The sequence below is a fragment of the Anopheles stephensi genome, chromosome 2 (assembly GCF_013141755.1).
Source record: "Anopheles stephensi strain Indian chromosome 2, UCI_ANSTEP_V1.0, whole genome shotgun sequence".
In the NCBI taxonomy this organism is placed as follows: domain Eukaryota; kingdom Metazoa; phylum Arthropoda; class Insecta; order Diptera; family Culicidae; genus Anopheles; species Anopheles stephensi.
In genome coordinates, this window is record NC_050202.1 from 6,825,590 (window position 1) to 6,888,835 (window position 63,246).

The 63,246-nt window shown below is 45.4% G+C and overlaps 1 protein-coding gene across 1 annotated transcript; it reads left to right on the forward strand.

The window, feature by feature from the left end:
- The first annotated feature begins 4,287 nt into the window (after positions 1-4,287).
- On the forward strand, positions 4,288-38,561 carry LOC118505855 (LIM/homeobox protein Lhx1). Its single transcript, XM_036042236.1, has 6 exons — positions 4,288-5,443; positions 8,866-9,061; positions 11,837-12,051; positions 22,464-22,876; positions 35,388-35,652; positions 35,748-38,561. Exons 1-6 carry the CDS (start codon positions 5,401-5,403, stop codon positions 36,101-36,103), a joined length of 1,488 nt encoding a protein of 495 aa, XP_035898129.1. The 5' UTR covers positions 4,288-5,400; the 3' UTR covers positions 36,104-38,561.
- The last annotated feature ends 24,685 nt before the right edge of the window (positions 38,562-63,246 follow it).

Sequence of the window (63,246 nt, forward strand, 5' to 3'; positions counted from 1 at the left end):
TGATTAATTGAACGCAATTATCACCGGCATTTGGAGGCTGCCGTCGGCCGTTTTCCTGGGTATCATTTCCAGTATCCAGCGCATTGGAGTATCCTCCTCCGCGTGTGCTGGAAATGGGTCAGGTTTGTCGTTTTTTTCTTCTCTTGCTTCCTTCTGCTTCATTCGTACGGTTGATACAATAATTCTGTTTCACTTCTCAGCTTTTTGGTAAGTTCCGTTCCGTTTCGTTACCATTTTTCGTCTGACAGCTTCGCCGGGAAGGTCGTGATCCTCGAGTCCTGCGGGATTACACATATGGAAACGAATCGACTCGTTGGTTAGCTTTGAGGAGTGCGGAAAGAGGGCAAATTGTTGAACGTAATTTTACGCACATGTGGCTACACGGGTTACACGGGTTCGACACCGGAATGATGTTGATGATGATCTGTGATCATCTGTGGCTGTGGCTGTACCTATAGCCTCGAGCACTTCTCACTTGTTCCGGTCGATGACGCTGACGGGCCATGTAATTGACAGCCTTCGGGAATCGGGGGGGCCGAAGCCCTAGTAACTCAATTTTAGATAAGATATTACAGACAGCGACAAGGAAAAAAAGCAAACACACACAGAGACTCACACGTGCCTTTGACGTTGAAAACATGGTAAATGAGAGCTAGCAGCAAAAACAAAATCCAACAAACGACCCGTAAATGAGAGAATCCGGAAAATTCCTGTAGGCGTTAGGAGGGAGGGATGGAGGAAGATGGGGAAAATGGGTATGCGACACTCGCTACGACGAAATGTCACAATTTCTAATAAACCGATGAAATATGAACTTTCGAAGAAACTGTGGGCGCGTTGCGGGCGGAACCTGTTCTTTGATGTTTTTTTGCGGTTACCGAAGAATTTGTATTTAAAAATGTGTTTTTTGTGTGTTTTTTTCCAATCGGAAGACTGAAGATGATATATGGGGTGATAAGATGAGGCAAAGATGAGGTTATTTGCGTTTCAATTCAATTTTCGACACGGGATGGTGCTTTTAACATAACATTAGACAAAATGAGGCATTAAGATGTTGGAAATAATAAATTGATCATATTAAGAGTTGTATGAACAAACTTAAGCAGTTTAAAGATTTTATCAAAGAATCTTCAATTATGAAGAAGAATAATAATATAGCAAAATAGCATACAAGTAGGGAAAATTTTAAATGGTGAGCAATTAATGAAAGCTAAAATGTCTAAAAAGAAAAAAAATGTTGTGTAGAAATACATAAAAGATTGAAGTAAGCGAGAAGATATTAAATTAAATCAATTTTACATTTCCTTCAACCCTTTACAGTTGATAAATAAATTTCCATTTTGTTTAGTACTCCATAATAAGCAAGAAGAAGAAAACGTAGAAGTAGACAATGAAAAACTAGTAGAAGAACAGTTGTGAACAACAGTGTGCCAGCTGTTGTAGACAAAGAAACAAACGGCAAAAAAGGGTATATCATGGAACAAAACAAAATAAGAAAAAACAAGGATACCATTAAGAACAAGTAAAAAAAATGACCAAGCAGAACAAGGCAAAAAAAAAGAAAGAATAAAAAAAAGGAAGATGAAGAAGAAAATGATTACAGAGAAATATATTAAGCAGAAAACAAATAAAAAAATAGTTAAAAAGAGTAAAAAACATTGAATCAGAAGTATCGAAAATAGGATGGACCAAAATAAAGTTTCCCAAAGCTGATATAGATAAAGAAATAATTTGACTGCCGTAAATAAGAAAAGAATAAAAGAAAAGGAAAGTAGACGTAAAAAATGTAATATAATTTTGAGCCATAGAAATAATTAAAAAAATCAGTATAGTTAAACAATAATACATCAGAAATTGAGGAAGAAAAATAAAAAGGAAAAGAGAAGAAAAGTGGAAACAGAAAAAAAGGAATAAAAATTAAAAGAAGTGAGGAAGAACAAAAGATAAACAAAAAGCTAAAGAGAGAGAGAGAGAGAGAGAGAGAGAGAGAGAGAAGCAAATAGAAAATAAAGATGCAATTTAAATAATATAGCCAATGGTAATGCATAGTTAACAACTGTTTAACGACACTTTGACACATGAGAAGCCGGAAGAGTAAAAGGACAAACATTCTTTGCAAACCGAAAACAAACGATTCACACCGTAATTCGTAATAATTGCATGTTGTTGCCGAATCATCATTCCGCGGGTCGCACCAAAACTGAAGTGAAGCCGAAAAGGAGGAAGGCACAGTTTGGGTCGCTTCACCGTTGTCGTTCAGTGAATTATGCAAATATCTGCACTCATTTTGTATTCGCGTTTACGCTGTTGTTCCCCCTTTGTCGACCCCCCCGCCATCTTCCAATTTCACTTTCCTCACGCACACACACGAGACTCCCATCCCCACGAGTGTGTTCACACACATTAGCGTTTATTAATTGGTATTTAAACGGAGCGATTTAGACCAGGCCCCGAGCGAGGCCGGGCACAATTTAATGGCTCTGTTTTCGCTCGCCGGCTGGCTGGCTGGCCCCTTGTTCCGTTCCGTTCTTTTCTATCCCGCTGGCAAACACTTGCCGGATAGATTAAAGTATGTGTTTCGCACATTTTCGGGCACAACATGGGTAGGTTGAACGCGATGTGTCGCTTTAATGTGATTAATCGCTTACAGTTAAATTAAAGCATCGAGCTCGAGTGCCGTACCTCCGCCAAGCGTTGGGCCACGACTTTAAGGATGGCTGTGATTGGGGAATGAGCGTTGTTTTAGGTTATTGTTCAGTTTGACTGTCCTCTTGAAGGACTTTTATGCATAATTCTGTATCCTTAAATATTATTTTTAATAAAAATCTCAATATCTAATCAACTAGGTTAAAAACTTCAAATTTTATAGCATCTTAAAGCCACTTTTCCCAACACTCTTATCTGGTCTCACAAAAATATGCCACTTTCAAAGTCTCGTCCCCCGAGACGGATGCGGACAATCGTGATAAGGGGTTGATGTATCGATTTTCCAAAAAAAAAAAGTCGATCCCGGAAATAAAAAAACCACCCCCGCCCCTCCCCCTCGGGATTTATATCCCCAACGAATTTTCTTTTTCGAACCATTAAATGCTATCCCTAGGTGCAGCAGACTTCTGTTCCATTTTTCAAGGACACCCTATCACCCAAAAGATCCCGGAAAAATCTTACGAGCTGTTTTGCCGACACAAGTTTTGTCCTACGCCAAGCGAGCTTTGACCCACAAGACATAGCCAGTCTCGCCCATTAATAATCGAAAATACGTAATAATTAATGTACCCCCGCAACCCTAAACCAGGAAAGAATGGAAAAGCAACACAAAAGGAAAAAGGTTTTCTTAACCAACTTTTCTTTCACGCGAATGGGCAAACAAAATGGGTTTTTCGTTTCGTGGCGTGCGTGTGTGTGCTTGTGCGTGGAAACGCCGGGAGAATAGAAAAATCAAAGTTCACTGGATCAATAGTGTGTTGTGTGCTGGATGAAGGATGACTTTTCTCTTAAATGCGTGTGTGTGTTTGTGACAAGCTGCTGCGCGGAAAAGTGTCTCCTTCGCTTGTGGTGTGGGAAAAGAAAAATTCCCGATTTTTCCTGACATCGAGAGAGAGAGAGAGAGAGAGAGAGAGAGAGAGAGAAAGAAAGAGGAACGCTCGAAGGAGTAAAGAGCACAGCTAGCTTTGTTACAAGCATTCCAGCACCCGGGAAAAGGTCTGCTGCTGCGGTCAGTTTTTCCGAGAATGACACCTTTCGGGGTGAAAGCAAAAGAGAACAACAACAAAGAGGAAAGCAAAACCAGGGGGAAAAATCCTTCTCAAAGACGCCATCCGCCATCCGATTCATTCACGTTATTCAACCTCCCCGCACGATAACTTCATCACACCACCCCTAATAAACCCAACAAACACACGCACGAGGGGGTGTTGACAAAAGGCGTGTGTGTGTGTGAGTGTGTAAGTCGTGCACCCGATTGGGCAGAGCAAACACTAGCGGCATCCCTATTTCGCTTTCCACCAGCGCCACGTTTTTGCTTGCCACTGTTTTCCGTGCTGGTTTTGCCGCTGTTGCTAGGCAACGCCTTCTTTTCCGAGAAAATAGCTTTACCATGGTAGTGAGCGAAAAAGAGAGCGTATCCAGAGGGGTTGAAAAGCATGATAGTTGGCCTGCTTTGTCTTAACAAGGGGTTTGACAGCTCAAGAGGGTGCGAAAGAAGTAGCGAACGACCAATAGCTGTCTCTGGTCCTCTTCTCGCTTGGTGTTGCAAGTAGAGTTGGGCCCAAGTTTTTGGGCTTCCTCTTACACGCGACGTTGCTGGACGCTGGAAGAGTCTACATTTATCCTTTGCTCGGTGCGGATCGGTTGAGCGTGGCTGCGTCAAAAAATCGGTACAGGTCACGAGATTACGAGCGTGCGCTAGCGTTATTTTCGAGTGCGGCTTCAGAAAACAACAACATCTATACTGTGCGGTTGTGCGTGCGTGAGTTTTGTTCTTTTCGAGTGCGTGTTTTCCCCAACGGCAAGCGAGGAAAGAAATATGCGTGGAAATTAGTGAGAGTCGTCTGGGTCTTATCTCGCGAAGCAAATCGTCAAGGAACGGAATGGATAAGGTTCTAGCATTGCACATAAATCATTCCTGTCTACTACGCTGGTCGGAGTAGGCCAGCGGGAGAGCGAGCGAGAGAAGGCAAGCGAGCGAGAGAAGAGATCTGTTTATAGAAAATCGTTAACAAGGTGCATTTATTCGGGCGATCGCGCGCGATTGTGTTCTTCGGCAAATACCACCAGTACCGACGGTGAAAGCGGCAGGAATCGAACGCATTCCTTTGGTTGTGCTCGGAAAATCTTTCTCCCCCAAATTTTGGTGTGTGCAAAAATAAAAAGGGTGTCACAAAAAGCGATCATGTGCGTACAGTAACAGGATAACCGGCGTTCAATGTGTCTGTGCGAGTGGGTACGGTGTGCGGAAAATCACAAGTGAAACCCCCGTTGGAAAATGTACCGACCAGCAGGAAAAGTGTAACGTCAATCCTGCGCAAGAGCAAAAAGCAAAGAAAGAAAAGTTTTCCGTGGGTGATTTAGATGGACGTGTGGTGATCAGATAAAGAATTTCCACACATTTTTAAGGTCAACCAACATACTTCAACAGCTTCTCCGTTTCCTTCTGCTGCCGTTGGCCACCCCGCGTGTTTCTAGGGGTGGGAAAAGTGTGTCTTAGTGTGTGTGCGCGCGACCGGCGGCGGTGGTTAGAAGGTGGACCTTCTCAGCTCTCGGTACGCCGGGTTCGGTGGAACGGATTTCAAAATTTTAACGGAAGCGACCAAAACGCCCCCACGGGCAGTCGCGCTGGCGTCCTTTCTGGGGGACAGTTTCGCAGCAATCGGTGCCCGGGCACCACCGGCCAAGGATCTGATGGCGTTCGGTTCGGTACTGCAGCACAACCAGCACAATATCGGTGCGTGTAAGGATGAGTCCTTTGCTTTTCCCCCTTTTTTATAGCAATGTGTAGAATTATTATAGCATGCACAAATAGTTTATGAATGTTATGAAAATGGATTAAATTAATCGAATCCGAGGCTTTAATAGCTAGGATCGTTTGGAAAAAAGCTTCTTCTTCATCTTATTTGGCACTACAACTTTGAGAGGTCTCAGTCTTCCATGTTTGGCTTTCGGTTACCTGATCAGCTTGATAGTCTGTCCTGCGTACTGGGAGGAAGCGGTCTGGATGGGATTTGATTCCTGGACCTGCCGTGTGGAGATCGGCACCGTTAATAGGATCAAACGTAAAGAAAATAGTAATTCTGATTAAAAATGGAATATCCAGTGTCAGAGTCTAGATCCTAGGGGGCCCTCATTAAAGTACAATTTTTTTCTTATCTGCTTTAAGTATAATTATGAATACAATTCATTGCCTTTCTGTAGAACTGGCATCAAATTCTTTCCGGAGTATGTCTCCGTACACAGGACTCTGACTATTGTACTCCATGGATAAATTACGTTAAGAAAGCCACAAATGAATTCTCTAGACATCCCAAGAAAAAGCCAGTCTGTCAGATTGATAGGATCCCTGTGATTGATAGGAACTGACTGTGAAGATAAAATTAGATAAAACTCCAAACCATTATCCGGCTAGCTAAAGGTGCTATAAAGCAATACAGCCAGGCTGCCAAATCAGAACAATCAAAAAGGTGCTATAGAGAATTCTAGTTGGCCCCAATGTCCGGCAAGATGGCAAGTCAGGAAGAGAAGATTGAATTTATATAAAAAATTACTTTTAGGTTCAAAACGACCCATTTTTATAGTAATCGTCTTTTAAAGTAAAGTCTGCAGAATATCGTACGCAAACTCTCATATCGACCAACCAAACCAAAGGATTGGATGCTATAAAAAAATCACTTCCAGCCATATCCTCTCTAGTGTATTCTACATAATCCCAGCTAAGATAAACAGCGATAATTGGGTGTTAATTTTACGGTTAAAAGTTGGACATTTAAAATCTCTTACCCTTAGTTGTACCTTTTCTAATAAAAAATCAAACTTTGATCGATTACCTTTCGGTTGCATAATTTAACCTTACCGTAGAACTTGTGGGACAGTTTTAGGGACATTCCGCTCAATAGGAAGGACAGTGAGAGGACATCGGACCTCTAAAACACACAAATAGACTTACGCTCGATTAGATAAATGATCTTCTTCTGGTTGGGGATGGAATGGCGTAATGGAGGTGATATCCTGACTACGTCTTCTAGTTGATAACAATCCTTTTACCGGTTCCGAAAAATTCGGAAATGAGGATGTGTGAGGATGTGTTTTACTAGGTCCTATGTCAACAACGGTGTAGTTGGAACCGTTTCCCATTGCTATCGGATCGGATACTGTGAAGGTGGTTCCTACGAAAAACGTTCCGTTTAAATTGTGTGTATTTTATGACCAAGAGATAATGCCGATTTTTTGTGCAAAAAAATATAATTAATTAAATTTACTTAATAAACTATTTTTAAAACCACTTCCTCTAGTTTGCAATTAAAATCCAGCTAAAGAAGGAATCACAAATTTGCCGCCTTCCTCACCTTAGGAAGTATCGTTTACGGCGTTACAAAATCATATCGAATTTCGAGGTGCTTGACAAAACAAACCGACAGAAGGAAAAACATAGCACCTCAAAAAATGGAAAAATCCTGCGCGGATCCTTTTTTCCCGTTGAGTGGCTGTAAAAACAAACCACTTCTGGGTGCGTTCGCTGGTTCACTTTCACGGTAACTGATCGGCTGTCGGCTGTAAAAATACTAACCAAACACGCAGTTATGTGCGCAAATCCGTAACGCATGTGTGAACTTTCCCGAACCACACGTAACATGATCCGTTTTTGATCCTTCGGTGGCGATTTGCGGGACAATTGCACAGTAACAACGTGGCGAACACAAACAGTTGCCGAATAACGGCTAGGGGCTCACAGTGAGGGGTGCCAAAGCCACCCGGGTGCGACCGCCAATGTGCGAAGGGATCGTGGTTCAGGAGGTTTCGTTCGGGAACGAACGAAAAACCGCGCAATAGAAGTCGGTTCCCGGTGAGGTTGTTTGGTTAGTGTTGGCTGATGCTGGTTGTGGAATTAGATTTTTTGGGCAAAGATTTTCGCAAGGATTAGTTTGCTTATTTTTTAGGTTTTTTGAGCATTTTATTTCCTAGAAAAGAAAAAACGTAAGGCCTTTTATAACATTCAGAGCTATTACTGGAATCGATCGTTTCGAGAGCGTTTGTTACTGATTTTTTATCGTTAAATACTCTTCCCTTGAATCGCTTGAATAAAAAAGTATCAACTATTGTATACAAATTTGTTAAAAATTATGGATTTTTTAAAAAACATTTGAGGTTGAGAAAGTTTACATGAGCGTAATAAAAATTAGAGTTAATTTTTTTAGTTCTTGTTTTATATGGTATTTTGTATTTTGTTGTTATAGTTTTTGTTTATTTTATCTGACATTTCTTTTGACTAACGTTTTTGGTACCAAATGCTAATCAGGAAAAAAAATTCACATTTGTTAATGAGTGAAGAATTATAATTTATTTTTCGGCTTAAATTTGTTGATTACTGTTTTATCCAACTTTTTTAAAAGCCTAGAAGGACTAGATGCAATGAAAACATTTAGAAGATCTTGTTGTTCACATACATACATTTTAGTAATTGAAGCCTAAAGTTTAAAAAATTGTGACAATTTTTCATCTTCTTCCTTGGCACTATACAATCTCGAGAGGTCTGGGCCTCCCATTTCTGGCCTTCTGTGACTTGATTTTACCCGAAGCAAAGTAGTCAGCCCTAGCAGTTCGGCCAGGCCATTCTATATGAATAAAAAATAAAAAATAAAAAAAAGTAGTCAGCCCTGCGTACGGGGAAGCGGTCTGGATGGGATTTGAACCCCGGTCCAGCTGTGTGAAGACCGGCATCGCCACGGCCACAATGGTCCCACCACGGCTGACAGAGTTTAGATAATTTTAAATCATTAAAAAAATCATTTTTTGTGTGATTCATACAATTATTTGTCTCAGTATTATAAATTTTCTCCTAAAATATTGGTTCCTTTCTTTAAAAAATTAAGGCTTTAAGCGTTGGTATCATATATGAAAAATCTTGAATAAAATCTTTATTACAGTAGAGAAAAATAAAATAAACAGCCTTTGGACTAAGTTAAAATGAACACCAATGATCGACAATCGATAACGATCGACTACTTTTTCGAACGATAGCGGTGCGGTCGAATCCAATGATAGCTTTAACTATTATCAATCAGTAGTCATTCGGTAGTAGTTAGCAATTTATTTTACATTTTTATAGCAAAAAAGCAACTAATGGTGTACAAAAATGCCGTCCTTTCTCCGCAGGTCGCGGTGAGCCACCGTCCGGGTTGGGCGATCCGTGCGCCGGCTGCAACAAACCCATCCTGGACAAATTCCTGCTCAACGTGCTCGAACGCGGCTGGCATGCGACGTGCGTCCGATGCTGCGAATGTCACCAACCGCTCGCGGACAAATGCTTTAGCCGAGAGTCGAAGCTCTACTGTCGGAACGATTTCTTCAGGTAGGTGCTCCCCCCCCCCCCACCCCTCCGGGGGAAAGGTGGTCCGGGATTAATATTTAAAGCTATAAAGTCTTATTCCGATCTTCGCGTAACAATAGGCGGTTTGTTGGGAGGTGGTTTTAAAAAGATCGCTCGAACCGCACGCTACCGATTTCCGGAAGCTTTCGGAGAAGTTTTCGATTTCGGGCGATTCCCCAAATTTCCGCTCAACCGTGTGCTGCTGCTGCTGCTGCTGGGAGTGGTCGCCGTCCGTACGAGAACACCAAAATCCTCCAGCTATGATTTACATACAATAACCACCATTTAAACAGTAGGCAAAACAGTCGCCCTCGAGCCCTGGGTGGAACCGGCATACAACCACACACACACACACACGCACAAAAAAATGCTAAATAAGCGGTCCACAATATCGAGACTCCGCACCCGTGAGTGGAGGTCCCGGAAGGTTTTTTTGTTTCATTCCGTACGATCACCAAAAATTATAATTATCAGCACGCCGGCGGTACGCGGGCTGATCGCGAATCATTTATCTCCACGTTGCTTCTTGCCTTATACTTCGCACTGTAATCAGTGGTGTGGTCGGCGATTGGTGGAGGGATGGGATCACCAAACAAGCCCAGGACGATCGTGATCATGACTTGACGATGATGTTGGATGATGTCGTGTATCCCGAGTGTTGCGACAGGAAAAGTGCCTCAAACCACGAAAGTGCACCGGACCTGCCCCAGAGTTGGGTAACGCCTCACAGTTTTCGTCAGGTCCCAATTTTTCTTTCTCATTGTTACGGAAGGGCCGCTGGTTGAAATTGTCTCAAAATTGATCCTCACCCGAGTAGCAGCAGCGGCAGCAGTTAAGAAGATGGTTGCATTTAAGATGAACATCCGAGATTGATCGTTTTCCGGCTCGAACCGCTCCCGCTGTCGGGTTGCCGTTTCGGTTGCTGCTGGTTGATTGTTTTGGAGGTTGAATGTTGATGTTGCCTTTTGCGCTCCATTTTCGAGGGTGTGTCCGCGGGCGGCTGGGCCCGGCAAGCTAGGGAAGAAAAATCGGAAGGGTGGCCACGATTGCGGTAAAAGATTCATTGAGTGCGATTTTTCGTCCGCGATTTTGTAGAAGCCCACAGCGCGCGGACGCAGACGGCGGCCGTATCATCACGTGTTCATCTTGCGGGCATTGTGGAACAGCTTCATGCCGGAGGTCACATTCAATCATCATCCCGTTTTCCTTTCCAGTGTGTCGATCGAGCCTAAGATGGGTTTTATGATTCGCTGAACGGAAGGATTACTCTTTCCGGTATCGAGACTCCCCGAAAAAAAAACCCGAATTCATCTGGGGGCGAGAGATTTTTTTTTGCTGACATGCGTAGGAGCACCGTCATCATCGTCGAGCTTTAATCGAACGCACACAAAGCAATAAAACTGATTAGCGATCAATTGTTTTAAAGCCACTTTGGGGCCGCCACCATCGGGCTCTTTAATGTCACAATTAAATCGGATCGATTGTTCTTTCGAAGCTTATGGGCTGTGCCGGTGGGGACTCGGTTTGGTGCAACAAATGTGTCCCGGTGCAGTACAGCTTAAATTGGTTTATTAACGAGCCAACGATCCGTGCGAAAAGGATATCGCAAGCGCAATTAGACAAGTCTTCAAACAGTGGGAACTTTAATTGGATGAGATGTGGGAACTGGAGCCGGTGCTCAAGATGTGCTTTATTTCTATGCATTTTTAATGGTTCTTTTCCATTTTGAGTGGAAAACAATAGAGGAATGGTTCACTCGCAAAAAGGAGGCTTCATAGCTGCAAACTTAACTCAAATTAGGCGGTTTTTTCATGGTTTTTTTCACGGGCTACATATTTTAACATTATTTTAAAGCCATGTTTTTTTGCTATAATTTTTTATCCATTTAGAAATCGAATGTAATAATTATAATTGCCTAATTACTTTAATTCTACTCATCAAAATTATTTATCAAACCATATTAAGTTAATGAACCCAAATGAACCCTTGAAAAGGATTTTCAGCGCTTGCTATAATTCATGCATTTTAAGCTCAATTTTTTTCAGCGTAGGGAAGGGCCGCCTTGATTACCATTTTCATAAATATTATCATAAAAGGACACAATTTAAAATTTATTTTTTCCCCTTTAACAGAGCCTAACGCTTTTCATATTTCTATTCAAAATTTGCTTACGAAATCACCTTCGGTTTCTGCTATAATTCATTTGAAGATATGCAAGTAGAAGCTCCCTAAAAATATTCTTAATGAATGGCTTAATATTAAAACCCGCCGTATCAACTATTTAGCCCTTTATTTCTCATTGTCAACTAGATGCGTTGTCTAACTACCAGATGCTGAAACTTGTTGGCTACCTTGCCGATTCATCTACAGCGGTTAAACGCATGTAAAGAAATAGGCAGGAAAATTAATGCATTTAAATCGCTACTCCTTTACAGCAAAATCGCTCTAAGATTTTCATTTCTAGAATAGGAATTCTGCTTGACAAACTTTTAGTTGATTTTTAAGCAAGATGAACGACCAAGAAACAACCCCACAAAGGACATTCAATTTGTGCTATAATTCATCCCTTTGCTCCGTTTACACGTGTCGCGTTGAATCCTACGCTAACCTTTATCTTAACCCATCAATTCCTCCTTATCACGTGCTCATGTACCTCAGCCCGTTTAAATGGTCTCACATAACCGACCACTAAAATTAAAGCACTTAAATCGTGTTACTCTTCTAATGATAATCTTTCCCTCTCTCTCTTTCTCGCAGGCGCTACGGTACCAAGTGCAGTGGTTGCGGGCAGGGCATCGCCCCGTCGGACCTGGTGCGGAAACCGCGCGACAAGGTGTTCCATCTGAACTGCTTCACGTGCTGCATCTGCCGGAAGCAGATCAGCACCGGCGAGCAGCTGTACGTGCTGGACGACAATAAGTTCATCTGCAAGGACGATTACATGCTCGGCAAGGGACCCCACCCGATGACAGGTACGGTAGCCCGGACTCATCCCACCCGTTTCCCAGGACACCTATTTAGCTTGTGCGCCTACACCCACCCCTGCTCCACCCTCCAAAATAGGGGTGTCTGGGTGTAGAAATCGATTTTCCGGGAGCAACTCCAACCAGGTCCGCCATTTCGCACCGTGCAAAGAAGCGGAACGGAACGACTGACGATGCCGTTTTCCCCCCGGGGATTCTCTTTTGCACTACCCACGACTCCATCTTGTGTGTTCAACGCCCGGCGGCGGCCTTTTACCACCTAAGGGGATCCATTTTCCCTACGAGTTTTCCCGTTTTCCCGTGTTGGAGCATGAGGGCTTCCCGGTCATGCGCGTGACGTGCTGTGACGGACCTGTGATGGTCTCTTTCGCTCGATGCGCTCACGTGCGTGTTTGTAGTGGTGAGATTGAGTGAACAATTTTCACCTTTTTTCTTTCCTGCGATGCCTTCCTGGTAGTATCCTCCAAGTTGGCGCGTCTGTATTTGTACAGGACCTTCAGCCTTCGGTGTGCCGTGCGTGTGGAGTTATTTCGTACAAATTGATGGCACTTTTTCTCCAAGAAAAGCTCAAGTTTGCTTCTTCCTATTTAAAGTACTACCTTTGGAGTTTGTCCTCGTTTCTGATGGTTTGAACAATAGCTTTGCCGTGGGACGACATTTGTCAGACTGCAAAATGAAGACGTTTGATTAGTTTTCCGCCACTTGGAGCTCGAGATCTTTCCTCTCGATGAGACCACAAGAAGCTTTTCGAAGGGAATGAATTTTAATATCCTTGTTATCGTCAGAAAAAAATGATAAAGCAGCAGAAGCGGGATCCATCCTCTCCCTTTAAAGTGTTTCAATAATTATCCTGCCGTGCATTTTCTACACACATTCTCAACCCGCCACGCACCATCATCGCACCGACACAGGCCGGATCTTTATGGCGCAGAGCAGATGAAATAAAAACGGCCTTCTTTAAAGCGCTTAAAACCTTACGCTACCATCGGCCAGCAATCGGAATCGGCCGTTTTAATGGTGCCCTTCGAATGGAAATTTTTGCCAATAAACAACAACAGCAGCAGCAGCGCGTTCGCGAACCGTATGGTCCTGTTTTCGGACCACTCGTGCTTGCTGCCACTCATACACACCACATCAACCCGTCCGTTCGGCGTCTGGCCGTGCGGTGGAAAAGTAAAATAAATGCAAGAAACATTGCACTATAAATTATCCAAACGCCGTGTGTGTGTACGGATACGCGAATCGTATTTTTCCCCAACCGCTTTGGCCAAGGGAAAACAACGCCACGGAGACACACGGTCGGAACACACAGACCTATGTACGGTTGTTGTTTCTTTTTTTATATCTCCCGGCTGGCAATAAATCGATGTACAACATTATCCTGCTAGCGAGTAACATCCATAGGGCCGCCATTTTTTTTCTCTCGGTTCGCCATACCAGCAGGAATTGGGAAAGCTTTTTCGCGTAGCAAAAACCGGCGACCTGCGGTTTAGCGAATGCATGAGCTTACGAAGCAGCTCGTAAGTTAAAGAAGACTTGTTATTACGATTCGACTTTTTTTAAAGTGATTATCAGCAGGAATGCAGGGTTTGTCGCCATTAAAAGCTGTGCGACGTGCTATAAAAAGCACGTCCAAAAAGTGAGCATCACTTAAAATTTTGAATGCTAACCGTGACGAAATGAGCAGTAAAGCGGGGGGGCATTTTGGAAACACTTTAACCAGCTCGGGTTGCGATGCAGTTGGTGTCAAAATTATCCCTTACAGGGGTTTTAGCCCCTGCGAGAGCTAAATATCTCGGAAACGGAAAAAAATGGAAACCATTAAAAAGAATCGTAAAACCTTCGTCCAATTGGTAGGAGATCTTGAGCGCAGCCCGAAAGCCCGCTTGCAGGATGAATAATTAGTATGGAAAAATGTCAAACAAGAAAAACAAGTACAAACAGCAGCAAAAAAAAGGTGCAGTGCGATGCAAATAACAAAAAAAAGGGCAAGTCCTTTTACATATAGCAATAATAACATACAACCCCCCATGGGGCTTGTGTGCCTGCCTGCCGGTGTCCACCACACTAGTGCATGCCACTTGGAGCTGGGCTGTTGGGGAGGGATTAGCATATTTAAAGCATAATTTATGCTCGCTTTTCAACGGTGACCGGCCTCACCGGGCAAGCGGGCCGGGGGCTTTGGCTTCTTTTCCCCAGAAGGTGCGACGACGGGCGGGTTCTGTTGTCGCGCTTGTTGTTGTCGGCCGTTGTTTCGGTGCACTCTCTGTTGTTTGCTGGTGCTGCTGCTGCTCAAAACGGCTCAAAATATTCGACTCTCGCTCGCTCGCGTTCTTTAAGTACCGACCCATTATTATTATGATTATTATGGGAGCTTGCCCCGTGCTGTTGTCACTTTAAGGGTGGCTTCCCGATTTGCTGGGCTCGCGTGATGGGCATTGAAAAAAAAAACGAAAAAACGAAGTGCAATGTGCAGTTTTGCGACAAATGAGTCAATGTGCGTTTTGTTGTCCGGTCCGACACGGAGGACAAAACACCGGACCAGCGTATAAATCTCTCTAACTCTGGGTGTGATTTTACTCTGGGTTGTACACCGTTGCTATAAATGATTGGAGCAGCGTTTTATACAGACGTTACCCGATTCCTTACAGAGCTGGACAGACCGGAGAAGGAAAAGAAAAGGAACCCAATAAAAACTCCACGCATAACTTCGATCATCATTAATACGCCATAAAAAAAGGATTTCGGGTTCTTTCCTTCTCCTTACGATACTTGAGGTTTTTTTTTTAAATGGATTGAAGGATGTTTTTCTTCTCCACTCGAGCTGCAAAAATCGCCAAAACACTAACGAGCCGATTTTCATCGGAATTGAGATTTTTAACCAATTTTTGCATTAATATCATATGCGCTGGATGCAGACGTGCAGGCGGCTTTTTTTTGCTTTGCGCAAATGCACCACCACCACTCATCTGCAAGCAGCTTTTTTGCTTCTTGCGCTCTTCAAAATATCATAAAACATAGCCGGAAAACAGTTGAAGTGAGAAACAAAATGAAAACCAAAAAAAAAGTTGCGTTCAACGATTCGCCAGCCGCCCAGCAGGGAAGCCACGGCGTGGATTTGGTGATTAGTTTTGTTTATACATTGTTAATGAACACAGTTCAAGAAAAAGGGTGTAACAGCAAAAAAAGATGCCTGCCAAAAGAGATGAAATGAGGAGAAACAAAACTACTTTTCCCCGGTTTGGGGTTTCCGAAGGCGCTCCACAGAGTTTGCAGTACTTCTGTTATGGAGAGAGGGTGTTTTTTATGCGTGATTGAAGTCTGAAGAACCCTGCTCAACATGTGTTTTTTTTTCTTTATCTAGGAGGCTATGGTATTCTGCAAAGGCAGTTGGAAGCTTTTTTTGTTGCGTGCCCTTGAAGCTATGCAACGCGGTTCAGAAGTGTTACAAGCGCATTCGAGGAATTAATGTTATTTTAAGCGATGGCGAAGCAAGCAAACTTTCCACAGAACTTGGTCAAATTTAGTTTTTTTTCGTGGAGAAAATTTATTGGAGAAGTTCTGCATATCAGACGAATGCCACGAGTGCAACAAGTATTAATATTCGTCCTTGGCACTACAACCTCGAGAGGTCTCGCCATTTCGGGCTTTCTGTGACTTATTTTTACCCGTAGTAAAGTAGTCAGCCCTACGTACAGGGAGGCGGTTTGGATAGGATTTGAACCCCCCTGGATAGGAAAATTTTTAGACTTATCATCAACCACTTCAAACTTATCCATTCGGCAAATGTATCATCTTGGGAGTCTGTGCGATTCTCATCTGTTCGAAAAAGCTACAGTTTTCATTAAAGATTATTGACTAAAGACTGGACGCAGATAGATGTCTAGCAGGGCTTAATAATTCTTAAAAATACAGAAGCAAGCTTGTTGATTGTACTTGGCCGCCAGAGCTTTCGGGATAAAAAATCGCTCTGTGGCCATGCTTGAAATATTTATTCCACGATATATTTTTGTCCAAAATCAATTATAAAACCCTCTTATTTAAACCCAATTCTGGAGGTTCTTCTTCTTAGCCTTCCGACCTAATAGGTAATGTTTTCTACCATTTATGGCTTATCTTGGCTTGATTTTACGCTTAGCTGGATAGTCACAATCCTCACCACGGGAGGAACGGTCCAGATAGGATTTGAACCCTGGACCCTGCAATGTTAAGACCGGCCCTTTTGCCGCGTCTACCACTGGCCCGCGATCCAAAGCTGGAGGTTATTCTAGTCAAAAATTATGTAACCAGTCCATAGTCAGGAGATATCTGATTTCCACGTCTCCTGCATCTGTGATGTATAATGAACAACCAGACAATATGGGCTACTAACCAGATATCGAATAGAGAAAAAACACGATTAGACCCAAGAATATACTTCAAACTGTTTAAGCCATCTAAAAGTAGTATATGGATCTCATGAGAGTGAGAGGAAAATCAGAGCTTAAAAAAGTAAGGGCAAGGACCACAAAAAGTGTAGGAACTGTGAATTTTGAGGTAGCTTTTAGCAAGTGTTGGCCTAATTTACAGGTTTCCTGCGGTAGAATTTTCTGCAACGAGTCGTCTAAGATTTTCTAATTTACTATCCGAAAACTTCTCCTTGTAGTGTGACTGCAACAAGTGTTGCTGAGCAAAAGAAACGTGCACGTGATACCCAAAATGTGCTTTTTGCTAATTTTTAAGACGATTTCAATAAATCGGTTTATTCGTCTCACCTGCGTGCAACCGGGCAAAACGGGTACTGTCAAAATTTTACAAGCTTACCGCGCACAGATCAATTTACATATTGGATCTGCGGCTAATACCTTCTGAATGCGATCATCCATTCTAGCTTTCGGCCAACTTCCGTGTACGTACGTTTCGCCATTGATTTCCTTTTTCGGTTCGGTCAATCTCACTCTCTCTCTGTGTCCTTGGCAAAGGTTGTCAAATTTTCTATCCTCATTTCGTTCACCTTGAAGACACGCACACACACTGGACAGCTCTGGTTGGGTTGGCTTGCGTCCCATCTAATTTCCCCGTGTCTATTGTTCAACCGGGAAGGGAAATGTGTGTGTGTGTGTGGTGCGTGTTGTTTGTTCAATCCATGCTAAACGAGATAGTGAAATGAAAAGTAAACATCGTCGGCAAACCCCGAACCACCACGAATCGGCACGATGGCTAACCAGATTTACATGCGTAAAACCACAACTGAAACGTACCCCGGCAAAGGAGCCGTCATTTGCCTAGCTGGGGACTGAGGTGTACTGAGGCGGAAAGAGGAAGAGACCGAGAGAGAGAGACCCTGAAACCCAGCAACCCCATAGCAATGTCCTTTGTCCTTTTTGCCCACCGTACGGACGGGTGACATGTATAGGGCTTTTCCCGTGTTTTTTTGTTCACACGCTCCCGAGCGGCAAATCCTGGTGGATGAAAGCTGCTGCCGGTGCAAAAATTCGGGTTGGTCGGTTGATCCAGCCTAGAGAGTGAGAGAGAGAGAGAGAGAGAGCGCGAGATGGGTTGGTTGGTTTGCTGATCCGTTTAGCTCGGGATCGGCTTTAGCCGGTAAAGCCGGAGCTTTCGCCATTCTGCTAAGCTTCTAACTTTTCTCGAAGCAAAACCCAATCCCGGCCAGGTTTCGGTTTGCCGAATCCGGCGGTAATCAGCGTAATGTGATCGGGAAGGTCTTACGTACGGGTGGGGATGTTCTTTTCTTTGGCATCGGTTGGTCCTTTTGGGTATCGGTATCGTCGAAGAAGAATCGTGTCCATTCACACTCGCACTGGTTGATCGGATCGGTTTTCGTACGCCTTCTTTTGTGGTTTTCGGTGTGTCCTGATTGTCCCTCGGACCAAGAATTCTGCCCCGGGAAATTAACGCTCTCTCTCTCAGCGTTGCTTCATTCTTGGGTCGATGTTGTGGATTTGCTACCCAACCATAATTCGGTTAACTTAGGCAGATTCTCTTAACGAGTCGCGCGCCTGCACTGATCTGACCGGTGGAACAGGTAGAACGCATAAGTCGCACGTCCACCGAAAGTCGATAAGCCAACCTGCGACGTACTTACGCATACCCTCGGTAGCGGTAGGAGATGCTTGATCCCTTTACGAGTCTATTAGATCGAGCTCCGTTTCGTCGATCGTTTATCCAGTGCCGGGCCACTACCTACCCAAGCACACACACCTGTCGTACTTTCGGTCGGTGGCAGCTGAATGATTAGAGAAATGTTTATGTTCATGTTTAGCATAAATTACGTTACGGCAGAATCGCATCGAAGGCCGTTAAACCCGTAATTCACCACACGCATGCTTGGATGGATGTCTGGATCTACTGTTCATAAGCTCTGGGTGGTCGCAGTAACATGCTTGTTGCCTTCCGTTTGTTTGAACGTTAAATCAATCGAAGAAAATGGGGTTTGATGATAAAATTTAATTACAGTTTCTTTAATGTTGTGGAACGGCTTGTAATTGCTTTCTGTTAGTATTTAAAACTATATTATTGGTTCTATAGCAAATAGCTATAAAAATGGCGTTCTCTTATCTTAATTGCTTCCGTCACTATTCAACTCGTATTTTTTTGTAAGCATTCATGTTTTATGTTTCGGAACCTTTTTAATTGCTTTTTAAGTAATTTAAAACTATTGTAACTGCACTTAGTTTATTAAAATATGTACCTTTTGAGGCGACAGCAACAACATCTTGGGGGCTCACATTATTGTTATTGACACTTGCTTTACCACCTCAAAACACACTGTACTTGTTATCAAAATTGCTTTTCGATTCTTCTCCCGTTGCGAAATGGGGTTTCTAATTAGTTTTTAAATGCTTGTATTTATTTACCACAACTCAGAACGACACAAAAACGGGGTAAATTCTATAGTTTACACGGCATGGAAAATCAAGCAATAAGGCCGAGCACCTTTGTCGGAACGCCGGGTCGAATGTGCCGTGTGTGAAATTGCGCTACACTTTGTCGTGCGCGTGCAACGGCGTGAGTTTGCATTAGAGACAAAACAGGGTCGGCCTTTTAAGTTGAAATTTTCCACACCAACACAAGCCTTTAAACCGAGCCGATTTTCTAAGCCTCTTTTATCGCACCGGTCCCCGGCTGGAATCTGGGTCGTACTAGTTGCGGTGCGAGGAGAAAAATGGCCACCCAGAGTGATGGTTCTTGAACGGGTGAACAATTGCAGTCGGACGCGTACAGATCGTACTGGTTCCGGTAATCGATGCACAATCAACGCAGCGAACCGTCGTTTGCTAGAGAGACCACCCCGGAGTCGTTTTTTGCGACGATTTTATGACGCTCCTCTGTGGCCGTAGCTTTGCGTGTGTCGAAGATTACCGCACGAGGGATCTTCGTTCCGGTGTGTTAGAAGGATGGCAGCGCACCATGGCACACGGGCGATAAGCAATCTTTATCGTGCGCGATGTGAATCTAACGCGTGTTAGATGCGGAAAATCGATCCCTTATCTCGTCACTTCTGTCACGGCAGCAGCAGCAGCAGCAGCAGCAAGGGAGGCTGTCCATTTACGCTGGCTCACGAGGGTGATGTGTATGGGGTTTGGTTTGTATGAGGTAAAGAAGTATTGAAATTCGTTTAGAAATTTTTGTACAGTAATAAAGCATTTGATAGAAGAATATCATCTCTAGAAACTGTTGAAAAATTAGTCTTTAATTACTTTAAAAAAGGCTCCGAAGACAACTTGTTGATTAAAAATGATAGTTCACAGCTGGGGACAGCGATTCCGCCAAAAAGGAACATTATCTTCGTCATGTGACAAAAATATTGATTATTTTCCTGTCCTCAACAACCGATATCATTAGTGTTCGTCCCATTAGATACACAACGACTGAGCAGACCGACAGTGTGAAAGTACATCCACTGATTGTGTCTGAGCATTGGCAATTTATTTTCCGACTCCGAGCATACGTGGAGAAAGGCGATCGCGACATTGCAAATACAGGCGGTTTGATGCTTCTTCGTTACGGCAATCACAACCTCTCTTATAGAAATTAGAAAGTATTGGTAATTTTATAATTGAAAAAAAAAAACACGGGTAAATTGCAGTTACGATATTATTGTATCAAAATGATAAAATTATTCTCTTGAGCATCAAAATATACTGTGCGCTCTTTGGCTCGATCGAAGCGTTAGCTGGCTTGGGAATGTGAAAGGAAAAACCATTTAATTTGGTTAAATTGAAAACCAATACCAATTTGTCGCATTAGTTTTATAAGTTATTGCTTTAACGCTTCACAGTATAAGCCAAGTATATAAAGCTCACACGACCCACATACGAACGTACGTTGGCTCGGTTGGCTGGTGTCAGAAGTAATTAATCTTCGAGTCGATTTGTTTGGTTTTCGGTTTTCGACACCTGTTGGAATCGATTTCAGCAGCCAGCCAGCAGCAGCCGTTTGTTTGTTGTTCAACGATCACGATCCACCGTGCGCGTTGTGCCACGGTGAATGTTGAAATGAAGATTTTACGATCTCACCTCATCAATCATTCGATCTGGTCAATGGCTATGGGCTGACCTCTTCCGGGCAGAAGACGCGCGTTCGATTGAGGCAGGATCATTAAGTGTGAATTCTGCACAAGCTACATCGAAGCTTGCACAGTCTTACACAAGCTTCAGTGACATAATGTGTTTTATTTCTGGCCGGAACTCCTGCCAAGGTCACAATTCGTTCCGGCAAACCGAACCGTTCGGCGGGTCTTTACTTCGGGTGCTAATGTTTTGCCGCTTTTTTTTTGCCAGCACACTGATCCAACACTTCCCGGCCGGTGGGTTGGGGTAGCGGCTGACAGGCTGTGTTTTTGATAGGCTCACGTGTACGTGCTTGGAAGTGACGGGGGGGGGGGTTCAGGGTTCTCAGCAAGAAATTCACCTCACTCACGGTGAGCCCAAAACAGCACCCGTACAAACTGACAGCAGCAGCACAACTTCCTCCACCTCGCGGCCCCAGCTGACCGAAGTCTTGCCGTCTACAGCAACCTGTCAGTTAGCGTAGGCTCAGTTTTATTTCAAGCTGAACGGACTAGACGGTGGTGGAGGCTAGACTTTGGTAGAGGTAGAGCGCAAAAAAAAACTTGGCTAGTTGAGGGTGAGAACCCGGCTGGAAGCGCTTTTGATATGTGCACCCTTTTATTTCCGTGTCTCAGAGATCGCAGCAGGCAGGCAGGCATGCCTAGAGCCAGAGTTGCCGATGTCTGTATGTGCAGCTGTCAAACTTCGCTCCGTACGACCGGAGGCTCCGGCTATGGGCAAGAGGGTTTTTTTACTTGATGCTGTCAATTTCAGTACGCAACACGCAACATGCCTGCCGGGTCGGATCGGACCTCCCTCGGCGTGAGGGTGTGCGGGCTGGCGGGCGGGCGGACGGCTAGTGCTCACTGCAGGAAGTGGCCGGCGTGCAGTTGGAGGTACAAAAATTGTCAATCTCAAGCTATAATGTCTGATCGCTTGCCGGCTGTCAGGCGAGCTAGAATTCGCGTCATGTGCCGTACCGGATGGTGACGGTTCCCAGCAATTCTTCCCCCCGGTGGTAAGCGCGCCAACTTTAGTAAACAGTTGCTTTGTTTCTGCACGGTACTGCTGTTGTTGTTATTCAAAACACCAACAACATTCCAATCGACTACCCGTGCGTAAGGCGTTGGAGCGTGGAGGTGGTGTTTCCCTATTTTTCTCACACAAACACACACACCGACAGAAATGCCAATTTTCCCCCTTAACGGGTAGCATCCTCGAGAAGTGTGCTGTTTTACAACGTTGGAGAAAACGGGGACGAGCCGGGGCAAAACAACAACAAGGTAAACAACACGCACAACTCCAGGGCCACTCCAGGGCAAGTCCTTGAGCGCGCGTACTCAATTTATTGTAACAATACGGAGCCCTGCCGTACAGCGGGCTGGTGGCTAAGGATACCGCTTTGTACTTGCTGTCCGGATGTGGCCCGTTGATAAAGAGATTTTAAACGGATTCCTCCCCTATTCTTAGATCTGCTAGGTTGGGTGTACGTGGACTCTGGTTCAGTTTCGCCCTTATGGCCGGGGCAAACATGGGCCCGGAGGGTGGAAAATCGAGCGGGAAAACGTATAAAACACACAAATAAATAACAGGATTCGTGAGGGGAGAGCCGAATATCGCTGACAAAAGCAACAGTGAGCCTGACTGTTTTTTTGTTGTTGTTGGTGGGTGAAAGAAGGAACACATCTTGGAGGGGAAAAATCGATTTTCACGATTCACTTGCTCGTTCACCGTTCGAGTGGGCTCAAGAGCCTGGTGTCCTTCGCGGGGTGTGTGTTTATCAACGGCAGCAGGTTTCCCAAATCGATCTACGTCTTTAATGTTGTGCGTGTCCCTCTATTCCTACAGATTCCCTCATGGGTTCCGCCTCTGAAGACGAAGACGAAGAGGACCAGATGAGGCCCGGCGTGCTGGCGGGACTGGTCGGCGGTGGTACCGGTGCGGCCGGGCTACATCACGGCGATGGACCGCTGGGCGCGTCGGACCTTTCCGTGCAGAGCATGAGCACGGACAGCAAGACGGGGCACGACGATTCCGACCAGGGTTCGCTGGACGGTGATCCGGACTGTCGGGGCGATTCGCAGGCAGAGAACAAGAGCCCGGACGATGGTGCCGGTTCGAAGCGGAGAGGACCCCGGACCACGATCAAAGCCAAACAGCTCGAGGTGCTGAAGAACGCATTTAGTCAAACACCAAAACCCACTAGACACATAAGGGAACAGCTGGCGAAGGAGACGGGACTGCCGATGCGGGTGATACAGGTAAGTGCGGGAAAGCCTTTCATCGATCCTTTTGTTTGACCCTTTGGAAGAAGTTGCGGTGCGTGCGTGCGTGCGTGTGTGCTAGCGCCTGCAATCAATCGTACCCAACGATTCCCAGCTCAACGGCTATTTATCATAGAGCGTCGTCTGGACGAACGGAAAGACGGAAAAAGTTCACCTAGAACTCATCGATCTCGTATCGTATCGGGAACGGGCAGGAGAGTCGCCCGATACGGTCCGAATCGAAGAAAAAAGGCAGGGGGAGAAAATAAGCAATAAATCATATCCGTACCATGGACGGCGTGTGTGCCCGGGGTTTGTTGAGGGTTTCCCTTTTTCCTGGTGTCGAAACCGCATCAAAACTTCGACTGACCGACTGGCTGCGATGTTTTGTGAGAAAGGCTTTGAATAATGATAATTATGATGAAGATGACGCAGTGGATTACGGACGGTTTCGAGGTTTTTCGGGTACGTGCTTATGGGCCGCCAGCCAGAGACACCACCAGCACAGTGACTTACACAAAGTTTGGGGGTTTGGGTAGCGCTGCGGCATGACTTCTGGGTCGGCGTTTGGCAAACGATACACTTAACCGTTACGAATCGAAGAATGGAACGAACCTACTTGAGCTCTTGGAGAATGGGACTTTTGGGCTCCCGTAAGCCGAGAACTTTGAGCTAGAAAGTCCTAATGTCACTGTGGCGCAATCACAATTATCTATCGAAAGCTTTGCTACACCAAAACAACTCGTCAAAGTACTGTAGACGGATCGTTAGACTGATTGAACTTTGGGGCAAATCCGTGTGAGAGGGTCGAGAGAAGAAAGAAAAAACGAAATCAACTCCATACATACAAATGACAGGCGAGCCGGGTAAAACTCATTTCGAGTACTGTAACCACAGCGGCCACAATGCGCTAGATGATCGCTAAAAACAAAACCACCACCACCGTTCCAGTAGTTTTCAAAGGGCAAAAACAAAGAAGAGGAAGCACGAAATAAAAAACGGCCGCCTAACCGCAACCAAAACCTCATCAGCTCGTACCCAACCCGAAAAACTAATGGCGCACGTCGAACCGTCGGTGGAGAATGGTACGGCATTCATACGTCCCGGAAAGCTCATAACTCATAACGAACCCAAACGCCAAAAAGACCATTACGGTGACGCCGGTTGCTCGGGAGTTGTTTTTTTTTGTCTCTCTCTCGTGTGTCGTTACGACTCGTAGACTTGCCGTAGCAAAACAACAGCCATGCAGCCTCCCCAGTAGTTGTTGTCTCCCGGGATGGTCGGTTGGATGGATGCGTGGATCTTCCCTGGACACGCTGAGGATGCTTTCATCATCATTTATTTGATAAATGGCTGCATCCTCGAGGACGCTGTGTGTCCCACCGTTCGACGAAAATGTTTGACGAAAATCATTCATACTCTCGAACGAGATTTCGCTCATCAACGGGACACAATGACGGGGCCTCATCGTTTCTTGTGCGCGATTGGGGAAAAATTAAACCATAAGGCATCGGCGGGGGGACCCAACTCACCCTAGAGAAACACTGCTCAGAACGAGAACGAAATCGGGAATAAATCGTCCATCACGGGCTCGATTATCTCGTTTCTCATGGGCTCGGTTAAAGGTGTTCTCGTTTTACTGGTGAACTGGCTAAAGAATGGTTCCCTTTTTTATCGATGGATGCAAGCCATCCAGACACAACACGGGATTTTCCGGGGTGTTTGGAATGCTGTTTCGGAACTTTGAAAAAACGTAGCTCAGTAGCTGCAAAGAAGTCGTCACCACATTGTGTATTGTGTACGGTGGTTGTGTTTTGGTTGGCGTTTGGTATTTATCGCTTTTCAACGATCGTTGCAAGTCTGGAGCGGTTTGGCATATAATGCTTGTGTGTGCAATGGGGGTTTGTTTTTGCTAACCATAACAAATTGGAACTCTAGTGGCGGGGTGAGTGAGTCATTGCTGGTAAGATTGTTTCTGGTAAGACATGGGAGATTAAGAGGAATAAGACGATGATTTCGATTCGTCCGAATTGGAGTATATTGCATTGGCAAGTAAACATTATTCAGTGTCCAAAATATTTGATTTATAGTTTGGCTTCTCCGTATGAATGTACTCTGAAAGTGTCAGGCTGGCAGATTGAATAATAGACTAGTTTATAGAGATCCTGGTGAGTAAATTTAGAGCTTCAGATATTTAAAAAAACATAGAAATCTTATTGCACTGTATCATAATTCCCTTAATCGGGGATGACTCTCTTAGCGTATGGGGAGGCTCAACAATACGATCCGACGTAAATCATGATCAAGAGCCGACATAGTACCGAGTCTCCTCAAAACATCAATATTCGATTGCAATACGGTTGAAATGGCTGATGTGATTCTGGCCGATAGCTTGATCAGAACTCGATTCAAACATTTAAAGAAGATGTATTATACTATTTTATAAGGACCTAAGTTCTTGAGTTAAACATGAACTGAAGAATAACTCTGGAGGTACTTAATAAAATCTCCAGAATATCGGCATTTATTTATAGAGGCTTTGGAGCTTTGGGTCCACAGTCGCCCCTGACATCTCCAGAATCATCAGAAGGATGTAGAATTATAATGCAAAGAACTGTCAGATATTGACAGGCATACCTAGAGATTAGTTTAAATAAGAAGGTTCAGTACTTGGAGGTGCATCAGAAGCCTAAACAGATTCTCATATCAATCCTGTTCACTTCTTCCAAAGAAGACTTGACAGAACGGAAATACAGAAGCAAACGAAACCCATTGCCATCCATTTAAATGAGGCACTTAGCACCAACACAGGGGATGCCTGTCCAACACCGTCCAAATGGCTGCTTGTCGTGCGATCAAATGCGTGATCAAAGCACATATTTACGTTAAAACAAACCCACACTGTAAAGCGCATTTAAAATGACATCAACGATCCAATAAACGCCATCCAATGGCCACCCCGGCCATCACCTGGACCCTTCATCGGTGGGCACTCGTCGACCCCTTTTTTACGGGGTTTTCCCTTTGTTTTCGATGGTTTCTAGATTGGCTGCCTGTGGACGAAACCTCCAGTAATGTCTCTATAATCGAGAGTTGGGTTTTGGGTATTGCGGTACAGCCCGCTCGCAGCATGTGTCATTGGCGTGCGGCTTGTCTCTGTGGCGGTGGCTACCCACGACGATGAGGACCCTTGTTTCCTTCGGCTTTTCGGGACAGGAGCGAAACGAAACGACAAGAAAAAGGCTGCACCGCCGATGACAAATCACTTGACACATTTCTGTTTTCACGGGTACGACACACGACACGTCCAGGGAGGGGTGAGGTCGTCCGAAGTGTCTGGTGGGAAATGTGATCTTTCTCGGCGATCGGCGATCGTTGTGGAAGATGCCACTGGGTTGTTTGCAAGGTGCTCGAGGGATGGGTTATCGGTTCTTTTCTCGGGGTGTCATTTTCGTTTTCCCCGATTGCCGCGGTAGCACTTTCGCGGTTGACATTTCTTTTCGGGTCGATGTCGGTGCCGATTAAAGCGATCCTCTAGCTGTAGCGGTGTACTGTTACAACTGTTTCACGGTGTAATGGGGGAAACTGTGCAGCAAAACCCAAAATTATTGTGGTAGGCAATAAAACGGAGCTCATTCGTCTGTATTTAGTCAAACTTGGACCGAAGTTCCCGAGTTCTGAGGACCGGTTTTCATTCAGTTTCTCACGCTGACTGGTACGATCTGGTGTGCAAGCGGTCTGCACATATTATGATAGCTGATTTTATTTATAGTAGTAAACACACACACACACACGAATACACCCATCAACCAGCTCCAAAGTGCATCTCGATGCTGCAGCTCCAAACGCGAAAAGAGGGAACCATTTTGTCCGTTCGTTCATTCATTCGCCGAGTCGTGGCGTGGCGGCCTTTTTTTTTTTTTCATTTCTCCAGCCCACTTACCTGTTTCGTGTTTCTCTTCATCTTTTGCTGCACGCTGGCGGGGAAACTTTTGCACGATTTTCTTGTTTTGCTTTCCGGCTGCCGTGGCTTTCATTCGATTATCGTTCCCCGGTACCTTATTTCGAGGTACCTTCCCACTGCACCGGCGTTACGGTGGGGAAGAATCTTATCGCGTATATAATTTCACGCTTGAATGTACTTCTATCAAGCTTTGTCTGTCCCGGCTTTCTTGGCTGGTTCGATGTTGGCCACCTCAAACCCGCCGAGAAGGATATGGTTTCGTTCGCGGGAACCACACCACACCGGGGCGGTTATTTTGTAGCAAAACAACAGGGAAGCGACAATTTTCATCCAGCAGGGACCTGAGACTGTGGCTCAGGTGGTTTGTTCCGCTTCTCCCTATGCATCTCTCTTTCTCTTAAGGAAAATATGCATCACAAAACGCCACCAAAGGGGAAAAACATCATCCCCGGGGATGGGTTGGCCATTTTTGCGATTTCATCTCATCTCAGCCCGCTCGGTTCTTTCTTCTTGCCTTGCCAGCATTATTATTGCCTAGTCCTTGATCGTTCACGCCCTCCTGCTTGGGCTGCGGGTAGCCGCCCGTCGGCAGCCAAGCAGTCAGTCAGCAGCAGCACCACCGCCAGTCAGTCGATTGCACGGAAGGATATAATTATATAGAAGTTGTTCCATGATGCAATGGCGGCAGCTTCCACGCTTTTGCTGCGAGGTTTTATGTACCGTGGTCGCCAATTTGGGTCCACGCCGTCCAGGACGATGGACGATGGACGATGTTGTTTACATCATAATCGTGGAGCTCCAGCTGGGTGTGTGGGGTGGGTTGATGGTGAAAGCTAGTGGGGTTCATGGAGTCTGGGTAATGCAATTATTCATTTTCGGGTTCGTGAAGATTTGAGCGATGGCGCTCGAACGGTGATGGTTGTTGTGGGTCATATTTTCGCGCAGACAATACACATTGGATTTTTTTATTTTAGTATGATAGACAAGATCTTTTTGGTCAATTTCAAACAGCCTCTTTTTATAGAATATCGTAGGAATTATTTCTCAAAAGTACTGGACAAGTTTATGCCCTACACTACTGGAGCAAGAGTTGATCTCAAATTTGCTTATTCCTTCAAGTTATTCTAGGGGATCCTTCTGTTTATCTTCCTTGAGACTACTGGTAGTCTTGGTCCTGGGCATATTGAGTACCTGTCAAAAGTCGTCGCCGTCTTCTGGGATTGTTTTGCAAGGAATATGGTCTTTTAGTCTCATCTGTAGACCTGGGATTAATACATAGCCAAAAAATCCACCAGAGAAAATGGAGATCGAAGCTAATTCTCTACCGAGAATCATCAACTATTGTAGCTCCGGATCGATCAATATAATTGAAGTTGAAGTCAAATAGCCAAAACAAATCTTCAAGCACCAACGAGTTATTGCTAAGATATTCATTAGAGGTTTTTTGGAGTCAATTTTATCAGATAGAATCTCCACTGCACAGACTCACCTTCTCAATTGCATCTCGATTCTTGTCTCGGAATGACCTGACAGCTCAGTAATGTGACTCAATTAGGTTTTCCAGAATTTCACGTATAATTACTCACATTCAACCTATTTCATAGAAAGTCAATTTAAAATCCCTCCCTAGAACGTTTGTAGCACAATGTAACACCATGCAACCACTGTTTCTAATGACCAATCCACGAAAAAAAAAATATCTGCCATTTTTGTGGTTTACCATCCCCGAAAGCTGCTCGTTTAACGCAGATTTGTTGTCATAAATTCTGACGTCAGGAATTTCGCCAAAGATATATGAGTTTTTACCTCCACGAACCGTTCGGGGAACAATAAAAAAACCTTAAAATACCGCCATATCCCGAATCGCGAATGATGTGCCACCAAAACAGACCTCAAGAGACGAGCAGATTAGGGTGTATATGTGGGAAAAAGTGACCATGAGAGATTTGTTTCCTATAGTTTCCCCCCTTTCGCCTGGTCACGACTTGGTTCGGGTGTTTTTTTTTCGTCCCAGTTTTGCCGTTGTCGAACCCCCCGAGAGCGCGATCCGCCAGTGTTTCGCGCGTCAGTTTCTCATAGTTAACATTTTTGACAGGTGTTACAAACGATGCACGTACGCGATGAGATTCCGAACTAGAGAATGCGCGACCGGGCCGGCGGTGCCTTATGCCTGCATCAAACAGTGCTCCGGGATCCGGTGTCCTGCTGGGTTGCTCCGTGAAGGGCGTGCCCGACACATGTCACTGTTTCGTTTTTTTATTCCCTCTTCTGTTAGCCTTCCCAAAAAAACACACTCCAACACCGTTTGAGTTTTTCTCTCTCTCTGTTGTTGAGTGATCTGTAGGTGGTAGGATAGGGGGAGAAACGTGGAAAAAGGGTGAGACGGAGTGAGGGATTTAGTGGCGGTGTGGTTTGTCTGTTGTTTATTTCGTGCGCAGATGAGCACGAACGAATTGAACTGTGAAATTGAAAGTGGCTTCGTATGTTGTCCCCTTGTTTTGTGTCCGTTAACTCGCCGGTACAGCAGCGATGATGGTGATCTTAACATGGTTTTGATTAGATAAAGCTGGGGGGAATCTCCCGAACGGGGGACAGACTAGAACCGACCGAGGATCAAAAGGAACGATTGGACGAGCACGTAGCGCAGCGACGACAACTGACGGACGGATTCCCTCATTCCGGTAGGAAGCCTGACGCTACCCAGCCTCGAAACGACACATAATTTATCGATCATTATTATAGGCTGTCAAAATAATGTGAGTTTTACGCTGGACGTTCTCGGAAGTCTCGGGGCGTGACGAGACGGGAGCGCGAGCCAGTCGAGTCCTCGGTGACTTGCCCTCCCCCCCTTCTTTTGCTTTAAATCATCATTAGACATGCAAAAATTTCCCTCGCCACGCCGAAATATGTCAAGGATTTGTGAGGCAATAATTCTTCAGCCCTTCTGACAGAGCGAACGAGCAAATAAAAAAAAAAAACGAAACTCCAAGAGCACCTCGGACGAGGGTTCTTTTCCGTTTTGGTGGCAGAATCGAAGAACTCTGGATATAATCACACGAGCGTGTTTTTATTGATTCTCGTTGTAGCGGTGCACTGTAAACCTTCAACTGCACTGTAAAAAGCTGCTGCAATAAACTTCGGCAGAGCTTAAGCGAACTGGCGCTGAGATGGGCATCTTGAAGCGGGACTATGTTACCGAACAAAACCTACCGCTGCCAAGGTCCAATCTCGTTGTGGTTCCTCTTGCCGTTTTTTTTTCTTCGCTCCGCTCCAACGATGTTCTCATGAAATATTGGCAAGAAAATCTCAGAACTCTCACAATAATTCATACGGCACGGCGAAGGCGCAGCAAAGAAAGAAAAAAAAACCCGGAGAACCATAAAATACGCCTCCCTGACATAAGCCTCCAAATGGGGAGCCAAAACTGTGCCGAGTGCCGTGTTTAAAAGGCAAGTTTTACTCCGGTTGCAGGTCATCGGGGCAAGAAGTAAACCAAGGCAGATCGGACAGGAAAAACGCCAGTGAAACCTCCGTTACCCTTTTGCGGCCGTAAGGGTTTTCGCCAAATGGTTTACGGCGATCTTGTGAACCTAGCGGCTGGATCGCATTCGCAGTTAGAAAGCGGCAAAAGGTTAGGCTCGCTCGGGGTTAAAGTGGGTGGGATGCGCACCAACAAACCCTTCTGCACGGGAGGGGGGTGGGGGGATGGGGGGGGCTTCCCAATGCAACGGTTTCAAGTTTTTTCACGATCGAATCGGAGCCGAAGAATCGATTCGCTGCCGGGTTGGTTGCAGGGTTGCCGCTTTGCTCTACTTTTCCTCTGCAGCCTGATTATTTTTACACAAAAACTGGGGATAAAGAGAAAACAATGAAGATTTTTTGTGAAAGAGTTTACCCTGCCAATTAATTAGCGAACCTCCCCTAGGCCGCCATTTTTTATCCTCTATTATTAATTAATTAGATAGCGAAAACACTATCACAGCGACAGTTCATCATTCCGATTCCGATAGATGGCGCTGTTTGTTTGGGTTACTTTTACTCAGGAACTCAGAACATTAATCAAACCGACTCACACCCCTGCACAAAAGACCATAAATTAAATTGTTACCTTCTGCATGGCGCGCAATCTACATATTGTGCAGCTCCGGCTTAATGTCCGTGAAATGGTGTCGTTAAGCAACAAAAAAAAAAAAAATCCCCAGTGCTAAGTGATAGTGAAACATAGCCAATTAAGTGTAAATCACATACATACATCCTTAGCTGTCAGTTTCGCTCCACTGATAACACACACACACACACAGCTAGAACCAGTCTGTGGTGTGGAGTAATGTGATAAACATTCTAATTAGCATTCTAGAGAGGTGTAAGAGTTATTATTGGACTATAATTTATAGCCCTTAAGAACGGTTTTAATGTATCTGTATGTGTGATAAATGCAACGCGTATGCATTTTTATATTCAATTAGTGTACTTGCTATTGCAGCTTGAAGTCACAATTCATACGAATGGTGAAACATAAATGAACCACTGGTCAAAGAGGTCGAAGCGATCGTCTTTTTTTTGTCCTGTTCACGCTACAAGAAGCTCCCACGCCTCCCTGAAGACGGTGGTGAGCAGCCTGAAGCGACTTGGTGCGGTGGGTCCGGAGGTGGAAAAATTGTTATCACCATTTGTCCATCATTACGACTGCGCGCTTCATTTTCCAACCTTGAGAAACCAGCGGGAGATGACCGGCCTCGATCAGCAGACCTGCTACCCAGACGACCATCCGAACACCAGCAGACCGTTTGCTTTGACATTCTGCGCGCGGAGTGTACGGAATGGGTCCCCACCAACAAGGGCGGTCCGGTTTTGGTGTCGTGCGATCGTGAACGAAGTGTTTGGAACGCAATCACAATCATTCGATTGAAAGGTGTTGAAGTCATGGTGTAGCGGCCCTGCTGACGAGCAGATCTCACCAGCGATCACGGGGAAGGTTGAGAACAGCGTAACCGATCGAGCGTTCGATAAGATCGTTCGAGCGGCGGAAAAGTTCGATCGGAGCAGAGGGCAGATCGGTCAGCGGGAGAGTTCAGGTCGGGAACCTGAAGCGAGAAGAAGCTCTGCCTTGTGTCTGCCCGGCTTCTTTTTTTTGCAACCTCATGTTGGCAGCCTAGAGCATGGCGAGCTTAGGTTGAACTGGTCATTGGTTCGGGTTCGCCTGCTTTACCACTTCAAAATCCTCCCTCCGGTTCATGTTGTCCGGAACACATTTCGGTGTACCGGCTACCTACTGTTAGGCGCGCGTAATGGCGTTACACTCCGTACGGCTGTTTCGTGTTCGATGCCCGACCGATCTCACCTACGGTGGCGTAACCAATTGCTGCTCCTTCCCATACATCTCTCTCTCTCCATGCTTTTCGAAATCCGTGGACCACCTCCCTGCGTGACCGAACCGAAAGCTTGAAAAGTCATCGAGCGGTCGATGGCGAGACTACGAACCTTTTTGCCCGAGTGATCGGTTTCTGTGGTTAGGCCAGGGTTTTCTTTGCCGACCGGCTGGCTGGCCGGCAGTTGGCTGTTTTATGGCCGTGTCCGCAAAGCCCTCGTCACCCGGACCTTTGGGGAGTCAACTTTGGACCCGCGAGGTGACGGATTGTAAACCACGATGATGACGGGCGATTTGTGTTTACGCGTTTTCTCACTTCCGCGCGTACCGTGGCACCGGTGAGGGAAAACATAAGCTCCGGGGAAGCTGCACGGTTATAGTCGCAGCATGTTGCATGTTTTGGCCACCAGTTGTGGCCACCAGTTGCTCGCTCCCTGTTGCATGCCACACGAGCAGCTTCCTGTGTGTGATCGTGGGCTTCCTTCTGGAGCGTTGCTGAGTGTGGACCAGGCGGGGTAGTGGCGAGGATCCCCGGATATTCAACCGGTAACTCTTCAATGACTAATACAATTGGACGCGGGCTTTGGTTGGAGAATTCTGCAGAACATTTTGTGGGCTATAAATCTTATCCTAAAATGTTGCCATAAAACTCCTAACATGGCGTCAGATCAGGTGAACCCCCTTCCCCTCAACGATCGCTTGATAGACGTCGGTTTGTGTGAATGAAACGAGCCTAATTTTTATCGCAAAAAACGAGTGATTAGCGCAGAGTTCGGCAGAATTTTAAAGACCGTTGCCCCAAAATAAAATACATTCTCCCAAAACATAAAATTATGTTTGATCGTCCGGCAGACGAGAGTTAGAAATTCCAGTTCCGCAAGTTTTCTTTGCCTCGGTGACTCCGTCGCTGAGGCAGTGAGGAGTCATAAATAATAAAGCCCAGAAAAGTCTTCTTCCATCCGTCCCGGTGCTCTGGTGATGGTGAGGTTCGCGGACGGACAGCGCACAATCACATATAATGTTGTGTTAAAAGACGGAGCCGGTGTGTCCCGCGCGGCTGTCGTGTTATGGCGCGTCGAACAAAACGTTCCCAATTTCCCTCCGGGGTGCTTATGTTTTCGATGATGTTAATAATAACCGACAACGGCAGCATCAGGCAGCTACATGTATTGACGGCATTAGCAACCCAAGCCATGACGGGAGCGATGGCGGGGCGGTGGGCTGCAAGCAAGCCGCAACGGTTCTGTAGCGGCCGCGGCAAATAAAACGCGTCGTTAAAGATGACCCCTTCTCAACGGCGGGCCCCCACTCACCCGGCTCACCCTCGGCACGGGATCATTGGAAAGCCATCATTTCATTGATTTTATTTTACGCGACACGGCCGAACGCGGCTCGCGGTCTCTCTGTGGTCCGTCAGAAATCATGACTCGAAACATCATATTCCGGGGAACCATGCCGCGTTTCGTTCGCTCATTATATGACGCTTCGCCGTTCGGTGCTTACGGGGCCCATTTTTCCAATTTTTATTGACTCTTTGAGATTTTTTATTGATCGGTCAGCTCGGTGGACATTTAGTGCGCCGGCAAGGTTCATACGGTATGCGATATGAGTGTGCGGTTGCTGCTGCTGCTGATGCTGCTGCTGCTGTGGTCATCGCGTGGACCGGGCGGCATCGTCACAAAGTCTCGCCGGTCACTCGAGAATGTCCCCAGCCGGTACCGAGAGCCGGAAAAAGGAGTCGTTAAAAATTAGTTCCAGTCCGGGGTGGCAGCTCCGATCGAGCGGCAGCACCGATTGTTGTCACCGTTTTGTTATGCTAATTTTATTCTCTGCTTGACAAGAGCCGGTGCTAATCCCCCACCATGCACGGTGCACGGTGCTGTTGGGGTTTGAAGATCCGCGTAGAGTTTACCCGTGTTCGGTTTGTTCGGCGGCACCGGCACGGACCGGTGGGAGTGGATTACGGTCATGATGTGATAATGTCCGTGTCGATCGGGTGAGAAGGTCGTTTGCTCAGCTTGCTATAAAACTGTTCCCCAATCCTTCTGGCGTGAGAGCGAACTCGAAGAGCGTAAACTGTCCAGCATCCACCGTGTCATAATGCATCGTATTTAATGCTGTTTTTTGGTTGTTGAAGCACATGGGAAGGTGCATGACGAGCAGGTAGGAACGAGGGAATGACATCGGGGAAAGGGATTCGCAACAAAACAGTCAGCGAAGGAAAAGCAAGCGGTGTAGTAACGGCTCAATGAATCATGGTCGATGGGCATCATTTGTTGATAATTGTGTTGTTTGACAGATAAGATGGGAAATATTTTGGAATTTCGCATCATGTGACGTGATCGGGACTGTCGTAGAAAAATCCCAGGTCTCAGGGTTCAAGTCTCAGGGTTTCTAAGCTGTTAACTGTCAGAATAGTTATTGCATCATCTGGTTCCGAGTAAAAGTCTTGGATATGAGACAAATGTTTAGCCAGAACGTGATCCAAGGTGAACGACTGTTTTGCGATAAACAGCAATCAATTTCGTGACTTTTTGCCAATCTCCTCACTAAACTCAGCTCTTTCTACTAGGCAGCTGACAGCTGTCAAACTGTTCAGCACTAACTTTGTTTGATTCAGCTAAAATGCTGTCAGTTTCTTTCTAAACAGGCTGTCAGTTAAAATCTAATGTTGAGATCGCTAGCTGTCGGTGTATCTGAAGTACTTAGAAGAGTTCTTTCAAATTCCTCCACATGAGCCAAGGTTCGATATTTATGACGTTCATTGATGACTTTGAAGACAGCAGCTTAAGAACATAGGAACTAAAAGCTAAGAAATCTTTAGTAAACATTTCCCGGCGAGCAGTTTCTGCACAACTGCTCCCCATAAGCTTCTTAACATAAATTAAAGCTTAAGCGGCGATCCAAAACTAAAAAAACACCCTCAAAAGCTATCACCGTAACACCAGTACTTACGATGATTCACGCACCGTATTGAGATGTTTTGCCTGCAACATGTCATTAAGTATCGTAAGATATGTCTCCCAACCTAGCAAAATGCGATCTTAATGCGATTATTATAGCCACCCTTTCCCCCCCCCCGCTTTGATGCCTGTAGACACGTTTATCAATCGAAATGCTAATCGGGTCTCATCCTCCATTTTTTTTTCTTTTGCTCCCTTTACCCGGCGATACAGGTTTGGTTTCAGAACAAGCGTTCGAAGGAGCGACGGTTGAAGCAGCTCACCAGCATGGGACGAGGTCCGTTCTTTGGCGGCGCACGGAAGATGCGCGGTTTCCCGATGAACCTGTCGCCCGGCGGGCTAGATGAGCCCGGGTTCCCGTACTTCGCGGCGGACGGTAAATTCGATTTCGGGTACGGTGGTCCACCGTTCCATCCGCACGATGCCCCATTCTTCGGGGGACACCCGGGCGCGGGCCCAATGCCTTTCGGCGGTCCCGGTAAGTTGAGTCGCGCGTTGAGAGTTCGTTTTTTCCACCCCGTTTCGGTTGCAAATAACAGTGCGGTGTTAATGTCAGGCTTTTCACCGATGCAGGAGGACCCATGGATCACCCGATCCCAATGGTAGGCGACTTCGTGGGCGGAATGGCCGGTCCGGATGGTGGTGGTGGTGGCCCCGGTGGGCCCGGCGGTGGACCCGGCATGCTCGGCGGTCCCGGCGGTCCCGGCGGTCCTGGCGGATTTATGGGACAACCGGGTGGACCGGGAGGCCCGGGAGGAAATCCACAGCAACAGCAGCAGCAGCAGCAGCAACAGCAGCAGGGACACGGACCGGATGGGGTCGGCGGAATGTTACCGTCGTCCCGGCCCGGTGGCAGCCCGGTAGAGTTCCTAACGTCGGGCAACTTCTCCGAGTCGCAGAACATGCAGAGCGAGGGTCTGGTGTGGTAAGTGCGGTTGGGGAATAGGAGTGCCCATCAGCATTCCCGTTCCTCCCAGGCCCTAGCGGCAGCTTATCACGGTTGTTATCTTACGGAGCGCGAGCAGGAGCAAGAGTTTTAATTTATTTAAGCATGTACTATGCGCGTGGTGGATGTTGTGTCAGGGCTTGTGTCGGGCGGGGGGAGGGTTTCGTTCGCATTCTTGTTGCTTTTCTTCAGCCAACAGTGTGGCCTCGTAGAACTGATTTATTGGTACAGCGCGAGCGTGTCCAGGGCGTGAGCGCTCTTTGTTTACGCGAACAGCACGCACTTTTTCGCCGGAACCGGCGACAAACCGTCGTTGACAAAACCGTCGTCTCGGGTCTCATAATTAGCGGTCCATGCGTGAATTATTGAACCGCTCAGCTAAGTGTGTGCGTGCGTGCGTGCGTGTGGGGTACTTGTTGCTGGTTTGTTGGCGCCACGGATTCGATTCGTCCCCGGTGACAGAGCATTGGGGTTATTACGTCCCCGCGGACGCGCACATGGCGCTTGCAGAGATCTCATGTTTCTTTGGGGCTTTGGCTCGTTTGCGAAAAAGCGAAAAAGCGTTAAACTGGGTGAGTCGTAAATCGTAACATTGACTGCTGGTAATGGACCGTTTTGGGACGGGCGCTGACGTAACCCATACTCGATTGTCGAGCGAGAGACTCAAACACACATGCCAACCTTTGGGAAGTAAAAATTGGGCGAGTGCGAGTTGAAAGTCCGAGGGCACGGGGGGTTGAGCCGTCAACTGTTGCTTATGACGGGCGTTTGAGGATGGACTGTTTGGTAGCAATTTGTGACAATAGTGTGACTGTTTTCCTTCAGGAAGCAACTTTCAACCGATCAGTATTAAAGGACAGCAATCAATTATAGCACAGCATTATAGCAAAACACACACGACGTTTAGTGTACAGCACACGGCACAGTGGGCAACGGTCGCTCGGTGTCCTCTCAATCAATCCTCATCAGCCGCACTCGCAACTGATCATCCCCGCGTCTCCCTGACGCCATGCACGCTCGTAAGATATTTATGTTAAGGACTAATAACGCTTCCCGTACGAAAGCGGATTGTTGTTTTCTATTCTTAGTAGTTTTGGTTCGTGCGTAAGGCTACGGTTAAAATTAAATTATTTAGCAAACCGACGGCTTTTAAGTAAAGGCTATTACAGTTGGCATTCGCCGGCGACAGGGGACAGGTTCCGGTCCGTCACTCATCAGTTAGCAGTCTGTACATTATTATGAAGTTCTAGCTAATCGATTGCGTCCATCGTGAACCGGTGGACGGAGCGGATTAAGGGTGAATGTTAGCTCCTCACAAGTTTTAGTGGAATGCGTCGTGGGTGAGTGTAAAAAAGGCGGGTTTTCTTACCCGTTCTGGTAGGCTGCAACAGCTTCTTCTTGGGAATAGGGAGCCCGGAGTTCGGCTACCGAGCAGCGGGACGGTGGGTGGGAAATGTTTATCAGTTTTCAATGCACAACCCACCAATCAACTATCGGGGGACAACTGTCACGCGAAAAAAGGTCGGAAAAACAAATCAGTTGAACGGTAACGGAGAAAAATCGTGTGTGTACGTATGTGAGAGTGTAAATAGTGCTTAAAAAAGCTGAACGTGTAAATAGAAACTCGAACCACACGATGGTTGATGAGAAGAAAATGGAAAATGAATAAGCGGTGGTAGAAAAGGGAAAGAAACCCAGAAACCATTCATAAAACCTTGATAGATTGTAGCGCGTTGATTGGGACGAAGACAAACGGAGCTGAAGGAGTGGTTAATAGCAAAGAAAACAGAAAAGAAAAAAAAAACTAAGCGCCGGAAAACAAACAACATGAAATCTCCCAGTTTCAGTGCTTAGCGAGTTGTAAAATTAACAATTTTAGTGAACAAAAGTGGTAAACCTTAATGTAAGGACTAGAAGAACATATGGGCATATTTTGAAAATAACAAAGCAGGCTAAGAAGGAAGAAAAAAAACATCAAATCAAAGTAACATCAGCCAAACCAACCAATAACAAAACCTTCGACTCCCGCCGGAAGAGCAAAAAGCGGAAATCGGTTCGGAACGGGTGATGGTGTAGAATTAAAAAATCGAATCATGCAAAAAACTCATTCCAACAAATGAACAACAAAAACACATCAAACAATAGGAAAAAGGGGGGGAAGGAAAGGAAATCGCATCAAGAGAAGAAAACAAAAGGAAGCGGAAGAAAAGAAAACGACCCAATTGTGTTATTATTTGTTTAAGGACATCTTACAGTTAGGAGCAAAATAAAAGAGGAAGAAAAAAAGGAAAGAAGCCAGCAGAAGTAGTAGAAACAAGAACCGCAACAACAGCAGCAGAGAGAAAAACAAAACACACACACACACAAACAAACAATTATGTGGAGCGGGCAAATGGAGAAAGGAGAGCGAAATAATAAATGAAAATAATAACGACAAATAATACCCAGTGTGCACAGCGGGAGTGTTTCGAATGTGGCAAGTGTAAATGGTAAGCAAGCGAGAGAAATGAAAGAAAAAAACAAACCCGATTTGCTAATTCACTTTCACGTGGAGCCCAACCGAAGCAAGAAGGTTTTGAGGATTGAGCAGTACGGTATTATGGTAGAAAGTTCATTATTTTCACAAGTTGGTGCGCGAGAGAAATCTCACAAGTGTTGATGAAGGCTTGTTTTTTTTTTGCTTCCACTAGTGGAATTGTTTGTTTTGATTGTGGACTTCTTGGGCAATTAATTTCTAACTCCTTTGAATAAGAAGTTTAACAACAACAACAAAAAATCCCTCAAAACACACAAAAGAAGCCTACCCTCCATTAGTACACCGATTAAGTTTAATGCTCGCGCCTTTCACAATCGGCCGGTTCGCTCGCCGGGCCCGTACGTATCGCTTTACCTAATTAATGAAGGCTCTGATGACATCGATTACCGCGGTCCGGAATGCCCGAAAGAAACGGAAACCGGTTCGCGCGAGGACGGCGAGAGGAAACATATGTCCGAATGGCGCGTGAGGTAATGTTCCGGAATTTCGAATGATCACGTGCGAACATGGAAGCGTGAAGTGAGGCCGGATCTCTCCCCTTTGTGCCGGCCCGGTTATGTCTTCATATGCTCATCCATTTATCCATCCCATTCATTCACCGTTCGCCTGTGGACGGCTGCACTTTGCATGTCGGGAGTTAATTAGCATAGGGAACGTTCGAATTGACTCTTGAAATTGGACCCCCGGTTGACGGGGTGGGTGCTGTTCTAAAAAAAAAAAAGGGAAGGAAGAGATGTATGCACCGAAAACACGTTACATTATCAATTATGATATGTTTTACCACCTTCGTTCTTTTGTTGTTGTTGGTTGGTGCTTTGCATTTGCAAAACAGGCCCGCCACATAATGATAGGCCTCGGAACCAAGCTAATGGAACTAATCATAATAATAATAATAAATTCGACAACGGTAACAAAACAACCGACCCGATGCTTTCCTTCGTGGGTTTTGTTGTCTTTTTTCCCGACTCCAAGAGTTCCCGACCCTAGTCACTGACTGACACCCTCAGAACTTCGGCCGGTCTCTTCAGGAACCATTCAGCAATGGACGGATGCTGTAAATTCTGTCCCCGGGAAAAAGGGACGACGAGCCCGAACTAAACTAAAACTAAATCAGCCGCTAATTTTTCCGCAATTTCTGGTAGGGTAATCGAATCAGGAAGGACCGCACCCTGCATCGCTCAGCCAGCCGGGAACAACACCAGCAGCAGAGATCTCGCGCGGCGCGTGTATCTCATGCGGAAGATGAAACATTTTTCAAACGATCGTAAAATGTGACACCCTCCCTTCGGTGGGTTTTCCCTACCAGCCCTAGGGGGAAACAGGTCAATGGGATTAGGGTGAAACGGTTGGCATAGCTTATCGTGCGGTGTACAGCAGTGCGCCTGGAACAGATTTACCATTTCGTCCCGGCTTTTTTTTCTTCCAGGGCACAGTATGGTGTGCCCATCGAGCCCATCCATCCTTCTGCCGGTGGTCCGTGTGGTCCGGTGGCGATGGTTGGTTGCGTTTTGTGTCGATAAGACCGCAGCATTTTGCAGCGTCGTCATTCGGGATGTTCTGGCCAGATTTGCGAGCTCTGTGTACAGTGATTGACAAATGTTCTTGCCACCCAGAACAGTATTTTATATATTTTTGTAATGAGATTAAATCACAGTTTAGACATGAATCTTAGGGCTCTGGGGCTAATTGCCTAGGATCTGTTTAGGATAGAACTACCTCATAATTGCTATCTCTGTTGTCTTGAGTTGGAACATTTACACATCGATTGCAACGGACATATCTACAACGGGAGACTCTTTTAAATAAATATTGAACTTTTTTGTAAATTTGTTCAAGTGTTCGATCGTCTGAAGAAGACCCGTTTTTGTACTTTACCGTTGATTATTTAACCTGCTTGTCTCAATTACTATTCAAATGGTCTGCTGATTGCCTAATATCAGGCGTTAACAGTTGTAGCTGATATTTTAACCGGCTGTCTTAACATTAAGTATTGTCTTTAAATAAATTGAAAGTAACAAACAAACTATCTTCTATAGAAACTTTTTGGGAGCCCAGAACAAGATTTTTGTCTAAATTTTCCTTTATTTTATGTCTCGTAATTGCTTAATATTAAGCGTAAAAATCAACAAGTAATTTCAATACGATCTGTGCTTTTTTAAAAATTATATACAAAATTGGAAGGCAATATCCTTTCCTATCGGCTAATTTTTGTCACTCCCTGTAGAAACAAGTCAAGCACATGTTTTGCTCACCCCTGTGCTGAACTGCGCCCGCTTGCATTCCAACCCCTGCGTACCTAAAAACCCACCCCTTACACGGCCAGAGCCTACTTCGATTGCTGCTGTTGACGTCGGTAAAAAGTTATCCACGCATCGGTTACTTCGAATCTCCCCGGCACACAAAACTCTCGGACGAACCCTCCTTCGGGAAGAGAAACGTTTCTTGGCCTGGTGCGCGATGACGCGCAGGAGGGAAAAACGGCCCATATATTCTTGAGGGAAGGACCGGTTGGATGGTGTCTGTTGAGGCAAAAAACGATTAAAGCAGTTGCAGTTTGGCCATTCCTCCCGGAGGGTTAGGGCACTTGTCGATGGTGTACACTTGGCACACCGGGATGATGTTCCCGTTTGGCCTGATAAGGGTTTATCACGGCGCGCAGGACACGCAGGACATACGCACGACGGGCCGTGCATCGCGTATCAATCATTCGGCTCGTGTGCTTCGGAGCGGTGATTCGCTGGCCCCCGGAACTGCATGTTTGTTTAGTGTCGTTTAAATGATGACAGATGCGTCGTATTTGAATGTTATCTGGTGCGCCAAAGGCCAAATCCCTTTCGCAAAGCACAAAGGAAGGACTCCCCAGGGACGGTCTAGCGATCGAGAAGGTTTTTGGGAAGGAACCTCCTCCGGGAGTTATGCGATTCGGGAGCGGCACATTGCTTCCTTCGGGACTTTTTATGGCATTCTTGTGAATCTGAGCATTATGCGTTGCCCCTGCACCATCAATATCCCTCGACCGTTCTTATTTCCCCCTTTTTCTTCCTTCTTGGACGATAAATTCCTTGCTTCTGAAGACCGCGCTCCGGCTTGCTATTCAGTCAGTGGGGAAAGGGCACACGAGTGTCGGTACAAATTTTGCAGTCACACTTCAATCTTCCCGGAATGCCGTCGCCCCATCACGGACTGACGGATACGCATCGTAACACGGTTAATTACCCTGCAAAACTATGCACATTTATGTCGAACACGATGAACTGATGATGATCGTTGTTAATAAAGAACGGTGCTGCTGCCCTTGGCGCCCCGGTCCGGCACCGAGGAAGCCACCGACGACGGTTGACGATGAAGGTTGCCTCGGTGGCGTTGTTTTGTAAATGATAGCTGTAAAAGGAAAGTGTCTGCTCGTAAAGATTATGTTCGTTGGTCCCCACCAACGGACGGGCTTTAAAATGTGCTTTACGAGCCGAGTTGTTTTTAGTTGGGTTTTATAATAATTAAATTTTCTCCACAAAATAATGATCAAACTCAACGCGATGCCTTGTGCGCATTACACGTACAACTTTATTATTATTTAAAGCGTGGGAACCAAGCTCCAAGAAAATCGTGCCACTAGGGATGTCAATTAGCCATCGAAGTGTTGAGCTAAACATCATAATAAGAGTGCAAATAGATGCAAATGGTAGCAAATTGTGTTAATGAGAGTGCAGCTACAATCGTATCACATCCGAAACCGGTTGTCACTACTCTTGGCGGGGGGCTAAAAGTTGCGCCCACGTCCGAACTCACTTCGCTTGTGGTCATAAAGAAGTTTGTTCTAAAATGGTCGTATTTGCGTATGCAGTGGGGCACACACAGACACACAACTCGAGAAAGGTCAACACTAACGAGTGTGAACCTGTTGCATTGCTTGGGTTGCAGTATTAGCGTAGAAGAAGTTGCGTCGGAATCGCTATTCGCCAGCTGTTCCATCCAATAATCGTTTTTCAACGCTAAAAGTTTGCCACCATTAGGCAAGCTAGACAGCAATCAAGTGAACGTTCGCTGACGGTGTAGAGGAGGATAAAGTGCAAAATTCAATGTGGGATTACTTTTGTAAGGTTACCGGAATGATATATGTTGCTTGCAATCTCTGTAAAGCTATCCTAATTTTGTAATATTTTTTAAATATAAATATTTATTCGATTACCTTTACAGTTACTAAGTGCTATCACTAAAGATCTCTTAGAAAGATCAACCTCGAACCATCCAACCTCGAATCGTTTTGGTCTGCCATTTCTGGCTCTTGATTTTAACCGTAACAAAGTAGTCAGCCCTGCGTACGGGGAGTCGGCCTGGATGGGATTTGAATCCAGGTCCAGCCTTGTGAAGACCGGCTCCGTTATTGCCTCTGCCAACGGACTGGCCCATACATCTACTCTGTTGAAAAAATTAAGATAATTATTTGTTGTTTCAATTTTGAGGCATTAGATAACACGTTAAGCAGTAAGTATAAACAGAATGGCGCCTGGGCATGAAATGAATTATAGCAAATTAATTGGAATTGAAATGAATTATTTCGAATAAAATTCATGAATTTGAACTAAGTGTTTACTAGGGCTTGCGATTGTACCTAAGCTTTATAGAAGACACTTATCCTATGAAATCTTCAGTAGATTATTTCAAAAAGGACAAAAAAACTTCATTTGAATGCTGGACTTCTAAAAAACTACCTAAAATGGTTCTATAAAGCTAGCCTTATTATACTGTAGATTTCCATACAGATAGAGCTAGTCGTTTTCCGAAGAACCTCACTGTTTTGCCTTTCATAACATGAGCTATTTACATGAAACAGGTGTTAAACCATGCACAGTAGCTACTAAAAACAGATACTTAATTACTGCTTTCTATTCACCTTCGAGCTCTTCGTGTTCTTCGCTCAATCGAAAAGATTCCAATCTAACGAGCAAGATTTGTGTCGATTCCAAATGAAACGGAACATCAAACCGTACGTACATACCCATTAACTGGCAATGCCCGGCACCGATAAACCGAAAGTCCTGTCTAAACAACTTTGATGACAATCAAAACAGTATTTAAAGGTTGGCCCGATGTTTGGTTTGTCCGGGACTACCAGCTCCCTTTTGTTCGATGCTCACGCTCGTGTCCAGTGTGGCTTCGAAGCAAAGGTGTTGATTGCGTGCTAACAACACACCAGTACCTGGTCGGTGTGTCACGAAACGAAGGATCCATTCTTCTTGGTACATTGTATCGATGATGAGTTGTTTGAGGGTTTTTTCTTTTGCTTCTTTTCACGTGCACACGGATTGTGAGTGCTCGCCCCGATCGCCTCGAATGTGGACAGTGCGGTTGGCGTGACAGAGGTACATCATTCATGGACTAGTTGGTTGGGCCGCCCTTTGCCGCACAATCGCCACTCGATGTCCTGTTGCACTGTTTCTTCGATGGTTGTTAATTCACGCGGGCTCGTAGCTCTCCCCTTGGCGAGCAGCAATTGCACAAGAAAATCAATCATTTTCTTCTTGGTTTGCGGGAGGAAAACGCCCCGACCAATGAGAAAGACAGATGGCGTTGGCGTGGCCCGTAGTGCGTATGTGGTCTGCGGTTGTGTGTGTGTGTGTGTGTGGTGCAATAAACGCATCCCAGCTAACCCAAGAGGACCACACATTCTGACCCGCTCGACTGCAAGACCAGAAGCTCATCGATGTGCACAATGATCGACGCGTCTCCTTCGGGCGAAGTACCGCGTGGTCATTTCTCATTCTGGCGATGCGCTGCGCAAAAGGAAGTGGCAATGGCACCTGCCAAACAAGATAGGTCTGACAGAATGACTGATAGGGCTGTTTTGGGGGGGGATCGGCTAGAAGAGGGGGTGGCCGAGAGCTCGCCCGGAAACACACACTGAGCGACACAATAGTCGCACAGTTGTGTAGGGAGCGTACTCGGACGATGCGCTCTTATGTGATTTAAAGTTATTGTTGGAGGTTGTGAAAAAGATTAATTTGCTTCATAGGGAGTGTATTGTGAGGAGCGAATTATGGCTGAGCTATGTTGCCACAATGTAGAAGGATCAATATTTATCTTTTAAAAATGTGTTGCAAGTAGAGTCGAAAAAAGGGTTTAAAAAAATTTAAATTAATAAAATGAATCTGTTTCTTGAAATTTATAGCAAAGTAAGGAAAGGACAATCTATATCGCTGATACTTCGAATACGAAATTAAAACAAATAACAATGAAAGAAAAGAAAGCAATAAACAGTACATAAAATTTAAAACATTTTGACAAAAAGACAAGTCAAAATCACAGGACTCGTGCCAAGAGAATACTTAGTAAAATATACTTAAAATAAGCAAATTTAGAAATTACAAGAACAAATTCAGAATTTAAAGCAATGTAAAAAGAGATAGGTCATGACCTCTAGGCTTCAGATAATCTAGTAACCGTCGACTTTGAATTTATAGCAATTCAAGGCGCATAATATAAAATGAACTTGTAATGAACTTTTCAACAGGAAGCTATTTCTAATTATCATTAAAGTATGCTTTAAATGTTTAAGAATAACAAACAAACACATTCGTAGAGACATTCCGCTCCTGTTGTAGCGACCGCTGTACACCGCGTACCCATAAACGGTAGCAACGATAGTATGACAGACATGACACAGAGTTTGTGGCCGCAGGACCCGCAGCTTCGTACCAGCACCAAACCAACCGACAAACGACCCGGTAGCACACCGCAACGGCCCTGATATTGACCACCCCGGGGCTGTAATATGGCTCTGTTGGAGCTCCCGGTTGAGGTTGATACCGTCACGTCCGGAACATGCCACTGCCTACCGTCGGTCGTTATCCATCGCCGCACGTACATCATCGACGACCGTACACACGGAAGCAATGCGGATATGTGGACCGAAAACCGCAACCGAAGGGCCCTAGTCGGCCACACACGCATGTCACATCGATACGACGTGGTACGATCGACCGATGGGTGCTCTCAGAGTGCTTCACCAACAAAAGCCGAACCATAATGTACAGGACGCCGTGCTCACCTGCATGTCAAAGCAACGTTAGCCCTGATGGGTTTCCTTTCCGACCGGTGCCGTTTTTTTTTCTCCCCTCCCAATTCTGTGCCGGACGGGGTTGCTTTTTTTTGTCTGTCCTCTCTCGTTCGGTTCTGCACCATCCAAAACAAAACTGTCTTCGAAAGTAAAGCCCGGCTGTCTAGAACAGAAACACGAACTAGTCATGTCCGCTAGTCGAACTAGTGGTAGTGCAAGCCGGGAACTGAAGGCAAGGGTTTGCGCCCGTTGTTTGGGTGCCGGTTTCCGGAATTGTTTTGCCCGAAATGACACCGACGACAAGTTAATTGTGTGCAATTAGTTTCTTGCTTACGTACCACTGGCTGGCGGGCTGCCTAAGCTTGCCCGCCGGGCTCAAGTGGACGGGAAAAAACAAACTCTCAAACCCGGCCTGAGCACACAAACAAACGGATCTATCGATACGGTGGAGAGAGGTGCGTTGGCGGTCTCGTCTATGATTGATAAGTAATTATTGTTGATTGATAGGTGCATACGTACACAGGAGGTGTGCATCGGGAAACACTTTTTCCCGCTAGTTTTGTTCGTGGTGCGTTTGATCAGCGTGCCATTGTGCGACCCCTCGCGGCATGGCAAGGCGCCGACATGTACGAGGGTGTAACGCTGAAAGTGCATTGTACGGTGGGTGAGCGCAGGATTAAAAGGATTTGATGATTGTCTTGCGGTATCGGTACGTGAAAGGTCAGCTCGTAAAATGGACGGGAGATGAAATTTTGGGAAAGAAAGGCACATGGATCGTTTTGTGGTTTACGGAACAATTTTCTTCAGACTGTTTCCTTACACGGTTTTACCGATAATATTACTATTTTTAAGATAAGAATTTCTTTTAATATTTATCCTCAGTATTAGATTAAAATCTTCTCTATTTTCTCATGACAACGTTTTATGATGGCAAAACTTACTTTTCCCCCTTGTTTTGCTCTGTAAATTTAATTTCCTGTTTCGGTATAAATTCGTCCACAGAAAAAGGATTTTTAATTTTCTTATATCAAGTTTAGATTTTTTATAAGATGAAGGAATCAGGAGTAGGTTAACAACAAATTTTGTATAATTGGTTAGATACCAGATAGCACCTAAAATAGACAGTGTAAACTAGATTTCATATGTACTTAAAATGAATTATAGCAGATGAATTATAGATATGAACGATAAGGCCAATACAGTAAACTACGGCGGCCCGGTGGTAGAGACGACAACGGCTCCAGTCTTCATACGGCAGGACCGGGGTTCAAATCTTATCCGGACCGTTCCCCCGTAGTGCGGACTGACTATCCAACTACGTGGTATATCATTAAGTCTATTAAGCCAGAAATGGCAGGTATGACCAGATAGGTAATTAGGCCAAGAATAAAGAAGATCAAAAAGGTTTTGATGCTTATGGTATTAATTGCAGCGTGAGAAACAACACTTTGTTGTCATCCAATTTAATGCAGTTCTAGAGATATGATTAGCAAAAGTAATTAAGAGTATTACAATTTAAAGATAAAAATCTTTGCAATCCCTAAAAGGTGAAGGATACTATTGAAGTAAATTTTTACTTATACAAATAGCCTAATGTGTTACAATTCCTTCCCCGTCACGTTGTATCCTTGATCCGCTCCGATAGCTGACGGTCACGAGTAAATGTGTATCGAACGCGTCTTTCATCGTAAGGTTTCCGGCCTGCCCAACAATCAAATCACCCCCTTTCCATGAACTCTAATGCACTTTTGGTTGCGTTCCACACACGTTTCCACACCCACTGCCGGAACGGCGTATCCAAAACCACCAGCCCCCGGGGGTAAAGAATCGGGATAGCTAGAGCAGTGCGGGAGTTGCTAGAACACAATTTCGCTGACGCACGCGTGAATTTCCGAGGCCGAAACCGATCCGGAACGGATTGAACGACGGCAGCAAGCAATCGAAGTGCGAATGCCAGAGCGAATCGATTTCCGAATGACCATCCGTAAAAATTCACAAATTCCTAGGCCCCGTTCCGGGTTTACCAGGGCTCGGGAAATGTACGCAATCCACCTACGCGCCGGGAATGCCGGGGAAGCGATTGGGAGAACATTGAGCCATGTTTGTAGCGTGTAATGTGGTCGTAGTTAATCTATCCGTCCGGGAGAATCCATGTGGACAGGAGAACCGCAACAGAAGCGTCCTGCACCTGGGTTCAAGAGTCTCTGACTCAAGTTTTCTCTAAATCACCCTTGCTGGCCATGAGTGCGTGAAAGCGGGCAGACAACCCCTCCAAAATCGGAAAAGCGTTTTCCGTGTTTTTTTTTTCACGCCTTTTCACGTGGCGACTGATCAAACGAGAGCAAGGTCAGATGGGAAGGTGCGCACGAGTGTGTGCGTGTGTTAATTTGAATTTATTTGTAAACACACCACCGGGCAGCAGCCCGTCGAAGCATCACATTTGTTTGGGCAAAGGCGCACCGGTGTTTAATAAACTTCGCCCGGAACGAATTGACCCGGCCGCGAAGCCTGGGCCGTAGCGTAATACCGGGCAGGGCGTTTGCGAAACATTGTCTGTAAACCCCCTCCCGCCCGGTGAGTGGGTTGAGTTCATCGGGCACTGAGACTGCGAAGACGAGACTGTTGCTGTTGGCCCTCGCTTTGGGCTGACTGTGAATGAAGCTTGAAGGATGTCGAATAGCATTCGTTTCAATTCAATCGGGAGCGAGAAAATTAAACAATAAGCTGGGAAGCGTAAGACGAGCAGGTAAGAAGAAGTGGAAACGACTCGTCGTTGAAGGCGTCTTGTGGAATCCACTTCAGTAGAGTTGCTCCGAACGGTGCTCCGTATCTCTCTAACGCTCGTTTTGCTACTTTTTTACTACCGCTTTTCCCTGTTCGAAAGATTGGCACTCTTGGAAAAACACACACACGCACAGACTTCCAATTCAGTGAGCAATGCGTTTGCATTCCTGTGTAGTAAGCCTCCTGTCCCTGGCCGTACCGATATTTGTGACAGGTGACAGATTGTTTTCGCTCAAGCGCGGCACTCACCGCACCGCTTTTGGGGCAAAAGGGCGCGCGCGCGCGGCCTGTGTACACGTGTCATCTTTGACTTGTCACAGTTTGTTCTTCCTTTTTTGCTTCGTTTTGCGTTGCGACTGATGAAGAAATCATGGGAAATGAGAAATAGTTTGTGCAGATGCTAGGTAGGTTTTTCGGTTTTAGTTTTTCCCCGCACATCGGACACCGTGGGATTGCGGGAGGCTGACGCTGTGTTGGCGTGCTGTTGAAGTTGGTGTAAATTGGTATGTCAGTTAGCAGAACTCGTGTAACAAAGTATCATTAAACCTTCCATCGAAGACTTAGTAGCAAGCACGGATGGTTCCCGTGGTTGTTGTTGGAGCAGGGGAGAGGATTCACATTAGAGGAAACAATTTCATGAAAACAAAAAGACATTAAAAGAACGCGTTGGTTGGGTTAGATCGTTCCGGGTTCGTTCTTTGCTCACTTCAAAATGACAGCGCAGTGTTTGATCATAGCGGATCGTGTAATAACACGAATTTGTTATTTGAGTTGTTTATTTGGAAGAATTGAAGGCTCATTTGGCCCAAACAAGGTTCATTTTGTCTTCATCCGTAATTCATTTGGTGATCATTTGTAGCTTCCCATGGTATTATGCTACAATTTAGATCGGGAAAATATTATGAAAAATCTTTTCTGATGCTATATTTTTTACATATTCGAGTTATCGAGCACTTCAATTCTATTCATTGCTTTATTTTATAGATTTATTTTATGAAGATTTGAAAATCTTTTGTATCAAGAGGTTCAATGTTTTACCCGAAAAAAAATACGCCTGCTTTGATCCAAAACCAATAACAGAATAAAGGAGCATCCCGGTTCCCGGTGGGTTTAAATCGAGCAGACGTAATTTTATGGGGGAAATGACTTATCATTGAGCGAACGAATTTCGGCGAAAGAAGTCTGTGCTGTGAGCTGTGATTTTAATTCGCGGCCGTTTATCTCATCCATTTAACCCGCATTTTTGTCTAACTCGTGGCGAAAGGAGCGCCCACTTGGGGCCTCATTGGATAAAGGGCCCCTTTATCGGTGAGGGGTTTCGTCGGTGAGGGAAATCCTGTTGGTCTTACTCACAAACGAGCTACAATTAGAGGGGCCTCAAATGTCATTCCGCTCGGGGCCTCCAAATACCTGGATCCGGCACTGTGTCGAATTCAGCATTACTTAAACTTGTTGCTTTACTTACTTTACATTATTTAAATTTCAAGGAACAAAAATGGGAAACATTCAATAAAACAACTTACAGCAATAAAGCGCTATCGGATAAGGGTTTCGTGATCAAAACCTGAGAGGGTTTAATTCCACTCATTTAGGAACGATCGTGCTAGCTTTCACTGGTTCATTTTGCATATAAATGTTAGGGTTTAATAAATTGGCTTAAGGGCGGTCCGGTGGCAAAGACGACAGCGGCGCCGGTCTTCACACGGCAGGACCGGGGTTCCAATCCCATTCAAGATCGCCTTCCCCGTACGTAAGGCTGACTGCTTTACTACTGGTAAAATTAAGTCACAGAAAGCCAAAAATGGTTGGCCGATACCTCACGAGGTTGTAGTGCCAAGGAAGGAAAGGTATAAATTGGCTAGAAAATGAATGAAGATGAACAAAAATGAACACACCCAAGAAAATTACCTAGACGACCTTCTGTCCTACATTGAGTCAACAAAACGATTTCTTAGTACATAAAAACGCTACGAATCTGTTTTTAAAATATTTATGGCAGAAGTAACTTCAAAAATCTATTCGCTGTACGATTCGATGGTACCATTTCTTTCTTGTCCTTTGACCCTTAGAACCAGTCTGCTCTCACAGACAACACCGTAATGATTACGGTCATAAAATTGTGACAACCAATCGTAAAGTGTTTGCATACGAAACGGAACATGCTGAAATCTCATCACAACAACATCAACAATCGTCATCAGCCCGTAATTCCCTCCGGAAGAGTTCTTTACTTGGTCCGCCGCCCTGCACGCCGAACTGCTGTTTGCAGAGGTGTCAATAAAAATGGGTACGCTAGGACGAAACGGAAAACTCTCTCAAACCTCCCGCGAACATGTCAACGCTGGTTGGATGGAGAGGGGACAAAGTCAATCCCGTTGGGATGCGATCGGTAATCATAATTGCTAATACTCTTATAACCATACCGGCTGTTTATGGGCGCTCCGAAACGTTCGGACGGCATTGGGTTTTTGCCCAAGGGACCGATGGTATCCCGCTGTCCTGCTGTTGCTCCTGCTGCTGTGGGATGACAAATTTTTGCAAAGGACACTTGGCTCGGGTGTCGAAAGGGAATCGTGGACGGGTTTACAGGGCTTTTTTTAAGGGAAGCTATTCCGGACGCTCACTGTTTGATAAATAATCGTAAAATAATGACAGTATAAAATGAAATGACCATTGGGGACCGTGATAAAGTGGGTCACAGAAGCGTGCGACGCCGTCCAGAATATACTCTTGTTTAATAGAGGAAGCCATTGTTTTTGCTATAAAATTTTTATAGCATAGAAAAAGCATATCATATTTTAAATTACAAAAATAAGGTTACGGTAAAGTATACTTACAACTGTTTCCATGTCCTATCACAAGTGCCTCTCCACTCGAGGACCTTCACTTCACAATCGAATGGGATTCCGAAGGGGCCCATGTGTGTTTGCGCAAAAGTGTTGTACGGACAGTGTCATTCGCCGTGAGGAGCATCCGTGTACATTCCTTCTCAAATTTGTCAACCACTTGCCGACACTTGTGTCATCCCTTCTGCCAAAACACCCTCGACGCGGCGCACCACAGGACCACCGGACGCCCTGCCAGCAAGAACTCTCAACCCGTCGGGATAATCGCGGAATAACGAGATCGGGAAAGGGAGCGCCCGAAGAAAAAAAGATTAACGGACAATGGTAAACTTGTAACAGTTTTATAATTTCCCTCTGTTTAGCCGCCTGTTGGTATCGTACCGCGTACGACCCGCACGGGTGACGACAGATGGTGTGCAAATTAAGAGGGAAAATTGTCCGGTCCTTGCCAAATGTTACTCCCGGGTGGGAGATGCACGGACACCCTTCGAAGTGTTATGCTTTCCGAGGGTAAAAGCGGCACAAGGGCCCGGAAGCGTTTGGGAATCGAAAGTGGAACAATTTGATTTTTGGCTTTGGCAATGAATATATGAGGAGTGTCTTCGCGTTGGGTAGGGGAGTTGGTCCGAAAACCCGAAAAACAACAACAATAAAACAATGGGAAATATATTTATGATAATGTTATCACCGGTTCCAGGGTATGGGGAGCGCATGGGATGTTGGTTTGACTTTTTGATAGTGTCACTGGTTGAGGGATTCGATTGCAAAGCAATAGGCAATCTGCCTTGGGGTTTAGATTGAGGGATAGATCTATTTTATTGCTAGCGGTGGTTGCGAAGGTTTGAGTTTACCAAGAAGTTTCTGGATATGTTTAGACAACTACTAAAAGTATTGAGCTAGGAATCCTTAAAGACTCCAAACAACATTCTTCTTGATCTTTTGGTACTCTTCTAGCACATAGCCTTCTAGCAATGTCATGGACATTTTGTAAATGGTTTATGAAGTCTCTACTTCAGAATATTCGGAGACCCTCTCAAGCATGACTATTAGGTCCTCAGTTAATGCACTCCCTCGAAGTGTTTGAACCCGCCAGCTGATTCCGGAGGCTTCCACCAGGGCTTTGCAGCGTTTCGGGGAAGTCGAGTTCTACACAACGAAGTTGTTAACTGGGCATGACTACTTAAAGGGTCATCTTTCGGACTTGAAGCTCATCAGGGATTCACAATACCGAGAATGTCCGGATGAACATCGCGCTCTGACGCACGGTCACTATCGTTCGTCGTCACATGTCGGAGTCAGTGAACATGGAACTAACTTCGGCTTCAAATATCGCCGTATTGATGCTTTCTTGCCGTAGCAACTGAGGAAGTATCGCAGAAGCGATCAAGACTATTATGTCTCCTCTGCCCTAACCAGGCGGTGCCTAGTCTGGATCCTTATGAAAGGTTTCCACCATGATATAAATCGTCTTCGATTAGGGGATAGTGTCTTCAAGATTTTTTGAACTCCTTCATCTGATATGCTCGCATCCGAACAAGTCTTTAAGCTTTATTGAGGTTTTAAAGGCATTTTTTGCGTCGTACAACAGCTGTCGTTTGCAGCCTTGACTCAAGTATAGGAAGAGATATTAAGCGCCGGACCTATATTCTCTTTCAAGACTTGAAGAAGTGCAAAATTAATCAGAGCTCTGGTTGAGTTCGATATTTGCAGGGAGTTCCAAAATTGTCACTGGAGATCATTAGCGCTCATTTTACTACTCTTATTTATTATCTGATTCGTAGGTAACTTCTTCTTTGAATACTTTATACCGTCACTAACCCTAATACATTATAGTTTTTTCCCTAAATCCATACCTTACGGCATTCAAACTGAGTCAGTTTCCATCAACTCTTTATCTCAAATATTGAGGAACACTTCTTTAAATTGAAATGCCTGTCATCATCAGCATAAACCCCCACTTTGTCGAGCTCTACGCACATTATTGAAAATGATTGGTCGTTTAAAAATTATCTCCATTTTATACGCCAAGCATTAATCCGTCTTTGCATCATCTTTCCTCAAATCTCGCTCACTCAACCACTCGATAACTCAATTAGGTCCCAAATTGGCTCAACACAACTCAATGTGCGAAACTAATGTGTTAAACCATTACCAATTTCGATTGGGCCCCCTTCGAAAGAAGGAAACCCAAAACGGCTTCCGAGCTCCTACCGTCTTGCGCCGGGAAGTTTGGCAAGTGTCGTCTATTCATTAGAACCACCTTTCTTTCCGATCTCCCGGTCCCGGGCGGCGTCATCGTAGACTCCATGACGAAACGGTTAACTGGCCGAGTAACAAGCAGTGCCCGCACCAAACTCCGGTTCCGGTAAATGAAGTGCAGGAAGATGATTCGCGCGGCAAAATGTAAAGTACGCGACCATCTTATGAAACGGGCGTCTCCCATTTTCTTTGTGCGCTCGCTACACCGCTGCAAATCGAGTAAGTGGAACATGATATGATAACAATGGCAAACACGCAGGCCACGTGGCACCGGTTCCGGGGGGGGGGGAATCTGACCCCGGCCGAGGGTGTCCTCGCCGCGCGCGTGTCACGTGTCGCGGGCACCGTCGGGCACGTGCAAGAATTATCAAACAAACGCCCCAGATTGGGTGCATAAATATAGTTATTTGCACCGGGTGCAACCTCGGCAAAGGCCGAGATTAGCGAGGTTTTGGCCGTCGTTTGGTGACTGTGTGGAAAAGTTCCGGTACGTTCTTCGGCCAGTCAGAAACAGAAGCCAGAAGTGTCTCAACTCAACTGGAACTGGCAATGGTGGCATGAGGCTTATCAGTGCCAGACGCAGTACGCTGGTAGTGCGTGTTCGGTCCCGATAGCCCAATTCTCCGGAAGATCAAAGTGATGGTTCCGTTTGGCGAAAGGATAGAACGTAACCGGCTTTGACGCAATCGGGACATGAATATGTCGAGTTGGGATATTGCTGGCTGTGAGAAGTTTCTTTTGCGATAAAATAGTTTTTTGTTTGGGTGTTTTGCGAATTGTGGTTGCGATCTGTTGCGTTCTTCTTCCGTTGCCCCATCGGATTTGTAATTAAACCCCCCAACCCAAAACGGAATGTTTAATAATTTATATCACTTCGATGAACCAGAAAAAAAGACTGCATCCGAAACAAGCCTCGAGTGGAACTATGCATAATTCAAAACAATGTTGATTATTAATAAATCAACGTGGAATGCCATTTGGGTTGCGATTATTTTAGCCCGGAACCATTTCAAGCCCTTCAAGACGGTACGAGCCGGTGCGCCGACGAATAAGCCGACGAAATCTGCCTGGCCAGCTTTTGATTAAGTTTCAGCCTCGTTTCGGCAGGAACGCACGATCAAACGGCAACAGCTCCGTATCGCCATATCCTGCTGTGCCAGGATCGCTGGACAGCTGCACAGACTGGACTGGTTCATTCTGCTTCGGTCCACTCCCTGCCAACGGGTTCCATGGTGGGTTTTGCAGCATTCGTTCCAGCATTTTCTAATGAATGAAAATGGCATGAATGAAATCGCTGGACAGCAATATTCGGCAGTCACGACGTGGATAAAAGTTGCCCATCTAAAAATGCGAGGCTTTATAAAAACTGCAATCGTATCGTTGCACAGTGGTCTAGAGATGAATGTTTGGTTAAAAATGCTCATCTTGTTTAACTGGATACTTTGAGAATATTTTCAGAGGACTCAAAGGACAGATACTAGAGCTGAGACTTATTAGATTGAAGCAGCATTGCAAGTTCGTTCCAAAAATCTCTGAACTTGGTACAATCTACTACTTTGGAAAATCCGTTGTAAGGCTACTTAGTTCGTACATTGGCGCCATCTGGATGTCAAACTCCAAAATACTGTACCAACTCAAGATTTATGAAATATCTTTAATATTTTGCCCGATCGCTCATTAAAGTTTGCTGGACCATTGTGCCTTCAAGATCATCTTCATGCCAAGGAGTTAGAGGAAGTCCTAAGTCAAAATTCCCCAAAACACGCTGCTGGAGTTGGCTGTGTAACGTTGCACCAACTAACTTCCTGTGCGTGTGAGTGTGTGTGTGTCAGGGCGCAAAAGGGCAAACTCTCGGGAGACTTTAAGCTCCAGAAAATTAACTCCCCAAAAAAACAAGGGAGCCAAACGAAGAAACTTCGATTTTATCGTTGCCCAGCCCACTTCCGTCTATTGCACATTTTTAATCCTGTTCGCTCTTCTTCGTGGCAATGGCGTTGTTTCCACGGCTTTGCACGGGGCTGATATAAGACATTGAAGTGCACCGAAGACAAATCACGGTGCAGTTCGTTTGGGGGGAAAACAAAGACAAAAGGGCACTGCAAAGAGAAATGAGAAAAGGAGAGGTGAGTTCCCTAAAACGCAGATTCTCGACCGGCAATCGAAACTCACCTGGGAACACGCAGATAATCTTCATATTTCATACCATGGCGGAAACATCGTTGGCCAGGGCGTTTCAATTTTTTTGTCTGTGTCGCTTCTTTTCCTTGCTAAGCGGACGCTCCAGTCAAGCTTTATCCACGATCATGTCACGTTAAAGGATTTGCGATAGTTCCGTCACCGGGGCCGGGAGGTGCACTAATCCGATGGTACAGAAATCTGATTTACGATGGCACAGAGTCACGTGTCCTACCCCCGGACGTTCCGGAAACCGACAGGCGACGAATATTGCGCCCGACCGTTGAAAATCGTCAACCCGGACAGGGTGCGATAAGACGTCGGACGGGCCGGATCGTGTGGACTCGAGGACACAGCCGCTTTACGCTTCCGTGCGCACTGGCTCATCGACGGTTGACGTCTGCCCTGGTCGAGCCCTGGAAAATGATGGGTTTTCGTGATAGGCGGCTTTTGGGCCGGAAATGGGTAAGAAACTGAACTGACGTGAACGGTTCTCTGCGTGTGTGTGTGAGTGGACGGTAGGGCGCGTGCAATGTCGGTCAGATATGAATGATTATCCCCGTCAGGATGGTGGGAGATCATGCTTCCATGCCAACGGGAGAAGTGCAGGAGAAAAAAATCGATGAAATTATTCACACGACCAAGTGGAGGAGTTATAATCCATTATGGATTACGTTAGGCTCTGTGTCCTGGCGTGTAATGGTGTGCAGTTACAGGGACAGCATGTATAATTAAGTACATCGGATACAAATTTCATGTTGTAGCGTTCCAGAGTTCTTGCTTATTTGCAAGTTTGCTTAAATCTGTCATATTCTTCATGATTTAGAAGTAAACAGTGAAGATGGTCGGAAAACTACTCAGAAATATTAGATTAAGAGGATTTTTTATGAGGAGGCTAGACAACTTAAAGTTGATTCTGATACTTCAAAACCAATTCTCGCTTAAAGCACATAGTCTTCTATGTGCTTCTTCTAACACTCTCAAGAATCTCTTCCTGCTTACTTTACTCTACAAGCTTCGTCTAAAGATCGGTTGCTATTGATGAGTGTTTCGCATAATCAAACAGCTGGATGTGCGTATGAACTGTGGATTTAATCTCCGGTCCATTCTGACCATTCTGAAGTTTTCAGAATATTTGTAAAATGTATTATTAGGAGCTTTATGTTTAAAAACTGGATATACCAATCAAATCTGGACAAATGTCTGAGCTCTATCCCAGTAAGAGCACTCGGGATCTAGTCCAACAGGCGTGAGAAATCGTCTGCCTAGCCGTATCATAGCATATCATCAATTTTGAATACCGAGTGTTCAATCTGGTACAGTAAATTCGTACTAGTCAACAGATGTGTCAACTGTGCATGCTGTCAGCTATTTAGCGCAATAAGGCTATCAAGTCGCTTATTAACGACCGATAGTATTTGATTAGGGCGGCCGGTATTAGATGCGACAGAGTTGGGTTCAATAGTGAGGACTGACTATCCGACTATACGGTATCATTAAGTTTAGCAAGCTAGGAATGGCAGGCATGACCTAATAGGTAGTTAGGCCACGAAAAAAGTATTTGATGCACCGATTGATGTTAGTGAAATATTGTTTTGAAGGTTGGTGTTGGCAAGTCTTCAAAGATATAAGGCTTAATATTGAAATAATCAAGACTATGCCTGGACAAAGAGACCATTTATATACCGATTTGATGAGGCTTCAGTTTCGTTCTTATGAATCTTTATTTTCTATGTTAAAAATAAGCAGTCTAAATCCGTTCATTGCTGACAAATATACCCTTTTATTGTCCTAAGTCGCAATTTCAAGACGATTTTGGCCTCTGCTTCAAGGACCCTGTGTTTTCGAAACTCCCTGTCCTCGAGCAAGCTGCTGTCATTTTCCTTCATTTTCTTCACACGACTGTCTAGCGTCTCGCGTTCAGCTCATCTCCCCGTCCGTCTCTATTAAGCAGTAGTAAATTTTTCAATAACCAAAAACATCATTAATTCGAACGAAAGCGGCAGCTCTCGAATGAGTTGGCCAAAATGGGTTCCCCCAGCGGGCAGGTGAAACTTTGATGTTTGGCCGCAACTGTGCAGTGTATCGTGTATGTGTCGTAACAACAATAATCATCCCCGGTGAGCGAGCCGTGCGCACACCCGCAGCCACCAGGGTACCGGCGAGTGAGCAAACGTTTGTTTTTCGAAATTTCATCGCGTCATCGCTGATCCATTTAAGTGGAGTTTTCTTGTTGCTTTAAGCCTTTCGGAAAAGGCTTGTGCTTCCTTCGCCAGCACCAAAACAATGGATTACGTAGCGAAGGGGCGATTTGTGTTGGTGACGGGGGTTTTTCTTACCGTCTCAGAGGATTCGGCAGCGATCCAGTTTTCCACCCCTTTTGCGGTGGGCCACCCCGGGGCCACAACGGAAGGATGCACCCGCCATGTGGAAATGTGGCCGGATTAAAACCGAAAGCAGCCGAAAAAAATAATAATTAATCTTCTCTCTTACGTCGGCCCAGTGTCCGGCGCTGGCTCATCAAGCGTGTGTGTGTGTGTGTGGATTGAAGTCTTTTGTTTTTTCGTCCACTCACCCGGTTGGAAATAGATTCGGTAACGAAGACATGGTCGGTGCAGAGGACCCTGGGAACGAATCACAACACGGGAGGCCGGGAAGCATGATTTGCCGAGTTGGCCCGAGACGAGAGATCGATTGATCGACTTTCGACGCTGGCTGGCCTTCGATTTGGCCGCTGCCGTATTTTTTGTTGAAGTCCCTTTCCCGCTATTGGTGCGCTGGTGCCCGTAAATGTTGCACCGTCATCTAGTCGTAATATACAACGTAATTTTAGTTCACTTCTCTGCTTGATCTTCCCACAAACAAGCCGCGGCTTCTCTTTCTAGCTTCTGGGTCACCGGTTCCTAAGGGGGTTCGGTGTATACGGTTGTCTGTCGCTCCTTCTGTGCCAAGCGCAACTAACCTCTGGCGGCCATTTTGTACCGCAGCCGCGTACACGTGAGGCGCGTCCGAAGAAATAAAAGGGCCACTTTTTCGCTTCGTCACCACGCCACGGAGTTGCCTTTCGGTGGCTTTTCACCGCTGCCTTTGCTGCCCGCTGACTTGACGGCTTTTTGTTTTGTTCGAGTCCGTCCGTCGGTCCCGGAGATCCTGCCGCCAGCACCGGTCTGCTGTATGGCGGCACACCGTGCCGAGTGGGCTCCCCCGTGGAGCGACGGTGACGGGACAGGATTTTTGGTCCAACAACACCGAAACAAGAGCCCCTTTGGACGGGAACCGCCGGAGGAAATCTTCAAGGCGCGATCGATTTGGGAGCGTTTGTGCGTTCGAACGGTCCGGTTGTTGTACAATTTGTAGCAGTTTGTGACTTGGTTTTGACAAGGAAACTAGGCGTTGAGAGAGTCAATAATTGCATTAGACAAATACAAGTAAAGCCGATCTTGACAAAGCGTAACACGCAGTGCAAACTAGATTTTCAGGCTAAATGCTGTCGGTTTGTGACATATCGCCATACAAAACTCACAGCTTTTTTTTTTCAGCAAGCTATGAGTTGCTCTTTGTCTAGACCGGCTTTAATAAGGGGAAGATTCGCGACTAAAGATCTTAAAGAAAAAAAAACTTTAAAAGCCTTAAAGGATCATGGCACAGGACTATAGCTTGTATATTTGAAGGGCTTTTAAGAACATACTCAGGCTAACCTCACAAAACTATCTTCATAGCATCCATTAATATTCGTTTAGTAATGAAGGCTCGACTTTAGTAATAAAGGTTAAATAATTGTTAGCCCGGATCAGTCCAGAAATCAAAATTTTATAATCTGATAGTCAGTCCTTTCGATGTACGGAACGACCAGCTCTGTCATGAGTAAGATCAATGTCGCTGACTCTAACACTGAGAGATTTAGGTTGAAGGCATCGGTGTAGCATCATTTCTAGGCAGTTTTTTCACATTTTTTGGTGGACCATTCTGAAGAAGCCTTTAGTCTTAAGGTAGGGCATGATCACCACACCAGATCCTCGATTATATCCATCAGCTTCAAACTCTCACTGTCTTGAATATCAGACACTGTTGAACGGGGTGATGGGGTTTCTGGAGTGAACTTCTATAGCCGGTGGTCTCAAAGTGTCTCGTGATGTCCCTCTTCTTCACTAAAATGTTGAGCTGATAATACGAGCAATTCTCAAGCTCAATTCCTTCGTTTTAGCTCGTCCTAATTACTTGGTTATACATTCAAGATATAAACACATGTCTAGCTATTGCCAGCATTAGCCGGCAGAAGAGTCTTCCCATTGATCCTGCAAAACTTCGTAAGAACAACCCAACGGAACAAAGTCTCCCCCATCCGTCACGGTGCAGAGTCGTCGCTAATCGTCACCCTTGCTCGCGTTCTTTGCCGGAAGGATCGATCAATCGATCGATCGAACCCGATAGGAAGCGAAACCACCGTAGAACCTTTTGCCGCACCAGTGCGATCCATTGATGGATGGATGATCGAATCGTAAAAGAAGATGGGGGAAAAGAATACTCCCGTACCCAACGATTAGCGCCAATTTCGCGTCTGCCCGTGTGTACGCCGATCGCCGGGTCACAAACAATAATTGGATCGATTGGGAACATCGATCTGACCAAAACTCGCGACAGACGGACCGAAGACCGACAACCCATTATGTGGCATAAAACATAATTCGTTTTGTGGAAGGAAAATCAACAGTCCGCCATCCAAATGTTGTGTCCGGAATGAACAGGGTAAAGTGCTTCCTGGGTTGTGTTTTTCCTAGAATATGTCCACCGATTGGCCATGAATGAAGCAGCGCCGGTTCTTGGAGGATTTCGTTTTTTGCGAACGTCGAGTTGAATTCAATTTTAATGGCCTCCCGGTGGATGATGTTGCACGGGCGGATCGACAAACAGCAATATAAAAGCTACGGTAAACAGATCGAACAAGATAATTTTACGGTTTCACGATGGCACTGTACTGCTCGCTAGTGGTAATCCCATTATCGATAAGCTTTATGTCTTAAACTGCACCTGAGCATACCGGGTACGGAGCAGCCGTTTTCGCAAGAGAGCCATTCTAATTTTGATTCCACAATTTCCACCTCGATCAAGTGCGCGATCGCGACTATGATCACATCCGAATCGTTAGAGAAAATGACCCATTTGCGGTTGAAATAGGAAAAAACAGGGGGAACAACGCACAACGGTTCCCCGACAGTGCCAGCTGTAGGAAATCCGCCGGATGAGCCGACACATACACGGGGGGCACCGGATGGAGTTAAGCATGATTAGAGACACGGAATATCGGCACGAAACGTGCTCCGGTGCTGCGATGTAATATCGTACGGTCAACCTATTACGAAGATAATTAGCTTTTTACTCGCTGCATTCGCTGTTCCAATCATAAGTGAGTAAACGATCTCGGGACCGGGTGGTGGACACTCGGCCTGGATGCCTGGCCAAATAGTGCCACCGACTGGAATCGATACCGTTTGGCCTTGTTTTCCGCTCGCTCGCTCAGGTGTACGTGTCTGCCGCGTCTATATCCGCGACGCACTGTCTCGCTGGTGGATTTTTCGATAATTCACAAAATTATTTGTAATTATGGTCATTATAAGCATAATATCCGTTTTTCTGCTTTCAAATTGTAATCCCTACTGGCCTACCCCCAGCGTACGGCAAAGTCCCCTACGAGTCACGTAAGTCTCCGCCCGGGAGCAGAAGTAGCGCCCTCGAGGCTCTCCCCGTTTTTTTTCCATCCTTCGTCACGCTTGCAAGTGGTGGTGGTGGCGCATTGGATGGCGGGTGTGTGATCGAGCGCGTTTAGGAGTGATCATAAAAATTATAAGGTATAAGCAAAAACACACCACACCGCTCGGTGGTGGCATAAGCGAAAGGGGTTCCGCGAAGGGCAAGCGCGAGCAGAAGCCACATGCCGGTTGATCGGAGCTGCTGCTGCTGCTGCTGCTGCTGGGAACTGCGCCACGGCAAAGTGACGACTGCCCTGAGAGCTTATTATGGTTTTGTTAGGGTGGGGACACCGAGACCGAGCGTTGTAATTATGATGTGACGTTGATTTGGAAAACTTGCGCCATGAAGAAGGGGGCATAAGTGGCATCACAGGCGTGCACAAGATGACGGGCGCTAGGGTGGGATTTTTTGTTTGTGGAAATAGAATTTTTAAATAAAATACCGGAAAATAAAAATAGAATTTAAAAGGAAAAAATTAATACAAAAATTAACAAAAGTAAAGGAAAAGGTTAAGAGACTATTACGAAGTTAATGTAAAACAGTAACAATCAAAGAAAAAAATATGAAACTTTCCAAATACTAAATAAATAGATGAAAATAAATAAAAGAAAGCAATAATTAAGGAACTTTGAACCAAATTTGTAGGAAGATTTTCAGTTAACAGTCAGTTTAACATTAGAGCATAAAAGTTTGTCGACAGGTGTAGTAAAGATATTCAAACCACCATTACACACACAGCTTCAAAGAATGATGTTCTTTCCCAAGCGTTCTGATCGACACGTCCTTTTCGGCAGCCGTTTTCACATGACCAACAACGAATAAAAAAAACGAACGAAAACACCAAACCACCACCAAACAACCAAACCCCCCCCTGGAACGAATCGAAACGAACCGAAACCATATCGGAAGTATTAAAACTATCCCAATTTTACGATTTTGCTTTCGTTCGTCTGCGCTCCACCGTACCGAAAACGTTTACACCTATTTTCGACTTTTAAGAACGCTTTTCCCCTTTTTATCTGGCCTTTCCCTCCCTTCTCCCTTCTCACCAACTCGAAGGCATCCGCGAAGGTATAATTTAACGTCACGGTCGTGTCGTGTCTGGCGTTGAGCCACGAAATTCTGATCTTCGATGCTTCCTCACCATTCACCGCAGAAGACACGGCGCGTAACTGCTCCATTCATACGGGGCAGTTCATGATGATGATCGCGGATCTGCGGATGCTGCGTCGGTTGGTGGCCGGATGTTGGAACGGTGGTTCGTTTTTTTGTGTGTGTAACGGCCATTGAAAATAAAACAACGATTCCTTCCCATTTCGGGGCCTCGGTTGCCGTTGCCGTCATGGCTCATAATCGACCATGGGTTACCACCGGGCGAATCACAGTTCAATCGCAGGCCACACCAAAATTATGTTCTCAGCAGATTTTCGTTTCTTGAGACGAGTATTATACGGGTCTTATCAAAAGCGTGAATGTAGTTAAAGGAGAGGGAAAATGGTTGGGAGATGATAAAGATCATACATTGAGGAGGAAATTTAAAGGAAAATGGTATACAACCATCAAGGTATTTGTTTTTATTAAGGTAAGAAATAATAAGTCCGATCAAACAGTTCTGCTTTTTTACCATTCAATTATACATTTTAGCTCAAGGTTTTATAATGTTTCTAGTTTAAGTATTTTTTTTCAATTGGGAGGAATATTGCAGCACAAAGCTCACATAAGTC

Bases quoted from the DNA above. Each gene is read 5' to 3' on its own strand.
- LOC118505855 (XM_036042236.1), top strand. From the start codon at position 5,401: ATGGCGTTCGGTTCGGTACTGCAGCACAACCAGCACAATATCG. The intron at 9,062-11,836 runs GTAGGTGCTCCC...TCTTTCTCGCAG, and splicing joins TGTCGGAACGATTTCTTCAG to GCGCTACGGTACCAAGTGCA. The intron at 22,877-35,387 runs GTAAGTGCGGGA...CCGGCGATACAG, and splicing joins TGCCGATGCGGGTGATACAG to GTTTGGTTTCAGAACAAGCG.